The sequence below is a fragment of the Nelumbo nucifera genome, chromosome 1, assembly GCF_055504915.1.
Source record: "Nelumbo nucifera cultivar China Antique chromosome 1, China Antique-T2T, whole genome shotgun sequence".
In the NCBI taxonomy this organism is placed as follows: domain Eukaryota; kingdom Viridiplantae; phylum Streptophyta; class Magnoliopsida; order Proteales; family Nelumbonaceae; genus Nelumbo; species Nelumbo nucifera.
In genome coordinates this window covers 100,969,213-101,041,301 of record NC_142649.1, presented here as the reverse complement: position 1 = coordinate 101,041,301, position 72,089 = coordinate 100,969,213, and the positions used below count along the sequence as shown (strand labels likewise).

General features: G+C 40.0%; 1 protein-coding gene, 2 long non-coding RNA genes and 1 other non-coding gene across 4 annotated transcripts; 2 read left to right on the top strand and 2 right to left on the bottom strand.

The window, feature by feature from the left end:
• Window positions 1–29,791: 29,791 nt before the first annotated feature.
• On the bottom strand, window positions 29,792–30,734 carry LOC104588456 (uncharacterized). The gene is made up of 2 exons (XR_016081335.1): window positions 30,387–30,734; window positions 29,792–30,267 (listed from the first exon to the last, which is right to left on the bottom strand). It is a non-coding gene; the product is annotated as an uncharacterized LOC104588456 (transcript).
• Window positions 30,735–39,649: 8,915 nt separating this feature from the next.
• LOC148803633 (uncharacterized) lies at window positions 39,650–41,103 on the top strand. The gene is made up of 3 exons (XR_016077672.1): window positions 39,650–40,012; window positions 40,129–40,208; window positions 40,424–41,103. It is a non-coding gene; the product is annotated as an uncharacterized LOC148803633 (long non-coding RNA).
• A 3,309-nt stretch (window positions 41,104–44,412) lies between these two features.
• LOC148803632 (uncharacterized) lies at window positions 44,413–44,887 on the top strand. The gene is made up of 2 exons (XR_016077673.1): window positions 44,413–44,549; window positions 44,640–44,887. It is a non-coding gene; the product is annotated as an uncharacterized LOC148803632 (long non-coding RNA).
• A 1,945-nt stretch (window positions 44,888–46,832) lies between these two features.
• Window positions 46,833–57,657, bottom strand: LOC104588455 (oligopeptide transporter 4-like). Its single transcript, XM_010246394.3, has 6 exons — window positions 56,883–57,657; window positions 54,365–54,462; window positions 51,936–52,499; window positions 51,452–51,701; window positions 49,404–49,586; window positions 46,833–47,631 (listed from the first exon to the last, which is right to left on the bottom strand). The coding sequence occupies exons 1-6, from the start codon at window positions 57,399–57,401 to the stop codon at window positions 47,017–47,019; spliced, it is 2,229 nt and encodes a 742-aa protein (XP_010244696.1). The 5' UTR covers window positions 57,402–57,657; the 3' UTR covers window positions 46,833–47,016.
• Window positions 57,658–72,089: the final 14,432 nt, after the last annotated feature.

Genomic DNA, 72,089 nt, shown 5'->3' with positions numbered 1-72,089 from the left:
CTTCTTAGGAAGGGAGAGCTCGGGGCCCCTTAGGAGGAGTTTGGGATCTCCCACACTTAGTGGGAGTCAAGGTTGGCCGGGCGCTAGTCCCCGGCAAGTCGCTTAACCCGCCGAGTGGCCAATGTTGGACTCGGCGGGTCCCTCCCGTCGAGTTACGGTTGTGCTGTTAGGCTGAGCTGTTCGTCGAGCTAGACGCACACGTGTCCCTGTGCTACAAGGTCGGGCCAAATCACCCTCCATCAATTGTCCCCCACTCCCCGGGCTGGGGGTGCTGACCCAGCGCGGGGAGTTCACGGTGCGCCGGGTGGATTTGGCTCGACACTTATGCCACCCTGTCGGGCAACCCGCTAGACCGGTCTGGCGCTCAGTTCACTTAGAAGGAAAAACCCGGGCCACGTACAACTCACGCGCGGACGTTATGCGATCTGGGCTTCGCGGATGCCAAAAAATGCGCTAAACTGATTTCACCTCGAGAGCCTCGCTGCCGGTTTTCTTGAGAACCGTCAGATTGCTTTGATCTTGACCGTTGGTGCCCGGGCCTAGCGACTATAAATAGTGGGGGACCCTGGTTATTTTCTTCCGCCACTAAGTATCCTTCATCTAGCTTGAGCTCGCGTATGGAGTCTTCAGCTCGGGTCTTCTAACTTGTCCAGTTCTAGTTCGATTGCATTTTTCCTTGGTGAGTCCCCGAGCCTCCCTTTCTCTTTTTTCAGTTTATTTCATTCAATGTCTAGTGGGGATAGTCTCTTAGACGAGCCCGAGGTGGGTACCTCGGGTCAGGGTGACCCCGTTGTTGTCCAGCCATCCCATGAGGCACGGGTGACCTTGGGTAGGCTGGCGTCCACCTCCCGCCGAGGTCGGGTGTCAGATCAGTTCGGTCCATCCACTATGACGCTAGAGAGACTTTAGCACCTCATCCAGCATTTCAACCTACCTCAGGAATACTCATATAGTCTTCCTACCGGCAACTTCCCTTGGGAGCACGGTCTAGATGAGATTGTGATCTTTAGGGAGCAACTCGTCGGCGGGCTTCGTCTCCCTCTTCACCCCCTTATCCTTGAGGTGTTGAGATGCTTTAATGTCACGTTAGACCAGCTCCACCCAAACACTATTCGAAACGTGGTCGGGACTATCTCCCTTTGTTTCGAATACAACCTTCCCTTAGATATAGATATCCTTTGTTCTGTTTTGTCAATAAAGAAGAGTGCCTCGGGCGTTCTCCCCGAGCACAGGCAAACCTACTATCTATCCCCTCGCCCGGGCTTCAAATTGTTACATAAATTCCCAAGCAAGGTCTCGGCCTGGAAGCGGGACTACTTTGTAGTCCGGAGCAGCACGGGGTGGCCCTTCCTTACTAGCTGGAGGGTGGCTACTCAAGACCCCAGAATTATTCTCGACCGGAAAATGAGGGAAACATTCCACTCATGGGCTCAGGTCGGGTTTGATCACAAAGATTACATTGCCAAAGAGAAGCTCATTCAGGCCGGTTTGAGCCACGGTAGGTCTATTTTACCTTGGCGTCTCGCTTAATCAGCTAAGTGTTTTCAAGCTTACTGACGCTGAGCTCTATTGCAGGTCCCATGGAGGAAGAGAGGATTACCGGTCAAAGGCTCCTTCGCCAAATGAAGAAGAGGAAGAAGCGAGCCGCCAAGAAGGTGCGCATAGAGCCCCCAAGTACACCCACCCCTGAGCCCGACCTCCCACAAGTTCCTTCTTCGAGTTCCGAGCTCCCACAGGCTCCCATCTCGGAGCCCGAGCTCCCACAGGCTCCCACCTCGGAACCCGAGCTCCCTAATGCCCCTCCAATGATAGATTTGGAGGGGGACTTACCATCTCAGGAGCCTAAGGTGGTGGCAGAGCCGGTCGCTGGGCCAGTTGGGTCTGCTGTCAAAGTTCCTAATCCTACCGAGGCTGCTGCTGAAGCTTCCGAAGAATCAGCTCATCATGCTACTGAGATGACGGTGTCCAGCTCGGGGAGCCAGGAGGAGGAGGAGAGCATCATGATCCCCCAGTGTAGCCTTGAAAAAAGTAAAGGGGTTGTCTACCCCGCAGAGGTTACAGACTGGGCCAATCTCACCCTTGGTCAGCTCGGGGCCCGCGCTGCAACCCACGCTATGGTGGTGAGTTCACACTCTAAGAATCATCATTTTCCCACTCTTTCGTTCTTCTTTTTGGTATTGACCGACCTCCTTTTGCCAGGTGAACACCGACGTGCACTCGTTGACCCTTTAGTCTGACAGACATCTGCAGCGGGCTTTGGCTGCTGAGGAGTCATCTCGTGCAGCTCGTACTGATCTGAGGGCAGCTCGGTGTAAGATCCATCAGTTGGAAGGTGATGCTGCAGCTCAGAAGAGGCTCCGAGTGAAGTCGACAAGCCTTCGAAGTAGTTGTGTTCCTTGTACTCTAGGCCTACGAGCTCAGTTTTGCTTTCTCTTTTTCTTGATCCTTTGTACTGAGGTTTTTGTAATGGAAGCACATATTATGTAATGATTGTACATATTCTATTAAGTGTTTGTGTAATTCTCTTCTGCCAAAGTGTTTGTCTTATCCCGAGCTATCGAGCTAGCGAGTTTAGTTCTTGAGGTGGGCGTCCCTTTACCGCTGTCACCCCGAATTGTTTCCTTGTACTTGGTAGGGGTGACCATAAGATTTTACAACATACACCGAGGGGGACATAGTAAGGCGCGTGCCTGACCTGTCTACTTAGCTACTTAGGTTGGTGTTTACCCCTATTAGCGTATAACGAGGTAGGCTAAGCGTTAGGGAGTTCGTACCTGAGACGCCTTTGTCCTTGGCATACTAAGCCTATGCTGGTGAGACAGTCAAGTCGTGCATAGCGCTCGAGGTCTTCAGTTAGCTCAGTGCGTTGGCCCTTAGGCTCTAGGAGCGACTCGTGGTTTACTCAATTCCGTGATTTATGGGTAATATTGTCTTAGTAAGGCACAATAAGGCAAAGTAAGGCATAGTAGGGCATATGCCCGAACTGTCTTCTGGTTGTATGCCGAGGTGAGCTAAGCGTCGCGGAATCTGCCGGTCTGCTTGCGCCCTCGATACGTCATGTACTATGGTGACCCTTAAAATTTGTTCGCGTCATAAAGGTGGCTAGGTTATTATGCTAGAGTCTGTTACTTCGGCATTTTGACCCTTGAGCCCTGAGAGACTCGTGGTCTGCTCTCGGAGTTTTATTGCGTCGAGGTCTTTGTTAGCTCGACATTTTGGCCCTTAAACCCTGAGAGTGACTCGTGGTCTACTTAGTTATTTATAGGTAATACTGTCTTAGGTTGACAATATTCCTTGCCCGAGGTACTTGCTCCCCTTCCAGGGTTTCAAGCTCGTACGTTCCTTCCCCGAGTACTCGCTTTACTTGGTAGGGCCCTTCCCAGTTCGGACCGAGCTTGCCAACACCGGGCTTAAGCACCATAACCTTACGGAGAACCAGGTCGCCAACACGGAGAGTCTGCTTTTTGACCCTGGCGTTATAGTACCAAGCTACCCTTTACTGGTAGGCCGCAGTCCTGATGTATGCGAGGTCTCGTACTTCTTCAAGCAAGTCGAGGTTGGTGCATATTTCGTCTTCATTCACCCTGTCATCATGCGCTTCTACTCTCAGCGAGGGAACTTTGATCTCGGCTGGAATAACTGCTTTGGTGCCGTAGGTGAGGTTAAAGGGGGTTTCTCTTGTGGCGGTCTTTTCTGTGGTACGATAGGCCCATAATACACTAGGCAACTCGTCTGCCCATAGTCCCTTAGCTTGGTCTAGTCGCGCCTTTAGTCCGTGGAGAATAGCTCTGTTCGTGACTTCTGCTGACCATTTGCCTGAGGGTGCGCCACTGAGGTGAAGTTATGCTGAATCCCCATGTCTCGTTACTAGTTTTGGAATTTGATGTCTTCGAACTGCTTACCATTGTCTGAGATCAATACCCGAGGTGGGATAAAAATATGATAAATTCTACTCTCATCAACCAGTGCGTAAGCTTACTTTTCTATCTCGGGGTACCTCGTCTCTGCTCCCTGCAATACTTTACTAATATAATAGACGGGCCGTTGGACCCAATCTACTTCTCTCATCAGTACCAAGCTGACCACCTCGTCACTCACCGAGAGGTACAGCTCTAAAACATCACCCACCTCGGGTCGGGTTAAGACTGGGATGCTGGCGAGGTGCTTTTTGAGCTCGTCAAACGCGAGCTGGCACTCTTCGGTCCATTCAAAGCCTTTGCATTTTATGGCCTTAAAGAACGGCAGGCAGTGATCTGCTGACTTGGACAAAAAGCGACTCAAGGCGGCTAACCGGCTGTTCAGCTTCTGAACCTCCTTTAATTTCCGGGGTGGTCTCATTTCTAGGATGGCCTTGATTTTGTCTGGGTTGGCCTCAATGCCTCGTCGGTTAATGATGTATCCTAGGAATTTTCCCGAGGTGACACCGAAGACACACTTGTTTGGATTTAACTTCATATTAAACTTACGTAGAATTTCAAAAACTGAATGTAAATCTTGTACTAATTCACGTGAAAATTGGGTTTTGACGACCATATCGTCTACATAACACTCTAGTTTTTTGCCAATCAGTGGCTCAAACAGTTAGTTTACAAGCCTTTGAAAAGTGGCCCCTGCGTTTTTCAATCCAAAGGGCATGACCTTGTAACAGTACAGGTCGAACTCGGTTATGAAGGTAGTTTTTTCTTCATCAGTTGGGTTCATCCTAATCTGATTGTAGCCCGAATAGGCGTCTAGGAAGCTCAGCAACTCATGCCCCGAGGTCGCATCCACTAGACGGTCAATCCTGGGTAGTGGGAAGCAGTCCTTTGGGCAATGAACCAGAACGGGGTTGGCCACCCAGCTCGGGTAATGAACATCCCTAATAAAATCGGCTACAAGGAGCTTCCTGACCTCCTCGTCGACTGCCCTCCACCGCTCTAGGGCTAAGTTGTGTTTCTTCTGTCTAACGGGCCTAACTACAGGATCAGTGTTGAGCCTATGAGTTATAATGTTGGGGTCTATGCCGGGCATTTCTGCCGCTGACCATGCAAAAACGTCTAAATTTTCGAGTAAGAAACTTACCAGTTGAGACCGCAGGGGCTCCTCAATAGAAGCATCGATCTTAAGTACCCGAGCTGGATCCTCTACCGAAGCCGGGACGGGAATGGTCTCTTCGGTAGGTGTGGCTCGCTCCGCGAACTACTCCACAGGTTGTTCTAGCTCGAGGTCGTTTGCTACCTTGGCCTTTCCTTTGAGGGCGGCTACATAGCACTTGCGAGACTCGAGTTGATCACCTTGTGTCACTCCGACTCTGAAGTCTGTAGGGAACTTCATCGCCAGATGGTAGGTGGAGACTACTACTCATAGGGTGTGGGTGATGGGCCAACCTACTATTGCATTGTACGGGGAGGGGGTCGCGACCACTAGGAACTCGTGGTTGAGCCTTACCATGCTGGGCCAAGTGCCGACCTCCACAGGTATAGTGACTCTCCCTAAAGGCCTGACCTCCTCACCACTGAATCCCACGAGTGGAGGGTTTGCAGGCTTCAGGTCGCTTTCTTGGAGCTGAAGCTAATCGAAGGCTGCCTTGAAGAGGATATCTGTCAAGCTGCCCGAGTCGACTAGGATGCGCTTGACTTCGAAGTCATTGATCTTAATCTTTATGACGAGTGCGTCATCATGGGGGTAATGGACCCCTTGCGCATCGTCCTCAATGAAAAAGATCGGTTCCTCCATCCTTGGCCGCTTTAGGGGGTTAAGCTCTTCCCTGGCGGCCTTGCGGGCTGATGACGGAGCTGCTGCCGAAGTGCAACCCGCGATAATTGATCCCCCGACGGATAAGTTCTTCTATCTCGTCGCGGAGGTTCTTACAGTTTTCGGTACTATGACCGTGATCTCTATGGAAACTACAATACAAGTTTTTGTTCCTAACATTGGGATCGACCTTAAGCCGAGGTGACCACTTCACATATGGGGCATCCTTGATTGCCATGAGGATCTCGGCCCGCTTAGTGTTGAGGGGCGTATAATCGCTTTCTACTGCCGGAGCTCGGAAAGGCTGGATTGGCTTTGCCCCCCGAGCTAAGTCCTTCTTCTTCTTGTTGTCAGTTGGAGCTGGGGGCTCTAGTTCCCTTTTTCTTTTTTCAAGGGCCTACTCGCCCTTCTGGTTGATCTCCTCTTCTGTCTCTATGAACTGATCTGCCAGTTCGAGGAACTGGTTGGTTGACCACCACGTGCCATCTAAACTCCTTGTGGGTAATGCCCCACTTGGCCGTAGTGAGCCGAACTGCAGGGTCTAGGTCGGGTATCAACAAGCAAGCATCATTAAATTGCTTGATGTAGTTCCGAATGGACTCTCCTTCCCTCTGGACTATGCTGAGGAGATTTTCTTGGGTCTTTGGGCACCTCTTACTAGTAACGAAGTAGGAGGTGAAGACCTGCACGAACTGCGCCCAGCTCCTTATTGAGCCCGGCGTGAGGTTTCGGTACCAAGTGCGGGCTACTCCCTTGAAAGTAGTGGAGAAGGCCACGCACATGCAAGACTCACTCACCCTGGCCAAATGCATCTAGGACTGGAAGGTGTCAACATGGTCGTTGGGGTCAAAGGACCCATCGTACTTGTCCAGCGGGGGGAGCTTGAAGTCCCTTGGCATGGGGACAGCGAGGAGCTCCGGGGACAGAGGGGAGGGGACTGAAAGAAGTGGTGTAGCTTTTACCTCTTCCGAACTTATTTCTAATTTGCCTCTGAGCTCGATCAGGCTGTGGGTGGTGGCAGTTTGGCGAGCTCGGCAGCGTCTCCACTGCTTCTTGGCCGGCTCGGCATTGGTGTTGTTGGCCTTGGTGTTACTGAGCTTGATGGGCCCAGGGAGAGTCAGGGACAGCTGTCGGTAGTTGCGAACAGAGGGACCTTGTTCCAGGTTGTCGGCTAACACTTCGAACCGGTTCTCCGCAAGCAGAGGTTCGAATTGTGAATGCTGAGGTGACATCGGCCTGACCGGCTGGGAGGCCCCCGTCCTGACTGCAGGCCGCGAGGCGGGGGTAGGGAGCCTTTCCTTCCTTCCATGAGACGATGCCGAGGTCTCTCCTCGGCGGGAAGGGAGTTCACTGCGGCGGTGAGGCTTTGTCGGCTGCGCAGCCAGATGTTGGGGAGGGAGTGAAAGAAATTGTTGCTGATACTGATACTGGGACACTTGGTGCAACACTTGTTGCTGGTGGAACTGAAGTTGCTAGAACTGTTGCATTTGGGCCAGCATGGCTCGCATGCACTGCATCAGGTCTTCGAACTGACCTTGGTTGGTCACCGGAAGGAGGATGGTGGGTTCAACAAAGGTTGTTCCAATGGTAGAGGGTAACGTAACGGTCACGGGTGCCACCGTCAGGGGCACATTCAGACTGGGTACCCCGTCCATGGAGAGGGGGACGGTGAACTGCCCGATGCAGACGGTGGGTAGCTGGAGTTGTTCCTCTAGGGTGTTCCGGCATCTGGAGTTGCTGGAGGAAGCCATGGTGATGATGAGTTTTTTGAGGGAAGTTTCACAGAAGTTAGAAGAAGGCTTTTTGAAGCGGTTCCCACAGACAACGCCAAATGATGCAGCACAATCTGGGCACTCCTAGCTGGCTGAGAGTTGGCTACTAGCTGCGATGGATGGCACCTCAGAGGAAGAAGAAGATGAAGGGTTCCCGGGGAGCTCTCCCGGAGGGAACACTCCGATGGCTAAGTTAGAACTCTAGGAAAAACTCAAAGAAGATACAGAGAGTTAAGAGTGCTGAAAGTGCTAGCTTCAATACATTCGCTTCGTGAGGGTTGGGGTTCTTTTATATCGGAGCTTGGTCACATCTGGCATAACCGCCACTGCCCTAGCCATTACTGCCAGGGCAGGTGTGGCAGGTGCATGTTGCTGCTACAGGCTGCTATTGCAAGTTATGGACCCGACAGGCGCGCCATGCTTTTCAGAGACGACAAGTAGAACGCCGCCTGGCAAGGGATCCGGGCCCTGCCACCGGATCCGGTAGGTACGGATGTCAGGTAGGCACAGATGTCAGGCGGATCTCCTTGCAGCCTGGTGAGCTATTGTGCGCCGAACCACTTGGGGCAAGTTTGCCTTGCACCGAGGTGCTGAGGTACGCCGAGGTGCCCGCACTGGAGGCGAGCCTTAAGCAAGTTCGAATAGGAGTCTCGACTGTGCTGCCCCGAGGTATTTCTCTCTCGGGACACTTAGCCAAAAACCGGGGTGCTCCCTTCTTAAGAAGGGAGAGCTCGGGTCTCAAGGGGAGCTCGGGCCCTAAGAGGAGTTCGGGATCTCCCACACTTAGTGGGAGTCAAGGTTGGTCGGGCGCTAGTCCCCGGCGAGTCGCTTAACCCACCGAGTGGCCAATGTTGGACTCGGTGGGTCCCTTCCATCGAGTTACGGTTGTGCTGTTAGGCTGAGTTGTTCGTTGAGCCAGGTCACACACACATGTCCCTGTGCTACGAGGTCGGGCGAAATCACCCTCCATCAGTAACATTTTACCTAGTTGATAATGACACCACCATGTCTGGATAGTGTGGTAACTCTGCATTTTGATGGTTTAAGGGCATCAATTCAGCGGTATTTTCGGCCTTAGAGTAGTCAAATTGTGTCATTTTCTCAGTTAATTTCAATGTTGTGACCTCTGACGGTCTCTATGCAAATTCTGTGCAAAACTGGGAAATTTTCATGGGTGAAATATAGATTTTGCAAAGTTGGTGTGAAGTCCAGTTGAGAAAGGGGGTGTTTTTGTGAAAAACTGAAAGCAGGAAGGCGCCTCCAAGCCGTTAAACCCAGTTTGGTGCCCCTCCTACTCTATTAGCATGCTCCCCATGTTTTAGCAAATCCTAGGGCACCTTTTAACCCATTCTTTTCACTCTAAACAAACCCTAGCCGCCCCTAATTGCTAAATTCTCACCTTCCATCCTTTTTAATCTCCACCATCCATTCTAGGTTACTCTCCTTTTAGCATTCTAACCCTAGGAGCCACCTAACTTCTAATCTTCACCATTTAGCCTTTAGCCATTAAATCTTAGCCTAACATAATATTGGGTGCCTTCTCCTTTTCTTCTCAGCCTTAGGATCACCCTAGAACCATCCTAACCCTTCATTCTAAACCTTAGGGCACCCATATTTTTGCTAAAACCCAGCTGTCGTCCCCTCTTTCTCTCTATTCCTAGTTGTGTCCACCATTCTCTATAAAAATGACCCCAAAGGCCCTGTAGAAGGGGTTAGTCAATTCACCTAATTAACAAGGCTAAGGTTTCTTGAGGAGTTCAAGGGTTGTAGAAGGGGAGGACGCCCAGATCTTGTCAGGAGGGGTTCTTGCAAGCTGTTCAACCATTCTACAACTACCGCCACTAGATCTGATCAACCATTCTTTTGTTTTCTGTTATTTTTATTTCTACAATCTTTTGGGTTTAATTCTTGTTCGTTTCTCTATTTTGTAGATCTGAATTCATTCGATTCAAGGCTAAGGTCTCAAGGGGTTCGAGGGTTATAGAAAGGACAGACGTTCGATTCTTGTCAGGAGGGGTTTCTATAAGCTGTTTGGCCGGTTCTTGTTAGGAAATTATAAATAGTGGTATATACTTTCAAAATAGTAATCTAAAGATATCTTAGCACAAAACATCTTAGCTAGCTCCTACAATATTTTTAACAAGTTTCATGTCTTTCATTCTGATTGTTGCTCTTTTATTTTGGATTCATAGAGTAAGAAAACCATTTGCTTTGCCTCTTTTTTTATAATTTTGTACACAGAGCACAAAGCATCTCAATTCGTGCATTATTTTTATTAGTTTATCGTCTTTCATCATTCTCCATCAAAGTAGCGTTTGCATTCATCAGTCAATCCAGGTATGTATATTATTTTCTTTTTTTTTTAATTTGTAGTAAATAAGAGAGACATTTGTAGTAAATATGCGAAAACATGGACTATAGAGTTTTCACATTGAAAACACTACAGATTTTTTTTTTTATTTTTTTGTATTGATAAAATCCAACTGTAGAGTTTTGGTTAGAAAAAATGAACCATTTATCACAAAAGTTTATAGATGTATTTGAGGTTGAAATCATGGAATAATTAGGGTTTTGTTTAATAGAAATTTTAATTAATTTAAATTTCATTTAAAATTAATAAAAATATATACAACATTTAGAAACTCCAAATGGGATTGTAATTTGGGTTATGGTTAAACCAGATAAACATAACCCAAAAAATGATGTTTGAATTGGACATAGATTAGCTTGGTTCAATCCATGTTACGGGCATAGGGCTCCTTCTGCCTGAGTTTCTTTTAACAAAGCCTCCCGCACTTCTAGTGGAATACTAAAACAAAATGAACGTCATGTTGTCTAGCAATCCATTTATCTCCAACTCCAAAAATTTAAGTCCATATTATGGGTTCGTGCTTTCCAAGTCGTATTTCCCTTGAGCTGTGTTTGGTTAAACAAGAATTTACATTTTTTACATTTGCACCCTCATGCAAATTTATTTGTACTAGTACAAATGCATGAGAGTGTAAATGTAAAAAATGCAAATTCTTGTTTAATTTTGTTTTGGATTTTACTTTATTCTATTTCATGTCTTAATTTACTTTATTTATACTGTAATCAAACAAAATAAGCTAAAATTTAAAACAAAAATAAGTCAGAATTTACACTCAAATCATTTGCACAACTGCACTGCCATGGTTTTGCATCAGTGCAAATTTATTTACACTGCCATGGTTTTGCATCGGCCCATTTGCTCTATTTTAGGTTGGAAGGAGGTCAACGGTTTTGAGAAATCACCATTGATTATCATAGGAGTAACGGAAGGAAGAAAGCTAACGAGAGAATAGAGGGTCCCAGTAGATGCCTTTTTTGTTATTGAAAAACTTCAGAAACATTCTGATTGAAAGTGATTGTAAAGATCTGATAAACAATATTTCGTTTCAGGTTCAAATTGCTCTGTTGCTTTTTTGTGATTCAGGATATTTTAAAGCTGGCGGCAAACTTTTGCTGTTTGTTTTGTTTTGTTCCTAGATCAGCAAACAGGGTGGCTCATCTAGCAGCAGCAGTTCATGGCAGATCTGAATCTGGTTTTTTGGTGAATAAATTCCTAAGCTGGGCTGTGGAAGCCTTAGAGAAACCCTTTAATTTCTGTGTTTTTTTGGTTGTTCTAGTTTTGTCTTCAGTTGTTTTAGTGTTTGTGTGGTAGGTACGGTGTCTTTTCTAAGGTTTAATTTAGTTTTATTTCTCATTTCTCTTTGCTCTTCAATGAAAATTCTCCTTTATAAAAAATGATTTTTAGTTTAAGCTCATTTTTGCTATGACATGGCCTTTGTATTGCTATGACCCCACCACAACGTCACTTCATCTAATTCAAGGTTGGCAACAACTATACATTGAAAGCTTTGATTTCATGGTGAGGGTAGGGCTAAAATTATATAGTAAAAGTTGTTAGTTTTAGGTCATGCTTGGGTATATTTTTTAGAATTATTTTTATATTTGTACATGTAAATATGAAAGTGACATCAATGTTTTAAAAATTGACGTGGAGATCAAATATCGTTTTTGCCTCTGAATTGTGGGTCATCAGTTCGACCGTCTGAATTATGTATGTATGTATATATACCAGATGATTGAATCGATGATCTATAACCCGGAGGCAAATTAAAAATGGTTTGATCTCCAGTCGGTTTTTAAAACGTGGGTGTCACCTCCATACGTACTTACATGCACAAATACAAAAATAATTCTAGAAAGTATATCCAAACATGACCTAAAAATCACAACTTTTATAATATAATTTTAGCCATACCCAAAAATGGTGAAATCAAATAATTCTAGAAAGTATATCCAATGCAATGTCTCAACTAAGTTGGTCAGTGCTTGGTATTGTGGTGTGTTCTACGGGTGTTGCATGGTTGTTTGCCATGCATAAGTGCAAGATGGGCATATCCGGTTTATGAAACCAAAATCCTATTTCATTGGATTAATGTGTATAAACATGTTGTACCATTCTTTTTATTGGGTTATGTGAGAGTGAATTTTGGAGGAAATACCATTTGGACATTTTGTGAGGAGTATTGTGTGGGCTCGCATTTTATTTTATGTGACACCTAGTAGTATTTATATACACATGTAATTAAATAATAATAAACAATATTAGAGTCTGTTTGGTTTGTAGTTGGAATTGGAATTGGAATCAGAAGTGGAATCGGAATTCTCTGTAATCGGAATCGGAATGGTCCATTCCCATAGTTTATTTGGTTCAGATAGGAATGAGAATAGGAATGAGAATTGAAATCAGCAGGATTGGGAATTCATTCCCAAGGGAGGGGCAGGGAATGGCCATTCCCTCAAATGGGAGAATACCATTCCCGCAGGAATGCCAATTCTATCCAACCAAATAGTTAGAATCGGTTGTGTTCTACGGGTATTTGGTATCTGATTCCAGATCCCTAGTTCCACAAACCAAGCGAACCCTTAATTCTTTTTCAAGCCCTTACATGTTTAGAATGTGTTTTTTTTTTTGGCATAAGTGCTAAAGTAAAGGAGAGCAAATTTTTGTTTATTTTGTTCAAGGTTTTAATTTTTGTTTGTTCATGTCCAATTAATAAAACTTGGACAAAGGTAAGATATAAAACAAAAGCAAACATTTACACTTCCATGCATTTGTACCAGTGCAAATGACAAAACAAACAACAGAGCCTAAATGGTACAGTAAGTAGGAATTCCGAAACCATTTATGAGTGTTAAATATTTTTTTCTCATAGTGAAATGACCAGAATTTTTTGAGAAAATTGCAAATTAGTACCTTATACTTTGAACCTAGTCTTACCTTAGTCCTTAAACTTCAAAACGTTCCAATTCAATACCTGAACTTCCAAAATGTACCAATTTAATACAAAATTGTTAACCAATGTTAAATGGCATTCAAAAAGATGCAAATGCCCTTTGGGTTTTCAATAAGAAAGAGAAATTAAATTTCGAAATGATGAGAATAACCCTGGTTATAATACCTTTTCACTTCGACTGGGCAACACAGTTCCTTACATTGTGCCCTAATGGATTGATGAAGAACCAGTTCTTCCCATCGGTGCTAATACATGGAGTACAACGCTAGAAAAAGGAGATATCGTTGGGAAAACTGTAGAGAATGTCATCATACTCAGTTTATTTTCCTTTTATTCCGGAAAACATTGCCCTTGGTGCAACTATACGCGATTTTAACCCTATCGTTGTTGGAGAAGACAACTGTGTATTGCTGGCTCAGTGGAGACAATCAATGTTTGTTTTTTTTTCTTCTATTTTTTCTCTCATTTTTACTCTATACATTGTTCCATTGAATGTTTTTTGTTGGTTGTATGTTGTCCCTTTCCGTTCGAATGAGTTGATGTCACAATAAACTCTTTTTTATCTTTAGTTGATTTTGATGCAATTTTAGGGCTTATGATTTGTATTTCAATTAGGGTTTATTGTGATAATTGAATGATAGATGTTTTCAATTAGGGTTTATTATGAGAATTGAATGGTAGATGTAGTTATTAGCATTTTGTGTTTGTTTCTATATATGTGTTTAAATGAGTTGAACAACTGATTTTTAATGTATTGGCAATGATTTCTTTATGGATTGTCATTGTTTACCATGGTCCCCCACCTTGTATGGCAGATATCCCTTTGCCTGTCATAGAGGAGGGAGACATGAAGTAACTGTACTGCCCTTGTAAAGTGAGACCCCACCCAATTATCCATTTGTTAATTCATGTGGATTCAAGACCATTTGCTTGGTTAATTCAAAAATCAACTCTTTGTTATGTGAAGCCTTATTGAACATGTGGGTTGATTTTGTCATCATTAGATTTTGGCTTATTGGAATGTAAACTTGGTGAATGCAGTTCTAAATTGTTGTGTTTAATTGTATAATGTAGGGGTCTAATGGTTGGAGCTTGGTGTCTAGGAACTTCTAAGCTTGAAGCTTTTGTGGAATGGAACTTTGCACTTGGAACATTTCCTTTTCTGAATTTCATTAGATAGGATGGATGATGGGGGATTTTAATTTCATTTAAATAGGACGAATGATGGGGGAATTGTGACATAGGTTTTTGTTGTGAACGGGAGGATTTAAACATTTGTTTTTAATGGTTTGGAAACACATGAAATATAGTTTTTCTATGAAATGAATGGGAACTTTGATGCATGAATGAAAACTTTGTACAAGGCATGTATTTTGTGGATATGAACCTTAGTGCAGGTGTTAAGATTTTGTACATGGTACATGGAAATTGTGATGAACAAGGGATGTTGAAAAGGAAAAATACAAACCAATTTCTTTTATATTGAACATATTGCTGTCATGATGTGTTGAATGTGATGAAACATAATGATTTTATCCATTTTGTAAGCAGGATACAACTGCAACATGGGCTATGATGAATTTGTAATTTGTGAGCATGATTTAGTTCTTGAACAATTACATGATCAAATTGACTCTATTTCTTGTATTGAACAGATTCTTGAGCAGGTTCTTGAACATATTCATTCTTGAACATATTCTTGAAGTAAATTCTCAACATATTCATGAACTAATCTGTTCATTCTTGAACAGATTTAATTATTCATTTGTTCATGTATTCGTTCATGACCCATGAATAAATTTGTTCAAAATGAATATGTCCATGAATTAGTTCATGGATTTGTTAATGAATCAATTTGTTCAAACAAAATTTTGTTAATGAATCTGACTAGGTTTTCGTTGAAGGAATACCCTTCACTTATACCTGAAATTTTGCCACGAACAGATCGGAAGTGATTGAGTCTCTTTCACTTTAACATGTTTGTGGAAGATTATACCAATGTTTGTGGTAGACTATAAATGGTAATTCCTGTAAGGACATTTAGTGTGCAGTAATTCCACATAGGTGTCATCTCACCTAGTTTTGGTCCAGTCTTCTCTTGTTGTTGTCCTCTTGGACATTAAGACCATTATATATTCCTAATACCCTCTGTTTTTGTTGGGGTTATGTCTTATTTTACAAACGTTGGATTAATTTTAATTTAACGGTTGGTGTGGTCCCTCTTTAAGTTAAAGAGGTTTTACATATAAAACCTTTCTTTTGTATGTAGGGTTAAGGCTTTTTGGGAGAAAAGGTTGTAGAGAAAATATAGAGTGCTCTTGGTATGAGAGTGAGTCTTGTTTTCTCTTGTTTTATTCTCCGGGTTGAAAGGAAAGGGAGAATTGGTGTACAAGGGTAAGGGTTGGTTTGGGCTACAAGCTGCAAGATACTTGTATTGTTCTCAATTTTCTTTCATAGTGAAGAACAAATTTCGTTTCTCCCATGGACGTAGGCGGTAAAGCCGAACCACGTAAATCTTTGTGTTCTTTGTGGTGCTTGTTTTATTTGTCTTTGCTTGAATTTCGCCTCTTTTGCTGCTATTAGATTTCTCGTGATTGTTATTTTAAATACTTCGTGATTTTATACTGTGGATAGTTGTTGTGAGGCCCTAGCAGTTTTCAATAGAAACTAGAAAGTGGGAACTCCATACAAGGAAAATTACAAACTGAACTTAAAAGACTGAAATTGGCAACTTAATTACTCCATTATTTGTAATCTGATTGTTGAAGGGAATCCTAAGGCCATTATATCCTGCTGGAAGGTGAAGTAGTTGGGCCATGGAGATCAAGGGAATAGGATGAGTGGGGCTGGTTTGAGTGCCTCAGTTTGCTAAAACAGTTGCTGATTCACAAACCCATGAATGACAGGTGTGGGGAGAATATCATGGGCATTAAGTACAGTTTGATTTGGGTATCAAGCCGTGTTTGGTTGCAGTGCAAATTTATTTCCACTGATGCAAAACAATGGCAGTGCAAATGTTTTGGGTGTAAATTTTAATTTATTTTTGTTTCAAATTTTACCTTATTTGTTTGGTTGAAGTAACAATGAAGTAAAATAATACCTAAAACAGAGTAAAGTAAAATCCAAAACAAAATCAAACCAAAATTTGCCTTTTTTTTCATTTGCACTCCCATACATTTGTACTAGTCAAATAAAATTGCATTACAACCAAACACAACCTTAGGGGGCTCTAAGTGGTGTTATGGGGAGAGAATAGACTAGCTCCATGCAAATAGAACATACAATGTGTAAACAAATTGTATAGTTTGAAGGGATGAGAGATCCATCATATGGATGATTGAACCATGTAGGTAGGTTGGGCGAAATTTCAAAAATTTCTCTCTCTCCCATGTAGGAATCACATTCCCTATTTTAGAAAACTACATTTTCAAGGATCAATCTTGAACTTAAACCAAATTAGATCTGAAATCAAAAGGGAGTGGAGGGATATACCTGATATGAAGTAGTAATAACCTCCAATGAAGGTGTTCACGCCCAAGAAAAAATCTAAAGACTACTTCCACCGAAGATGACACGGTGCAGGATGAAGCAGAATCAGCAAGACGATTCTTTAGCAAGAATCGAATTCTTCAGTAAGAATCTGATGGAGGGCTAGTGAGCATGACTTCAGATTACTTTTTCTACCAAAAGGTAATATCAAGAACCCTTCTTGATCGCTCCCACAGGTGGAGCTCGAACTGGTATGGCCGCAAGAGCAGGAAATAAGGAGACACTGCAGTCAAACTGTGTTGTCTCTCTCTAGAAATCAGTAGTCAATTAGATGATTTCTGTTGTCTATTGAGGGTTCGCCCTGCTCTCCTATTTATAGCCTTAAAGAGAGGTTCTCCTAATCCCATTAGGAGTTTCCTAATCCAAATCTTGTATTTGGATCTAGACGATCTTTAAGAGATAAGGATAATCCCTTATCTTATATGTAGATAAAGATTAGCCCCCTAATCTAATTAGGAGTTTCCTGATCCAAATCTTTATTTGGATCTGGGCTCTCTGAGTGGATAGGAATAATCCTTTATCCTATATGTTGATCTAAATCCCAGAACCGCCCATTTTTAATTAATCTCATTAAGCCAGTTCGAATTGGACTTTAGGCCTATTAAGTCTATCTGCTCACTTACCCTCCAAACTATTGCTCAATTGGATATCCTTGTATGGCGTGGGACCCAAACATTGATCTACACATCAGCCACATGGGTTCAGCCTAGCCTCTGTTACAAGGCCTGGCCGAATTCACTGTAGGAGACAGTGAACCCCTGAGTCCATCACCATGGGCTCTTAATGGGCCCAACATTTACACTAAATGGTCCCTGAGTCAAGCCACCTTATAAAAACGCAAGGACTGTGGGTAGATGCAAGATTAGCCCATCAGGTATTACCCTCAATGGTCTTACACTTAACCTCTTAGCCCATAATGATCAAACACTGCCGGACAAGAGAGGACCTCTCCCTCGGCTGCAAGGTACAATGCTACACTCTCTACTCACATGGATTCCGGGAATTAAAACCTTTTGCAAACATTTTGAAACCATAATATATATATATATATATATATGTATGTATATCACTATATAAATATATTTTGCAAAACAAATTTCAACGGTTGAAACCGACTGTCGGCAATTTTGGTTTCCATCAGAGAGAGTGCATCCCCAATCATTCACTTTGTCCGACAAAGGGCTAATATTGTCACTATGATCACCACTCAGGTGAATTCTCAGACTATCTCAACATATGCAGGTTTTGACCCCCTCTAAGGATCTCACTGATTGGCATATCAAAGACTTTCCAATCCGACACCTAGTGCAGTATCATAATCGAGTCTAGGGGTTAGGTGTAACATTCTAGTTTTCCCATCTATGTCCAAGGTCCAGGGCAATACTGAAATTCTGGTCTGGTTCAGGGTCTCAAGAAAACCCACACTGCATGCACCTCAGGTCTCACCTTAGCAGTTGAGACAGGCCACCCCAACCAACTTGGCGGCACATCAATGTCAGCCTTGGCAAGATAAATCTCCCCAGATCTATCCAGCGGTTGTGAAATTTCTAAACTAACACGAGTCTCATATGTATTCAGTTTAAGGGTATTATATAGAAACACACCATAATAACATGAATAAAATCTATACTTTATTCATTTACATTAAATGTCATAATGTACATCATTCTGGTTGGAGCTAAGGGCATACACTGTCTAACAGCTCCCACTTGCACTTAGGTCCAATCGGGTACAAGCTGGAGTCCCAGACTTTCCACGTGTTTCTCAAACATTTTCTGTGTTAGTGGATTAGTCAATGGGTCTGCCACATTCTCCGCTGATGCTACCTTTTAACATTAATCTTTCATAGATCCAGTGTTGTCACACAATAGTGCAATGGGTGATGCGCTGAATTCCAAATTCCAGAATAAACACCTTCATTCATTAGGTAGCCTCACTTACGACAATGTGTTCAGCTTGGGTTGTGGACTATTATTCTTACTACTTAGGATCCTTGTTTCTTGCTCTTTCAACTAATGACACACGATCCTATCGTGAAGATATAACTAGATGTAGACTTTCTATCACCTGGATCTGACTGGAAGTCGGCATCAGTATACCCCTAGATCTGTAGTGAACTACCATCGAATACCAGACAAATCTCTTTTGTCCTTCGAAGGTATTTTAGTATATTTTTTACAACAGTCCAATGTTCCTGCCCTGGGTTTGACTGGAATCTGCTTACCACACTCACTGCCTGAGAGATGTTAGGACGAGTGCACAGCATGGCATACATGATGCTTCCTACGGCTGAGGCATAGGGAACGTCCTTCATGCCCTCAATCTCTTCGGGAGTCTTGGGAGACATACCCTTGGAGAGAGTGACTCCATGCCTGAATGGAACATTTTCTTTATCGGAGTTCTCCATGCCGTATGTCTTGACTATTTTGTCAATGTAAGCAGATTGAGATAATCCTATTATCCTCTTTGATCTATCTCTATAGAGTCAAAGACCTAGTATGTAGGAGGCTTCTCCAAGATCTTTCATGGAGAATTGCTGTGAAAGCCATACTTTCACCGTAGTCAACATTCCTACATCATTCCCAATGAGTAGAATGTCATCTACATACAGAACCAGGAACATAACCTTATCACCACTGGTTTTCATGTAAACACAGGGCTTATCCGGATTTTGCTCAAAGTCAAACTGTTTGATGATAGAGTCAAACCAGATGTTCCAACTCCTAGAAGCTTGCTTAAGTCTATATATGGATCGGTTTAGTTTACATACCATGTGTTCCTGACTCGCAACTATGAAACCTTGCACTTGCTGCATATAGATATCTTCACTAAAATCTCCATTCAGGAACGCAGTTCTGACATCCATTTGCCAAATTTCATAATTATGGTACGCTGCTACAACTAGCAGGATTCTAATGGATTTAAGCATGGCCACTGGCGAAAATGTTTCTTCATAATCGATTCATTCTTTCTGAGTGTACCCTTTCGCCACAAGATGAGCCTTGTGGGTATCAACCTTACCATCGGGGCCCTTCTTCCTCTTATAAATCCATTTGCAACCAATTGCTTTTACCCCAGAGGGCGGATCTACCAGAGTCCAGACTCCATTGGTCTCCATTGAGTCCATCTTAACTCTCATGGCATCTACCCACTTCAAGGAATCTATGTCCAACATAGCTTCCGTATAAGTCACAGGATCCTCTTCACTGGTTGTGGCTTCCACCAAGTAACTTTTTTCGTCATAGCTGAAACGAATTGGAGGCCTAGAAACCTGGGTAGATCTCCAAGGTTGGTCATTAATTGGAGCTTGTGGGACATCTCTCACTACCCCTAAGCTCCCCTCATCAAGAACAACTTCTTGACGATGATTGTTCAGGATGTAATCATCTTCCAAGAAATGGGCATTTCAACTACAAAACACCTTCTGTTCTCCTAGGTCATAGAATAAGTAACCCACAAACACTTTAGGGTAGCCTATGAATAGACAACGGCAAGTCTTGGATTCCAATTTGTCAGCACTCATTCTTTTAACATGTGCCGGATAACCCCAAATCTTCAAGTGTCTCACACTTGGTTTCTTACCAGTCCAAAGCTCATAGGGAGTCTTTGAAACTGATTTGGTTGGAACCCGGTTCAGCACATATATCACAGTCTCTAATGCGTAACCCCAAAAGGATGTTGGTAATTCTGAGTGTACGAGAAGTGATTGGACCATATCCAATAAAGTCTGGTTCCTCATTTCTGACACACCATTTAGTTGTGGTGTAGCAGGAGGAGCTAGCTGTGATACTATCCCATTGTCCTTTAAGTAGTCCCTGAATTCGTCAAAGAGATACTCGCCACCTCGATCTGATCGAAGGGTCTTAATTTCTCTCACTAACTGTTTTTCGACCTCTTCTCTGAATTCTTTGAACTTTTCAAAAGATTCAGACTTATGTCTCATTAGGTACACGTAACCATACCGTGAATAATCATAAGTAAACGTTATGAAGTAAACGTGCTGGTTACGTGTCCTAACATTCATGGGACCACATACATCAGTATGTATAAAGTCAAGTGTGCTTGTCGATCTTTCAGGCTTACTATTAAATGGTCATTTCATCATCTTACCCTGAAGGCAAGGTTCACAAGTTGGAAGATCTTCTACAGTTAGAAAATTCAAAGGACTATCCTTTACCAACCTTGTAATATGATCTATGTTAATGTGGCCAAGTCGGTAATGCCACAGGCACGTGGGATTGACTGTGTCACAGGTTCTTTTTTTGGGGATATCATCCAACGTAGTTTCGGTTATGTTTGTTTCCAGAGAAGGATGGAGAACATAGAGACTATTCTCAAGTTCTTCGTATGTGAGGAATTTGTTATTTTTTTAATTGTAATCGTATTACTAAAGAGAACAGAATATCCATCTGCACACAGTTTTGAAACAGAAATCAAATTTTTCTCAAATTTGGTACATAAAGACAATCTTTTAATGTAATTAATCATTCTCTGAAACACAATTCTACAGTCCCTATGGTTGTAGCTGCAACACTTGTAGAAGTCCCCAAGTAAAGGATCACCTCTCCGTCACTTAGTCTTCTGCTTGTCCTAAATCCCTGCAACGTATTACATGCATGAGTAGAAGCCCCAGAGTCAATACACTAGGAAGCAAAAGTTACCAACAAATTGGTTTCTATGACAAAGGATTCGAGATTACCTTGTTTCTCGGTCTCTAGGTACTGAGGACAGTTCCTCTTCCAATGGTCGGCCTGGTTGCAGAAGTGACAAGAATCTGATGTTTTGTCCTTCCTCTGCCTTTTGGTCTTGCTAACTCTCTTTTGAGGCTTCTTTTTTGTCTTCCTCTTCTTCTTGCTTGATTTGCCAGCTTCAACAAGCATGGCAATGGGCTCATCCTTCTTTATCAATTCCTCGATCATCTACAACATATTGCTGAGTTCTTGGATGCTAACATTTAGTTTGTTCATGTTATAGTTCATGATGAACTGATTGAAGGAAGGTGGCAAAGAATTTAAGATGGCATCAACCTTGGTGACATGATCAAACCCGGATCCAAGAGCCTCAAGTTCATTGATGTATCCCATCATCTTAAGACAATGGTCATGAACTTGCTGGTTCTTGGACATTTGCGCGGTCATGAACTGATTCAAGACCTTCTGACGAGTAGAACGATTCTGCTCCTCATACATCATCCTCAGACTGTCCAAGATATCATTGGACAATTCGATCTGATCGAATTGTCGCTACATCGGATTATCTAAGGAGGCTATGATGTAGCACCGGGCAAGGAAATTTTTCTCTTCCCATTCTTGATAGTCTCTCCTACGGACCTTAGAAGCCCTATCACCCGGACGTTACGGGGCAGGGTTTTTAGCTACCTTGTCCAATTTCTCGGACGTCAGGACCAACATAAGGTTATGGTACTAGTCAGTGTAATTTGGGCCATTAAGTTTGTTGTCGTCCAACAATTTAGCAAATTGTCCATTTGCCATTTCTGATAAAGGGCAAAACAAATATTAGTCCACAACCTTATTTGATTCATGTTATCTACATAGATATGACTTTTAATCTATGTTCCATTTCCATTTATTCACCTCTGAGATTTCCCTCCTATCTTAGTGATAGAGACTGCGAATTATGTCTCTGGAAATGTGGGAAATCAAATAGGGTGCATGGAACCAACTATTTCAGCTGCATAACCCCACCACCTTTCTGCGAAGGATCATATCCACTCATCTTATGAGCTTTCCCTTTGGCCTCTGTTAGACAAGGTTCATTGCCATTTTAGGTTAAACCTTTCTATCCAGTGAGTGCTCACCCATCATATTCATGAATGCCAAGGTACTGTGAGAGAGTCTTCCATTTTATGATAGGCCCTTTCCTACATCGGTCTATGACGCCCCTATCATCTTATGAAACATTCCAACAGATCCAACAGATCCAACAGCAAATGGATAGCCCAATTTTATGGTGCGTTTCCTCATTACTGAAGGACCCATTTTCATGTCAATGATGGAAGGCCTTTAGAGAGTTCATCATATGAATCTCCCTATCACATGCACTCATATTTTAGTAGAGGGAACGAAATATTACGCCCTACTTTAATTTAGGTCAAACCAAAGTGGCTCTCACTGACTTTCATAAAGCCAGATTTAGATGGACCCTAAATGGCTAGGGTTCCGCACGATTCCTCCAAGCTGGTGTGGGGCCCACAACGAAGGGAGATCATCCAATGATCTTAAGGACACCATGGCAATGATGTGCACAGGAGCCACTATCGTATCAGCATGGGCCAAGTACTTATGGCCCATGAACGTTGCACATCACACATCCATACATCACATGCATGAAAACCATAATTGATCCAATCAATTAAATAGCTGTAAAACCCATAATTAAAGCCCATAAAAATTCATAATAATACTGATTAATATCATTTTGGTATATGGGCTGAATTGTAAAGAGCAGTTCGGCCCATATAGCTTTTATGCTGAAATAGGCTAAAGCAATTTTAACATATTAAAACTGGGTTTTATAGGTGTGGGCTGAAATGCATCTTGCAATTAACCATCAAATCCTGGACCCATGAGTGAAAAATTAGGGTTGAAAATAGCCTCCATCGAACCACAGATTTGGTCCAACTAGTTTGGTCCAATCTAGTTCGAAAGGGTCTAGGGTTTGATTTTTAATTCAAGAATCATGATATGAAATTAAATTACGGAAACAAGACATTCAAGAATTTGTAGGAGGGCTGTTGGTAGGACTTCTACCCTGCAAAACAAAAGTTAGATCGCAGCATGCAGTTTCTAAAACTGGAAATCGCAGATAGCCGAATCCTAATCTGCGAAAATCTCCTCCTTGTGCTTTCTGCTTCAACTTTGAATGGAATAAAATAGAAAACCTAATTTATATTAATATTACATCAAAATTGAATTCCTATACATTCCGTCTAAAAATTAAAAATAATTAATTACAGACCAAGAATGAAAAAGAACAGCAGATGCATAGATTTCTTGCGCCATTAAAGATTTCGATCTCCACCGTACGAACAACCCAAAAGTCAAGAAAAATATGCAGAACAATTCTAAATATAATTCAAATTTATAAATATTTAATTTCAAATCAATCGCCCAAAATTTGGGAACCGATTTCCTAGAAAATCGCTAATCTGCGCAAATTGGGTAGAACGCCTTCTACCCATTTGCACAGTTCCAGATCTGGTTAATTTTGGTCCAAGATTTGAACCTGGCTTTGATACCACTGAAGGGATGAGAGATCCATCATATCGATGGCCGAACCCTGCAGGTAGGTTGGGCAAAATTTCAAAAATTTCTCTCTCTCTCATGTGGGAATCACATTCCCTATTTTAGAAAACTGCATTTTCAATGATCAATCTTGAACCTAAACCAGACTAGATCTGAAACCAAAAGGGAGTAGAGGGATATACTTGATACAAAGTAGTAATAACCTCCAATGAAGGTGTTCATGCCCAAGGAAAAATTCAAAGACTACTTCCACTGAAGATGACATGGTGCAGGATGAAGCAGAATCAACAGGACGATTCTTCAGCAAGAATCGAATTCTTCAATAAGAATATGATGGAGGGCTAGTGAGCATGACTTCAGATTACTTTTTCTGCCAAAAGGTAATATCAAGAAACCTTCTTGATCGCTCCCACAGGTGGAGATCGAACTGGTATGGCCGCAAGAGCAGGAGAGAAGGAGACACTACAGTCAAACTGTGTTGTCTCTCTCTGGAAATCAACAGTCAATTAGATGATTTCTGTTGTCTACTGAGGGTTCGCCTTGCTCTCCTATTTATAGCCTTAAAGAAAGGTTCTCCTAATCCCATTAGGAGTTTCCTAATCCAAATCTTGTATTTGGATCTGGACTCTCTTTAAGAGATAAGGATAATCCCTTATCTTATCTGTAGATAAAGATTAGCCCCCTAATCTAATTAGGAGTTTCCTGATCCAAATCTTTATTTGGATCTGGGCTCTCTGAGTGGATAGGGATAATCCTTTATCCTATATGTTGATCTAAATCCCAGAACCGCCCATTTTTAATTAATCTCATTAAGCCAGTTCGAATTGGACTTTAGGCCTATTAAGTCTATCTGCTCACTTACCCTCCAAACTATTGCCCAATTGGATATCCTTGTATGGCGTGGGACCCAAACATTGATCTACACATCAGCCACATGGGTTCAGCCTAGCCTCTGTTACAAGGCCTGGCCAAATTCACTGTAGGAGGCAATGAACCCCTGAGTCCATTACCATGGGCTCTTAATGGGCCCAACATTTACACTAAATGGTCCCTGGGTCAAGCCACCTTATAAAAATGCAAGGACTGTGGGTAGATGCAAGATTAGCCCATCAGGTATTACTCTCAATGGTCTTACACTTAACCTCTCAGCCCATAATGATCAAACACTACCGGACAAGAGATGACCTCTCCCTTGGCTGCAAGGTACAATGCTGCACTCTCTACTCACATGGATCCCGGGAATTAAAACCTTTTGCAATAATTTTGAAACCATATATATATATATATATATATATATATATATATATATATATATATATATATATCACTCTATAAATATATTTTGCAAAACAAATTTCAACGGTTGAAATCGACTGCCGACAGTTTTGGTTTCCATCAGAGAGAGTGCATCCCCGATCATTCCCTTTGTCCGACAAAGGGGCTGATCCTGTCACTATGATCACCCACTCAGATGAATTCTCGGACTGTCCCAACATACCCAGGTTTTGACCCCATCTAAGGATCTCAATGATTGGCATATCAAAGACAACCCAATCCAACACCTAGTGCAGTATCATAATCGAGTCTAGGGGTTAGGTGTAACATTCTAGTTTTTTCCATCTATCTCCAAGGTCTAGGGCAATACTGGAATTCTGGTTCGGTTTAGGGTCTCAAGAAAACCCACACTGCATGCACCTCAAGTCTCACCCTAGCAGCTGAGATAGACCACTCCAACCAACTTGGCGGCACATTAGTGTCAGCCTTGGCAAGATAAATCTCCCCAGATCTATCCAACGGTTGTGAAGATTCTAAACTAACACGAGTCTCATATGTGTTCAATTTAAGGGTATTATACAGAAACACACCATAATAACATGAATCAAATATATATTTTATTCATTTATATTAAATGTCATAATGTACATCATTCTGATTGGAGTTAAGGGCATACACTGTCTAACATAGTTTTGATACACTTAATAATTTTGTAGTTATCAATCAAAAGAAAGATAATTTGGACTTTGTAACATTTTCCCTAGAAAAATAGGAAGAATTTTTGCATGGGTCTTAGATGAGTCGGCCCAATCAGATTTAGCATTTCTTTGCACTTAATTCCATTACTTGATGATGGCTTAAAGAAACACTATGAATATATGATTTGAAGTCTTATCATAATAAAAAAAATCCATGATACATCTACTAAAACCCTAATGTATACAAACATTTAAACTTCTAATATTATCAACATAGGATTTGAAGGCTCAAGTCCCAGACTATAGCTTCATTAACAACCAAACTCTTGATATGATAAAAAAACATGTAAATACATAATCCTAAACTCTAGTTCTTGTACATGTATATGCCAAAGAACACAACAATGAACACAATGGTTAAGAGCGTCATGGTCTTCAACCCTTTAGTAACTACTTGTTGGGAGGATTCCACAGCCTTCAAATAGTCTAGATCAACTACCAATTTTTGAAGTCTCCAATACGGTTATCTAGATTAATCATTGTTGAGCTAGCTTCATTAGAATAGTTTGTGGGAACTGCCCATTGAAAAATATCGCATGGCCCAAGTACGTTTCAATTCCATGAATACATTCAAATACATTGTAGGTCAGCAACCCATCATTGTAATAATTAAAGATCATACAATGTGAATTAACTGAATTACTTACAAGACTAATTAGGTAGCTGTAAAATATCCCTATTTGGATTCAAACATGTTTTCAACACCCGAGTCGTAACTTTCTTTCCACATTTACAATCCTTTAGCTTGTATTTAAGGTACCTAACATGTTGACTATCACATGTGGACTGAGAAAGTGAGAAGAAGACATCCTGCACACCATGTGAATATTCATTGCAAACCATTCTAATCGAAGTAAAAAAACTAACTAAATAATAGATGATACAAATGAATGAAAACAGTTTAAAAGCCACATTAATGCAAGAAGAGAAACAACAAGTAGACAGCCATAAACGAAGAGGGAAAGAGTATGAAAGATATGAAGGGAATGTGACATAACCTTAAAACCTAATGCTTTCAAGAATTGGTTACAGTTGTTCATTCAACAAGAGAGCCCTTCTTCACTCATTTAGCGATGAAGAACCCTTCTTCATTCGTTCGACCCACTTCTTTTCGTTGAAGAGGAAAGAACCCTACCTTTTAACGTTTAAAAGAAAAGGGTAAAATGGTCTCAAAAATATTACAAAGGGTAGTTTGCCATTTTGGAAATAGTTAAGTTGCAGATGATGTCACATAATACACATAACTAACGACTGAGGCACTAAATTGGGACATTTTGGAAGTTCAAGTATTGGATTGACATGTTTTGAAGTTCAGGAACTAAAGTGAGACTAGGCCCAAAGTATAAAGTACTAATCTGCAATTTTCCTTTTTTTGCCTGAGAAAGGTTTCCTAATAAAGGGGTCATAATAGGGACGACTAACCTGTTTTGCCATCTCTAGGGATAAAAATGTCTAAAATGCCCATGTAGTTACTTTTGACAAAAATGTTTATTTTCCAAATTTTCTCTTCATATGAATCACTACCTCAAACCCTTTCAATCTCTTTTATGAAATTGATTTATTTTCTAAATTTGCCCTTCATATCAATCACTCAAAAGTAAAGCTACAACTTTAAATTCTCTTTTTATATTGTTCATAAAGTTTGTATTGTTTATTTCATAGAAACCAGTCTCAATAATAATTTTATGGGTATTTTAGACATTTTCATGGCTCTTGTTAAAAGATTCTAACAGAGGGAGTCTATTTGCAACTGTACTAGAAAGTTGAAGGGAGATGATTACAATTACTAAACTTCAGGAAAAGTTTCAGCAATGATTAGAAAGTTTAGGGGAGGTGTCAACAATTTACCCTTTAAATTTTAATTCTAAGGCTAGATGTCTATTCAAGAGAGTTTATACGGTTGGCTTGAATTACAAGAACTGTCATAATCATCATCATCTAAGCCTTGTTCCAATTCTATGGGTTGGCTATATGAACGCGTTACTCCCTTGGTATTTACTGCCAATCCTTCATTAAACTACGAATTTATGATTGAATTACAAGATCAAGATTAAATGGTATCTTGGTTATAAGAATGTTGTCATTGAGTTAGATTCTATCATATTCATCTATTGATTGTATACTTGCTTTATTTTGGTGTAGGTAATAGATTTTTTAAATTGTAAAAGTCATAAAAATTTTTGGGAAATTATACTTAGGTACCTTGTGCTTTGGGGGTAATGACACTAAAGAAAACTTTCAAATTTGACAACCAAATACTCTTAAATTTCAAAAGCCAACACTTAAATCTAACATCATTAATCAACATTACAGTGAGTAGTAGAATTACCAAACTGCCCATTTTAGACTCCGTTTTATGCAGTCCTAATAATGAATTTGAGATGGCTCCTCGTGAAACAATCTCATAAAGTATGTGAATGATAGTTTTAGGATTTTGAAATGTTTCAAAGGTGCATATGACATCATGTGTCACAAATAATTAATGGCTGGACTTGAATGTTGATTTTTGAAAGTTCAAGGTATTTGATTGTGGTACTTGAAAATTGCTCGGTACACTAGGCTCCCACCTTTATGGGTCTGAGAGGGATAGATGTACACAGCCCTACCCTTCACATACAAAGAGTTGAAAATTGAGGCCCTTAATTAAATGTCACTATCCCAAAATACAAGGCACCTATCTGTAAATTTTCCTAAAAATTACATAAAATTTATGGTAGTTGTTAGTGAGAAGTTTTGGCTAAAATTTCATCTAATTTGGCTTTGTGATGTTACTATATTTAATATATTCTACATAGGGGTGTCAATTAGACTGGATTTGATCCAATCCGATCCAGTCCAATGTGAGTCCATTATAAATGGGTCAGGTCCAGTCCAATCCAATGAATATTTTGGATCATTTTGAATCGGTCCAATTCAATGTTTTGACCGTCCAATTTGTTCAAATTCATTTTGATTCAGATCGATTTCAATGCCTGGTCCATTGATACCTATATTCTTATCTTATATCAATGGACCAGATATTGGCTTAATCCAATATAAATTTATTATGGACAGACCAGGTCTAATCCAATCTAATAAATATTTTGCACTGCATTGGTCCAATCCAATGTCTTATTGGCTTGTCCAATCCATTCAAATTGAGTTTGGACTGGATGGGGTCCAATCCAAAATTGGTTTATTGACACCCTTAATTCTACACATAATTATTTATAAATATGTTAAAATTTTTATAAAGAACTTCTCATTCCCTTGGGAGAATGAAAAATAAGGCTATATATGTTTGGTTTGAAGGAAAAGGTAAGGAAACCTATATAAGATTTGTAAAGATTTCCCTACCTTTCCCTACTTTTTCCTTCAAACCAAACACAATGCAAGAGTTCAACTATAGTGCATTCATTAAATTGATTCAACCAATTACGTTAAATCCAGATATCAACCAATTATGTTAAAATCTACATACTTTTTATTTATTCATGTTTTACAAAGTCTACTTTTATTTATTCAACCAATCACATGATTTGATGCAGGGTGTAGTGCAGCAGATACACTATGAATTTTACCTAAACATAATTCAGTCACAGTGATTCTGATATGTGTATGTGGAGACCTACCTTTCCCTACTTTTTCCTTCGAACCAAACACAGCCTAATCGAATATTAACAGAGAGGGAGCCTGGAGGCATGACCTGTGTAGACTGATATGTGTATGCGGAGACCCACCTATAGACAACACAGGCTGTCGGATGTGGACAGCCAAAATTTTCTCACCGTCCAAAGTGATCAGCGTGACCCATTCATTTCTATCCATTAATGAGAGGGTGATAACCGTGCGGGTCCTGCTGTGTTCAACCTATTCGCCCCAAAAAAATGAAATTTCAGAGATCGTGTTTCAGACTTTCAGTGCTCTTTACCGTTCATGCCTTTTTTAATTCAAATGGATCGAAGAAATATTTCTTCTCAATTCTCAATCAGAAGATACTAGTAAGCAACTTCAGTTAGCACCGAAATGAAAACTAGACCAATTTGGTCTCAGATAATTATGCATTTTTTTCTTCTTAATGGATCAAAGCTTCCTCTCGATTCGAAAATAATAACCAATTCCAGACTTCCGGTGTCTTAACGAGAGACTATTCAAATAAGATTTCATTTAAAATTTAATGTGATCATGGGTGGATTTCAAGAAACCGTTAAACGTAAAAGCTTAGATTGGTGAGGTTCCTGTTTTAATTCTTTAACATGCCCCTCACGTCAAAGTCCAAGCTATGACGTTAGAGTTACAGTTCACAGTACTATAATGTTTAATATCTGATGCAGAAAACTTGCTACAGACATCACCAGATAGCACTTCTGTTGGTGCCAGGATAGACCTGGAAAAAGTAATGCTCATTGCCTTATCTCTCGCATCTAACTATAACAGAATGATTAATGTTGATGTCTAAGCTGATCGATTAATCCATGGTTGCATCCGCATGGTGAAGTAAGCAATTCCAGTGTTGGACAATAATGATAAATTCGTCTCGTCTTTATTCTCCTTGATCTTTTTCCTCTACGAAATAAACTTGAATTCTGAACTGGTAGATCCAAGCAAGACCCTGAAAAGGATTCATTGATCGAAAATGCTCAAATTAGTAGCTAAATAGCAACAGAATATGGATCTCAAATTCTCAATTGTAAAATGTAAAAAACTGCAGACCCTGTTTATTCGTACTACCTGCTTCTGGAGTCTTCGTTGTGAAAACCATCGTCGAAGTTCTGATAGTAGCTCTCAGCGTCGTAATGAAACGTTAAGGGCTTGGATCCACAGATGCTCTTGCTTTCTCTCACTAGTTTTCTGAGAAGATTTCGCCACTTTTGGCTTCTGCTGGTACTACTGAACGCAGGAACACGAGAGTATTCCTTGTGGGAATGGAGACATGACGGAGGTGCCACACAACTGGAGAAGTAGAACAACCGCCGGAAATAGGTCAGACTGATCTCCATCCGTATACCGGTATGAAAATTCTCCGGCTATCCGGCCGGTGCGTTGCCACAGAACCTATGCAGGAGGTTTCGTTCGCAACAATATCATATGAGGGAGAGAAGTATGGCTTTTTATTGAAGAACAACCTGGAAGCAGAGGAATCTCTGGGTTTCTCTTTCTTGATGCCCATGTGCCATGTCATGTGGGTATAGCTCTCAAAGGGTCGGGTCTGGTTCAGGAGAGGGTGAACCAGATCAGTCTCAAACCAAAAATTAATCGGTTCCATAAAATTGACCCCGAACAAAACCAATTAATACTATGGCAATACTTGGTTCGTACTACATTAGAGGGCATGCGTCCTACCACCTGATTTGTAGATCTAAACACAAAATTCTAAAGGCTAAACCCTAAAATTTAAACTTTAAACCTAAGCCTAAACCCTAATTTTAAATCTTAAACCCTAAATTCCTAAAATTCAAACTCAAAACCTTTTTCCTAAGCTCTAAAATTAAATCTTAAACCTTAAATTCCTAAAATCCAAATTCTAAACTCTAAGCCCTAACCTTGCATCTTAAATCCTAAAACCCTAAAGTATCTATTAGATTCGCCTTCGGTTAGATCTATAAACTCTAGACTCTAAGCCCTTAAAAACCTAAACCTAAATCTTAAACCCTAAATTCTAAAATTTAAACTCAAATCTTCAAATCCTAAGTCATAAACCCATAAACCCAAACCTAAAACCTATAATTAATGTGCAAAATGGTTAGTGTAAGACGCATGTCCTCCAACATGGTAGGAACCAGGTATTTCTATAAATACTAAACGTGTTTATATGTTAATAAAATATATGTTTTAGCCATAATTATCTTATATAATGTCTATGGAATTCAAACTGTTTTTTTATAAGATAATGTTATAACATTGTCCTGAAGGCTGTGTTTGGTTACAGTGCAAATTTATTTGCACTAGTACAAATGCATGGGAGTGCAAATGAAAAAACAATGCAAATTTTCATTTAATTTTATTTTGGGTTTTACTTTATTCTGTCCCATGTCTTAATTTACTTCATTTGTACTGTAATCAAACAAAATAAATTAAAATTTAAAACAAAAATAGGTCAAAATTTGCACTCAAATTATTTGCACTGCCATAGATTTACAGCAGTACAAATTTATTTGCATTGCAGCCAAACATAGCCGAAACAATAAAATTAAAGCTTTTGATGTATTGATGTGGCCCCACATTGAATTAGATGAAATGACCTCTTAGTGGGGCACAACAAAAAACCTAAGGCCTGATTTGGTTCACGGGAATAGGGGTTTGGAATCGGAATTGGAATGGGCTATTCCGATTTCAACTGTTTGGTTGGGTGGAATTGGAATCCCATTCCCATTCCTACTGGAATGGCATTCCCCCATTTGAAGGAATGGCCATTCCCTGTCATTTTCTTGGGAATGAAATCCTATTCCTGTTAATTCCAATTTCCATCCCATTTTTGTCTAAACCAAACATATTATGAGAATGGACCATTCCGATTCCGATTCCAACTATAAACCAAACGGACCCTAAGATCATTTTCATTTTGGCCTGGCATTACACCAGTAACCTCTATGAAATTTATCCTTGAGGGCATAAAATAGAATAAAAATTAAAAGAAAAGAAATGTTAATAAATTATTAATTATATAATTGACTCAAGTCTTAATCGGTTCGAAACAACAAAAACCAATCTCAAATAACATAACTAGAACCATTCGGTCAATTCGATTCTATGGCAAAGACCCTCCCTGACAGCTCTGGTTGTAGGCCTTACCCACGTTTCTATTCTATCATTCTATCATTCTATAGCACTTTAAAAATATATTTATCATATATTTATTGCATAACAAAAACCAGAAAATTTGTGAAGGTGATATGCTCAACGTCTAAATAAAAATAATGTTAAATAAATTCCAAGGCCCCTAACCGATTCATGTGTAGGAGCTTCATTTGATGGTGATCTCTACAGTAAAAGCTTCGTGGGGACGCCATCCCTTTGTCGTCTTTCCTTCTTCTATGCCAAGAAATGAGACAGACGTACTCTGTCGTGTAGACACTGCATATGGTTCAACCAAAAGATGTCTCACACTTACCTCTCCATTATCGTCTTCTTATTGCTATGGATTCCTTCTCTCCAAAGTGACCGTACTGGGATAAGAAGACTACTAGATACAGACGGCACTAAAATCAATCCACGACATTCAAATCATCGTCACCTTCTTCTTTCTTTTGTTTATTAAACTTTGGGTTGAGACTTGAGGGATCATCAGTCAGTCAAGTACTCAAGAGAACGGTGGACCAAGTTCATCTTCTTCGTTGTCCCCCAAACACCTTAGGTTACACGTTGGTTGGTAATTGGACGTACGTTTTGTTCATGGTATGGGGTAATGGCTTAGGACCGAGTGCAAAAATAACAACCAAGACCACATAATTATAAGGTTGGACTGCTGGAGATAAGACATCCACTAGTTGGAGAAATCGAATGTAGACACTTCGACCAACCGACCCTACGGCCTTTTCCCACATATCTTATGCTTATGCCTGACATTGTGTGGCTTCCTTAGTTTTGAGTTCGGCTTCTGTTGGGGCAACTGGGTGGTCGCACCGTTTGAGCTTATAATCTTGCATTGGGAATATCTCCCTTAATAAATCACATAATTATAGAGATATTTTCAATGTAAGACTGTAAAGCTTGTTATAACGGGTTTTGCCTTAATCGAAGCCCGGACTCCTTAATTTTTGACTTTTTCGAAGTAATATTTCAAAAACCAACTAGAACTAAAACCATTTTGACCATCAGCTTTTAGGTTAGTGGTTTGACCTTTCATTCTAAACAGATGATTCATTGTAATATAAAAAATAAAATAATTAAATAATTAAACAAAAAATAGTTGAATTGAATGGATCAATAATTTGATCGCTAGGATAAGTGGATCATTAATCAAGTCAACAGTTTTTTACAAAAAACGATTACAAGAGTAAAACTATTTCTGGTCCAAACAGTGTGACCATCCGAATCAATAACAGTTCAGAAACCATGCTTTGGGGTATGGGGCCGATATTTGCAGCGCTGTCACGCACTGTTCACTTAACTGGAAATTGACTCATGAATATTTTGGAAACTGAACCGATCTTATTGGTTTTTAATATTAATTCAGTTATTTGGTTTTAGTTCAGTTTCTTGATTTCTCAGTTTCTTATGGGCACCTCTACTGCGACAATTAGTACATTGGCAGCCTATAATTTAGGTCAAAATCTGGCCCCGGCTGGCCCCATAATTAGGCAGCACATGCATGGGCCATAACTTGAGCAGTGCCTAATCTTATTTTCTGTACAAATTATATGCCTAGGTGGAAGGGATTCAAGACAAGTCCAGACCCACATATGTGATGATACCATCCCACATCAGTCATAACAAACATACGGCTGCCATCAGGGTTTCTGACTCGTTATTTATCATTGTTTTCACAGCCCGTTACACAGTGATCATGTTCAGCTAATCTGAATTTCATAAAGACAATGTGATGATACCATCCCACATCAGTCATAACAAACATACGGCTGCCATCAGGGTTTCTAACTCGTTATTTATCATTGTTTTCACAGCCCGTTACACAGTGATCATGTTCAGCTAATCTGAATTTCATAAAGACAGCACAGGCTGTTGAATGGATACAGTCAAATTTTTTCCCTCCATAGGCATATGATTACTAAAATTTGCCAGCTGGCAGAACAAGAGTAGACTAGGTTGGAAGTTGGATCACATGGCCCAAAGTGTTAGGCTAAAATTTATTGAATTCATGCTGGGGCAGCTAGGCATGGTTATCACACTTGGTTTTCCTCTCTGGGTTCAGTTCCATTGGACTCAGGAAATATTTGTCACCAGTCAAACTGGCCAGCTCCTTGGGTCTTAACAACAAAACCCATATAAGCATACTTCAGCTCTGAAGACACACCAACTCTGATCTAATATAATTTTAGAAATTTCAAAAAGAAAAAAAAACAAATTAAAAACACTTGAAACCCTAAAAACCACTATTAGTTTGTTTGGTTAAAATTATCAGGAATGGGAGATCTAGCTGGCCTGAAAGATGAATCTGCAGATATATAACACTATCATCGGAGAGAGATGATGGAAGAGGAGGAACATTGCAATGGAACCCTAGATCGTCATCTTCATTGTCATTATCATCTTATTGTTGCCATTGGTAGTCCGGGTTGTCATGCCCATTGACGAGGTTAATCTTTATATCCTAATTTGATTTCCATTGAAGTAGGATAGAATCTCGATATAGCACCAATATAAGTGAAACGAATAAATCACAAAGAATAAGACAATAATGACAGGCAGGCAACACTACTATCTAACACGGATGGGTCTGGACTATGGAGTGTGCCTGTATCCATATAGAAAGTTAATCTCACCATATTCTCTAGTTGAATACAATCCCTCCACTCTCTACATCCCTTCAAATAATCATTCAACCTAAAAGCTTAAATTGTTTAATAAATAAGGTCCCTAAATAGATATCTATTCTTTAACACGTTTCCTCACATAAAAGCCAATTGGTCTTTAAGTTTGGACAAGCACAGGCCCTAGGGCTGACAAGAATCGAACACTAGACCATTTGGTTAAATAGGCTTTAATACTATGTCAAGTAACCATTCAACCTAAAAGCTTAAGTTGTTAGATTTAACAATTATCTCAAGCTATTAGGTTGAATGATTTCTTGAGATGGTATCAAAGCTTATTTGACCAAATGGTATGGTGTTCAATCCTCATTGCCCCCATTATATCTTTGGTGGGTTTCAATTTTCATCCTACAACTTTTTAATTGAAAATATCACACTAATGAACTCCGCAATCAAAAGTTTATAGTTCTGATCAACTAATGGTAGAAACGCACCAAATGTCTACAACTATCACTATGTCTGTTAATGATACCCTGAAATCCGTGACTCGATCTGACATCCAATCTGATTAGCTCAGATTCGGATTTGACTCCATCCTATCTGATTAAAATCTGAATCTGATTATATTATAATAATTATTGATTTTAACATATAAATTTTATATAATTATATTTAAAACTATAAAAATATATATTTTTATATATTATATTTTATACAAATTTATCTCTCTCTCTATATACATATATAAAATAAATTCAGTATGTTATATTTACATGATTACATTAATTTATTTTATATATAAAAGTTGAAAGTAATTAACTTTTTAATTTTTTTGTATATTAAAAATATTAAAGATGAGTCGAATTAAATCCAAATCCAATCAGAGTCCCTTAGTATTTGAATTAAAATTGTAATTCCTGATTTCAGATTAAATATTCGGATACAAATTTTCAATAATCGGATCAAATTCAAATTTTAATGAATCCAATTCAAATCTGAACTATTCACAGCCTACCTATTATCAAGTGTATTTATGTTATTAACTAAATATTCGGATACAAATTTTCAATAATCGGATCAAATTCAAATTTTAATGAATCCAATTCAAATCTGAACTATTCACAGCCTACCTATTATCAAGTGTATTTATGTTATTATCAAGTTTGCCCTCACTATGATAGCGTTGAACTTTGTCTAGAAAGGAAATGAGGAAGGCCCGTATGAAAAAGTAGCAAACTTTGTAATCAAATGGAGCTTGGGCTGTCTATATTTCAATCGAAGCCCAACCCAAGTTTACGCCTGGTCCTAATTTCTGATTCATGCTCAATGGCCTAAAAACTCAGGCCCAAGTTGCAACCCGAGCCACTCGTAAGAAACCGGCAGATCCAGAGTTGATAATGGATTATAATTGGAGCCATCTGTTTGTTTATTTGTTTAAGTCAGCCCTCTTCTTAGTGGAAACTTGCAAAGAACTATATAAAGTAGAGGCGAAGGTATATGTCATGTCAGATTCCAAACAGGATTGTGTGGTGGCCTTTGCTGCAAGACTGCAATCAATATTAATGAGCTTTAGGTCCGGTCTTTGAGATGGACGTTATTGGCAGCCGTATTTAGATCATCGTCGAAGCCTATCCAACTAGCTTCCCTTTTACATTAGGTTTACTCCACATGTGAAGTTCTCAATAGAGAACCAGACTCATCATCTGATGGAGGCCCTTTGGGTAACCAAATAGAAGAATACTGGCGTCCGCATCAGCCGGCTTTAAGTGTAAGGCTGCGCAAGAGCTCTGAACCGATATGATTGTAAGGCCAGCGCTTCAGATAAGGCCAGATGTTAGATGGGCCCTATTAGTATACTTGAAGCAGGTATTAGTCTAAGGTTAAGTTTGGGAGTGATTATTTGAAAAAATAAGTGTTTATATATTGAATAAATGTTTTAAAATATGTGTTTATTTTAATGGTGGAAAAGTATTTATTTCAAATAAAATGATGTGACGGACCAAGACAGGCCAGAAAGGAAGTAAGCACTTAAAAATAAGTCACAGTTTTGGACTTCTCGAATGCATGCTTATTCTCAGAATAATCAATTAGACATATTTTTCAAATTCTAATAAAGATGTAGCTCCGACTCAGAATAAGTAATTATTTGAATAAACATTTATTATAAAATTCTCCCAAACTTGGCCTAAGATTGTGAAAGCTTAGTAGGTCACGATGAAACCATGGACAATTGGACATGTAAATATGTAATATATCGGGGTTTTGTTTTCTCAATTCCTGATATCTTCTTTGCATCCACAATCTTTTACAACATGCATAACTGAGAAAAAGAGAAAGAAAATGACTCTTCTACCATCAGGCCTTAAGGCTACGTTCGCTCCGGATCTCCTACTCACAAAGAAAGAGAGGTGATGCAGGTATCCATGTGGATTCATTCTCATCTTCTCCTTCTCTGTACATATCAAGGGGAACATTTTACAAAATATGACAACTTTTTAGGAGAAAATATACGTAGATGCTGAATTGTCAAAGATTCAGAAAATACAATAAGAATTTTTTTTATAAGGCAATATACACTTGGGACAATATGTAGATTAAGAGATGTATGGCTCCAATTCATGGCGGATAGAGAGTAGGTAGGAAAAATTTGTAAGAAATCTGGACTCGAAAATATATATAGCAATCATGGTTCAAAGTATCAGTACACCCCATATATATATATGGGCTCCCAAATTTATAGGTGTATCGGGAACTAAAAAATATGATACATCCCATATCAGATGTATCGTATTGAAATTTTAATCCTTGGAAGAAATGAATAAATCTATGATGATTGTCGAAAAGATATGATAAGGGGTGGCAACTTTTCAACCCAACCCGTTAACTCGCCCAACCTAACTATTAATTAATGGGTTCAGTTGTATTCATTTAGTCTCGGGTCATTGGCGGGTTGGGTAATCCAATAAGGGGAGACTAAATGGTCTGCGCGGGTTGAATCATGGTTATCCAACAGATAACCTATTAGTCTCTTCATATTTCGTCTCTCTCTTTCCATTTGTAATAGATACTTTTAGGGTTTTTCTTTATAGACACCACTTTCTCATCTATAATCTCGAGAAGCAATGAATCAAAACCAGCCAATGAGGCTTGTATTGTCATTAATGTTCGTGGAAATGACTAAATCCTTGGTAGAAGAAAGTGAAGAAAGTGAAGAAAATGAATTGGCAACAAAGGAGATCGAAGGGCGTCACAAAGAGAAGGGGCTCCCACTAATTGAATACTTCAAACTTCTCCTATGCTTTGTAAGAGTGAAAGAAAAGGAAAAGGAACTCATCATTTGTTTCTAGCTATTCCTCTTCGCTACTTCAAATTTCTCTATTTCTGAGATTCCAAGAGTATAAATGCATTGATGATTTCTTCTTTCCTATGATTTGTAAGTGGTGATCAAATTGATCAAAGTAACAATATCAATTTCTCTCTTTAAAGCGGTAGCAACGCCCTTTTTCTCTAATTCATCCGTTTCATCATTTGCTTTTTGATGCTCGACAAACCGAAAAAATCAAAGGGCAGAGATGAACACAAAGGTTTGGGCTGGGTGCTGTCATTGTTTGTGTTGGGACTGATGAGGTACATGAGCTCCCACTCCAAAATCATTCACAATTGGGATGAAGTATTCAATTACTGGGCCCCTTCATGGCTTCACCTCCTCTATAAATCTGGTTTTTGTAGTTTCATTTTTTTGTTTTTGTTATTTTTTCTCCAATTTCTGCTTTTTTCATTTTTCTATGATTTTTGTTATATTATTTTACAATTTTTCTATTTTTGTGTAATTTCTTGTTTTTCTTTGTTTTTTGTAATTTTTGTTCGTTTCCTACATTTTTGCAAATTCTAATATTTTTCAATTTTTTAATATTTTTATATAATTTCTGTTGTTTTTCTTTCTCTATTTTATAATTTCTACTAACAAGTCGGGTGGGTTGGATTGGGTTAAGGCAAATTTGGGATAAACCCAACCCATTAAATTTAATTTTAATGGATTTAAAGGGTTTGGGTTGAAGTTCAACTCAAACCTACCCAATTGCCACTGCTATATGATGTGAGAAGAGCTTTGACCAATCAAACCCATTGGAGGACATGCATCCAACCAACTGTATTTAGGCCCCTATTTGCGTTTTAGTAAGTTGCTTACCCAGGTAAATGCACTTACCTGGGTAATTCCCAGGAAAGACTTACCCAGGTAGGTGCATTTACCCATGTTCTTTTATGTCCCAGGTAAATAAGGTAATAACCATTTTATCCATAAAAATTCATTATTAAAAAGGACATTTTTATCCCATTCAAGTGTTAGTGACTTTTCCCCAAGTGGGAAATTTATTTAGGGTTTCTAGCAGATAAGGGCAACTTTTTGCCCTTAGTATCAATAAAAGAATATTTTTATAAAATAACAAAAATAGGGTAATTTTTTATGAAAAATATCAAGGAAGGGCAATGATATTGTTCATCGTCTTCCTCCACCTACGACCAGTAAAAGAGTGGGTGGGCTGATCCACATCAATGTAGTTAAAAGGATTTGGACAGTGGGGTTTTTTGGGTCGCACCAGGCACTAGGCTGGAGGGAGCTCACCAACTACCAAACTACGGTCTCCCATTTGGCTGGCGGGTAGGTGGGCAGTCGATTAGTGGAACCATCCTCCACCAACTACGATGACAATGCTGCTTAAAAAATACTACTCCCTTCCTCTCCTCTTGTGATCAGTTGAGGGAGGGTTACGCAGGCTAAAGAAATCTGAGAGAAAGAAACAGAGGAAGAGCCCCAGAAAGACACTATCGATGGCAACCAAGTAGGAAGAGCAACAAAACAAACAGGCCGGAAGGCATCAGGAGGTCGGCCACAAGAGTCTCCTCCAAAGTGATGCTCTCTACCAAGTAAGCAGCTTCAGTTTCTCTTCTCATCTAAGTTTATTCACTCTTCTCTCTCCATACTCGTTCTCCTTTTAATTCGAGTTGCTCTTTTTCCTGATAAATCTGCCTCTATTCTACAGTGCATACTTGAAACCAATGTGTACACTAGAGAACCAAAGGCCATGAAGGAGCTCTGAGAGTTGACAGCGAAACATCCATGGTGGGTCTCAATCCCCTCATCTCATATAGTTTTTGGTCCATATTAAAGAGAGGTTTTTGTGGGACTGCAGAGGCAGGCGGCCATGGAGCTTAGACTCTTTGCCAAGAACAAGCAGGACTCACTTTGTCTCACTCTAGTGTATTCGGTTATTCTTTTGTAGAACAAGTAGGACTTACCAAGAACAAGTAGGAGTCACAATGGTTGTTATTTTGCAGATTTGCGAGGATAACATGGTTTATCGAACCATGCTAAACGATGAAGGGGCAATACCGCCGTTAGTGGTTGTCTCAATCCGGAACAACTTGCTTTGTATAAGTGTATTCGGATGAATACAAAGGGAGAGGAAGAGGAAGACGATGAACAGTATCATTACCCTTCCTTGATAATTTTCATAAAAGTTACCCTATTTTTGTTATTTTATAAAAATAGTATCTTGTATTGATATTCAGGGCAAAAAGTAGCCCTTATCTACTAGAAACCCATTTATTTACCCACCTAGAAAATGATATCTAGGAAAATAAACCTTCTATGATCCTTGCATAAATCTGAAAAAAGAATATGGGTTTCTTGGTTAATGGGAATCAAAATCCCATTAACCAACTTTCCCTCTCTCAAAATTCAGAAAAAGAATACCCCCTTAAACGTTAATTCTAGGGTTTAAGGTTAGAGTTTAGGGACTTAAGGGTTCGGATATGAAAATAAGAGGTTTTCATCCCACCATGGTAAGAGTGAAGTAAATGTCATTGATTGGTTATAAGCTCTTCTGGTATCATAGTCGAACTCGAAGATAATCTGGATTTTTAAAATATAGGATAAAAATATATGTCCTTCAATTTTTTTAATATTTTTATATTTGTAAATATGCCATATAAAGTTTACCAAACTTTTCGTTATATTTTCATAAACTGCTGAAAGAACACATTCCAATTTGCTTCACCCCCACCCCACCCCCCCCCCCCCCCAAAAAAAAAAAAAAGACAGAAAAGAAAAATTATTTGGCGCTTCTTGTTTGTGTCTCTCCACTATCACACGCATTGCATACAAGATAAGAATAGGGGTATTAGCAGATAAGGGCAACTTTTTGCCATGAATATCAATAAATGATAATATTTTTATAAAATAACAAAAATAGGGTAACATTTTATGAAAAATATCAAGGAAGGGTAATGATGTTGTTCGTCTTCCTCTTCCTTTGTCATATTCATCTGAATACACTAGACTAAGACAAAGTGAGTAGTGCCTGATTGAGACAAAGCCACTAACGACGACTCCTGCTTGTTCTACAAAAGAACAACCGCATACACTAGAGTGAGACAAAGTGAATCCTGCTTGTTCTTGGCAAAGAGTCTAAGCTCCATGGCCGCCTGCCTCTGCAGTCCCACAAAAACCTCTCTTTAATATGGACCAAAAACTATATGAGATGAGGGGATTGAGACCCACCATGGATGTTTCGCTGTCAACTCTCAGAGCTCCTTCATGGCCTTTGGTTCTCTAGTGTACACGCTGGTTTCAAGTATGTACTGTAGAATAGAGGCAGATTTATCAGGAAAAAGAGCAACTCGAATTAAAAGGAGAACGAGTATGGAGAGAGAAGAGTGAATAAACTTAGATGAGAAGAGAAGCTGAAGCTGCTTACTTGGTAGAGAGCATCACTTTGGAGGAGACTCTTATGGCCGACCTTCTGATGCCTTCCGACCTGGTTGTTTTGTTGCTCTTTCTGCTTGGTTGCCATTGATATTTGATAGTGTCTCTCTGGGTCTCTCTGGGGCTCTTCCTCTGTTTCTTTCTCTTAGATTTCTTTAGCCTGCATAACCCTCCCTCAACTGATCACAAGAGGAGAGGAAGGGATTAGTATTTATTAAGCAGCGTTGTCGTCGGAGTTGGTGGAGGATGGTTCCACTAATCGACTGCCCACCTGCCCACCAGCTGAATGGGAGACTGTAGTTTGGGAGTTGGTGAGCTCCCTTCAGCCTGGTGCTTGGTGCGGCCCAGAAAACCCCACTTACCAAATCCTTTTAACTACATTGATGTGAATCAACCCACCCACTCTTTTACTAGTCGTAGGTGGAGGAAGACGATGAACAATATCATTGCCCTTCCTTTATATTTTTCATAAAAAGTTATCATATTTTTGTTATTTTATAAAAATATTATCTTTTGTTGATATTCAGGAAAAAAAGTTACCCTTATCTACTAGAAACCCTAAAAAAAGGGTAAATTTCTTAAACTATCCTTATGGTTTAATTAATTGACTAAGTGTACCTTTAGTGTTTGAAAATTAACTAACACTATCCCTATTGTTTTTGACAATTGAATAAGTCTACCCTTACCGTTACATATAATATCATGTGACTAATATAATGATATAAAATTCCAAAAACACCCTTCCCACCTAAGCCCACACACAAATCCATCACCGGCGGTTAGGCCTAGGATCAGAAACCAAGGAGGAGTTCTGTAGATTATAGCTAAGTCTGCTAGACACCTGCAACCACGAATTTGCAATGGCCATCAACAACACTACAACTTGGAGAAGAAAACCTGCTTTCTAGGTGTCCATCTTCAAAACGCAGATGAGAAACCTGTACCAAATCTGCCGCTAGAAGATGCAACAGCGGTGGCGGAACCCCCTTCTCGCTCCCGCAGCGTTGATGAGCCCTCTTTGAATGAAATCAGAGGGGCGGAGGGAAGAGAGAGACAAGAGGTTGAGAATAGAGAGAGAGACCAGAGAGAGACAGAGGCGGAGGTGAAGACGCAGTTGCACACAGTGGCTAACCAGCGGCACCCCTTTCTCGCTTTGGCGGCGGCGATGAGCCTCTTCGAATGAAAACAGAGGGGCGGAGGGGAGAGAGATGAGAGGTTGAGAATGGAGAGAGAGAGAGATAGAGAGAATGAGAGATAGGGAGACAAAAGGTGACAAGAGAATACCAGATCCGTCTCTGCAACTTGCAGCAGGGTGGTGAAAGAGGAGAGAAAGAGAGAAAGAGAGAGAAATAGCAAGAAGAGAGAGAGTGAGAGAGATAAGGAGAGGAGAAGTGGCGCGAGAGAGAAGTAAAAGAGGAGGAGAGAGAGAAAGAGCGGGAAGAAAGAATGAAAGATAGGGAGAGAATGAGAAGCTCCTCTGGTTAACATCCCGGTCCTTTGGTGGCCAGTAGTCGAGCTCAGTTAACTTCAGATTCTCAATTCCAATCAGGTAAACCCTCTCCCACAAGCTCAAATCCATGTGTCCGGTTGGAGCTGTTAATGCATAACCTATTGCATCTCCACAGTCTAGCTGCATCTTTGAAAGCCTGTGATGGGAGCTCAATCCAAATGGTTGTTCTGTTGGTTTTGGCCCCATCCTGCAGTCGCCTTCCACCCTAATCCTGATCTCCTCTAGAACAGAGCAATTGTCCAATCTAGATTAAGCTAGAGGGTTCAGCAGCTCGCCAACGGCAATCCAGAGGGAGAGGTATTGTAGCCGGTCACAAGTTTTCCTCTAGAACCTGCTGCAATTAATGCCTTTGATTTGAACACAAGAGTAATCCACTTCACCGGAATGTCTACATCTTTTCTTCTTGCTACCATCATCACCCAGGGAGATCATGAATTCAGCAGGCCGATCTGATGTGCTGGCATCATCCCTGGATTCGTTGGGTTCAAAACCATGTTGGCAGATGGCCTCGTCGCCAGTGATCTTAGACTGGTGTAGGCTGTCCCACACACAATCAATATGCAGTTGTTGGTTCCTGTCCCGGATAGGTTCCAGAGCTCGTAGTGACGAGGTAGCGTCAAGTTTCTTGCAGCAGGAGATTCTTACATCCACCGGTGTCTGTCGGAGCAAGCAAGCAAATGTCCTCACCCCGATCTTTGACAATTCTGGAGAAGAGAATGAGAAGAAAATGGAGAGAACCAAATAGGAGGGTAAAATAGTCTTTTTATATTTTCATTGACATGATTAAGAAGGATTAATCAATTATCAGAAAAGTTGTATTAGTCAATTTTCAAACAGGTACACTTAATCAATTAGTTGAATAGTAAGGATAATTTAAAAAATTTACCCTAAAAAAAATAAAGAAATGATTGGAAATAAGAGGAAAGGAGACTGCAAAGAGCAGGGAATAATTTCTCCTTTTCCCCAAAAGAGGGAGGTCTAAGGTCTTTTCCAAAAGCTAAAACAATGGAGAAGTCTTCTTCATCTTTCAAGGAGGAGAATCATGACAAAGTTGGGTTTCTTTCGTGCTGGGGTCGTCTCAAGCATAAGCTCTCATGGCCAAAAAGAGTTGGGCTCCATCGAAGTGAGGGTTGCAACTTCACAGCGGTTTTCAGAACCAGGCAACCGAATCGAGGTGGTGGTTTCAGGTATGATCCTTTGAGCTACGCCCAGAACTTCGATGAGGGTTGCTGGGATGAAGATGACGAGGATTCATTCCATCGTGCGTTTTCCTCTAGGTTTGCTGCTGCCCCTGCGTCTAAGGGGCTTGGACATCAGTGAAGAGCTATTTATATCTTGAACTCCATGGTTTCATAAGATGGTCTTTCATGGAGTTGATGAACGCCCAGACCCAGAGCATCAGGTTAGGTGGGTGGGCTTGGAATTGGAGTTGGAGATGTTGGTTCGTGTACTGTTAATTAATACCAACTATCTGATTTGTAGTCTATATAGAGAAATTGAATATATATACAATTTATCACAAGTATGCTAGCTTCTTTAAAAGCTGTTATTGTTACTGTAATGATCATATATATAGATGTTGAGCGGAGTGGCTCAACAGACTTGACTCTCTCCCTGTAGTATTCTTTCGATCAATCCTCTCTTCACGTGTTTGTTTATTTTCTTCTTATACTGCCTTTGATTGCTTGTGTTCTTGATAGTATAGATGTAATCATGTTTATGTTCTGCATTTTCCTGTTTCCAACTCATGTGGTTCAGAAATGTTCTTCACTATCCACAATTATGTAGCCCAGAAAAGCCGATGTGGTGAGGCTCCTTTTTTTTATTATTATTATGTCGCTTCCGGAAGTGGGGCCGCCATCACCACCACCACATTCACGTTTGGATGTTCAAGCATTTCTGTAAACAGTTTGCGGATGTTCCAGCACTGGCAGCTCCCGAAGTGCAGCTCACCACCCCATGCATGAACTTTGAATGATTTGTCAATGGTAATGGAATTCCACTGTTTTTACTACTATTTCTATGGATTTGGAATACACAAAACAATAGCTCACATGCATCATTCCCTTTCTTTTCAGAAAGAGCTTACTAAACATTATCCTTTACACACAGCATAACAAGAATTCTGGATTTGGCTTCCTTACGGATTGGTGCTATCATTACTGGATCAAAGACCAGGGAAGAGAAACTTTCCATCCAGTACCTACATATCACACACCCACTGCCAGTAGTTCATGAATTGTCCAGTTGAATCGTATGATTTGCTTTGAACCAAACCCGTTAAATCGTACACACCCAAAGTGTTCCAAGTTTCCAACTTCGAACATTACGTCGTATGATTTGCTTTAACCGGCCGGGCCAAAGTGTTCCAACTTTGAACGTTACGTATGATTCGCTTAACTCATTTTGCTTTAAACCATAAAGCGTTGCCAATGATATCAACTCGATCGTCCTTGACCTAGGCGGTTTGGCAAACTATTCTACTGAGCAACTGATGATTGGGTGCCGGCCTGCCGGGTTTTGATTGCTTCGATTGCCTCGCTGAGCTGACCGTCAGGTTGAACCATCATCAAACCTGCCACTCGGATAGCTTTTTCACACCATTCCCAGTTTGGTTTTCAAAATATCGAGGTTGCATGCATTCATTTACGTTGATAAATTCACTTATCCTGGCGAATTGTTTTGTGGCCGGCAGAGGTGGGCGGGCTCAGCCTGAAATTTTACATGGATTAGATTTGGATTTTCGGTCTTAGGTTTGGATTAAAAAAATTAGAACTTTTTATTTTTTGGGCTGGACCAATCTGGTCCAACTATATACATTCATATATATATATGAATATATATTTATATACATATTTACTTATATATATGATTATTGACCAATCTAAATTTGGGCCTGAATTCAACTTGAATGCATTAAATTATAGTATGAATTATGCTCGTGTTGGAAAGGTCAAGTTTGACATTGAGCTCGGGTCTTAAATTCAAATTTTAGGATCGAGCTTGGATTAACCACAAACCCAGCCCAACCTACCCGATTTACACACTAGAGGCTGGATGAGTGCATTTAGCCATGCTATTTTATGTCCAAAATAAAGTTATAACAAATTTTCAGATCGATAAGAAATTTATTTACCCAAGTCTCAAAAATATATAATTACTAAATTAATTCTATCGCTTGGGAATCATTCTTCCATGGGTAAATTTCTTAAACTATACTTGTGGTTTAGCTAATTGATTAAGTGTTTTCTTACTTTTTGAAAATTGACTAACACTACGTTTACTGTTTCTTTCTGACAATTGACTAATACTTCCTTTACCATTAGCTCCTGTTAATAAAAATGTTTTCTACCCCTCTTGTCTAAATACACAACGAGAATAAAGAAGGCATATATATATTCTTTACTCTCACTTCAGAAATTATTCACTCATAACTATTTAGAAACTACCCACTTATAAATTATAAATAATTTTGTCTTGGAGATATTGTATATATTTACTAATACCAGAAAAGAAACGCGAATGCTATAACATAACATTATATTGTTATCGGGGCAACTAATGACTTGGCATTTCATGTAAAATAAACAGTTAACTAATTCGAGGTTCAGAAGCCCAATGCATATGGACAGTAAATGTTGTAAAAGAAGAGAATCAATAGATGGGACACCCATCAACCACTATACCCTTAGCCGTAGGACAAGAAGCTAAATCACAATGCTCGCCACCTGCACCCCACCAGTCCAAGTGTTTACCTCCCATGTGGAGTGAGAAGTAGAGAAAAACCCCCATGAAAGCAACCCCAGCATCCAGAGCTCCCGAAAGCACATAGTTATACCTCTGCCACCAGCTCTTTCGGTACCGGAAGATGAAGAAATTGAAAATCGTGCCCACCAAAGCCCAAGAATTGAAGTTCACTGTTGTTGCTGCTGGCATCGTAACTGTTGCTCCTAAGAGGACGGGGAAGTTAATCAGTGAAATCCAAGTTTTCTTGGGAAACGTCTTGTGTAAAAGCCAGACCAGAAGTGGCGCCAAGGCACCGCCAAGGAAGAACCAGTTCAATGCCCCGTAGTTTCCAAGACTTCCAACGATTCGTTTGGGTCCCACAAGGCCCCAGATCACAGATGCATCGAAGAAGACACGATCATTTGGGCAAGTCCAAGGACTGTCCGGAGGGAGTATCTGATCTTGACAGATGTTTGGAATAGATTTCAGCATCCACATGGCCGCAGCAACGTTGATCGTTCCAGCCAGGATGGTTCCGATGAACTGGTTTGGTGGCCCAAATATGTAAGTTCCAACAGAAAAAACAATAAGAACATGATAAGCAAATTGAATCAATACAAAGTAGAATGTAGTAAACAACCAGCACAATTAAGATGGAAATTAATCAATGATGCGTCATTGTGTCAACACGGTGTTGTTATCCTTGTATACAGAGGTTCATAACAATCACATTACCGTTGTTCTTGTTGTCTCCTTGTCGCCATTATCGTTGTCACCACGGTGGTTGGTGGAAAGAAGAGTTCAACCCAGAAAATTGCTTACAAAAGTCTATCAGCAAGTCTGGCTTGTATTTTGGCAAGTTTTCAAAGAATTAATTTTGATGAATTTTATGACTCTAAGAATCATTTTTAATTTTGGGTGTTTGGAAATTGCTGGAATTAATTCCTTTTTGGGCTCGAAACTCATTCCGGGAATTGATTCATTACAGTGAGAAAATTTAGCCTAAAAAAATATCTATTTTTGGCTTAAACTGCTTGTTCTTCAAATGGTGATTCTTTGCAATAGAATTTTAACCGAAACATAGCGTAAAACAAAAATAAGGACAAAGAAATTTACTTATTAGCTGTTGGAGAATATCAACTTATTCAAGGACCTCACCTAAGAGCCCGGGTTTGGAGCAGGGAGTACATTCCCTATTCTCGACCCCGACCACCAAATCACCCCATCTCCGTTCCCGATCCCCAATGGGGAATGGAATCCCCCCTCCATCCCCGACTCCGACGGGGATGAATTCAGACCCGAATCCCCGAAACTAAGAGAGAGAGAGGACCATTGGGACTTGGGAGAGTTTCGATGATGATTGATGAGAGAGAATCTGAAGGGTGATAGCGACGGCGACGGTGGTTGGCGATGATGATGAAAGCCGGTAGTCAGCGACGGCAGTTGGCGGTCGGAGAATTGGCGATAAAGATGAAGATAGGGTTTACTCATTTTGTGGTTCAGTCGCCTCTCTTGAGTCTTCTCTGTCGAAGACAAAAGAATGAAGATTGGTAACTGGTTTAGTCGAGGGTTAAGGGTTTTTCCAACTTTTCAAGTTTTCTTGATTTCTTCGAATCATGTTTTTGACTTTTAGTTTTTACTGTTTTATAAATAAATTAATAATTATTATACTTATATAATATATAATATTATATTATATATAATATATTATCTATAATATAATATAATATTAATTGGGGACGGGTCGGGGTGGGGATTGCATTCCCCGTCCCTGTCCCCATCTCCAATCGGGGATTCATGGGTAGCCCCATCCCCGACCCCAACCTCTACCCCGCCAAGGTACCTCCCATCCCTGACCCCATCGGGTCAAGGAGCCCGGGTATCCGTCGGGAACGGGAAAAATTGCCACCCCTAGGTGGGGAGTGGGGGAGGGGGTAATGTACATGAAACAATATATCCCAAGTGAGGATTTTTTGGACCATAGGGGGGGGGGCATGACTCCCCTGGATCCCCCCTGGCTCAGCCCCCGCTTTAAGATGGCATAAAAGCCATTTTGACCAAGTGGTCTAGTGTTAATCTCACCTACCAGCTTAAGTTTTTTGATTGAATGATTCTTTGAGATGGTATTAAAGCCACTCTGATCAAGTGGTCTCAAAACACAAGGTATGAATGAGCCTGTACTTATTTACACTTGAAGCCCAAATGTTCAATTTCTCTTTCATGTGCAACCAACGAAAGCATAATAGTATAATTATATATTTACCTTTACAACAAGCATAGTTAATAAAGTTTAGAATACTAAAAGAGAAGCATACCTGAACTAAGAACATTGATTTTGGTGGAATCTTCATATAATGGCCTAGCTTGAAATCACCGAGAAAAGAAACAGCCTGCATCACGCTGATAGACCCATAGGTTTTGAGGCACGCATTAGCTATAGGTTTTCCTGGTAATATGATACCCATGATATACTCTGTGAGCTTGTTTAGCGGTGGTACCTGTAAACAAATTAAAAGATGGTCTGCTTAAAAACTTTGAAAGATATTAAACAATTCCTGACAAGCAAGAGTAAAGAGAAAACGAAAAATTTGCTTTTGATATCTTTAAAATGCAAAATAGCACATATTCATAGCTATGAATATCTAATTTGGGTGGAAGTAGTGAAAACATTTTTGTTTTGTGATTCCAACTTCATCTATTTTCTAAAGTCAATAAACTAAAAGCCACATCAAGCAAAAAGCCCGGAAGCTACATTTGAAGCTCCTAAAATTGAGGTTTTTCAAAGGGGATCTTTTGAGCTACCGAGCTACTGGCAACCAAATGGAAAAAGACTTGATTTTTGGACTTTCAGTCTTTAAGAAGCCCAAAAGATCTGCGCAAAAGACGAGCTAAAAGGGGCCGAAATCAAGCTTGTACAAGCAACCCTGGTTGTTAACTAATGACTGGTTATATCCCGTAATTTTAGTTAAGACATGATAAAATCTCGCAGGGACCAGCATATTGGGTAATGGAATTTTTGTATCAATATATAGTGTGCATGTGCAATGGTAATTTTTTATGATGATGATAATGATAGTAAATAATATATTTTTAAAATTTTTTATTTTTATATTTTTGTCTATAAAAATTATTTTTATCTGTCACTCTTATTTTTATTTAATATGATGAATATACATATTAGAGATATGCACAAATTTTTTTATAATTTTACTTGTATTTGTATACCATTTTGTGTATTCATTTTTTTATTTTTACTATTATTTAATTATGACATCAAGGTTTGATATATTTGACCCAAAGATTAGAATTATTGATTTGACACCAAAAAGAAAACAACTCCATTTTGGATTATTTTTAAATTTATATTTTATTTCTGTCTTGAATAAAAACAATTATTCTTTGTCGTACTTATTTTTCTTTAATATGGTTAATTAATATAGGATTTAATGAAAGAACGAGAGTTAATACCCTAAATATTAAGCTTAATGAGAGGGAATTGAGCGAGCATAAATGTAATAATTCAAATTACATTTTGTGCCTTCGCAATCAGAGAAACTAAATTTAAAATTAAGGGTATTTTAATCAAGAATATCATTCAATAAATGTTATTGGGAGTTAATAACTTAAATATAAGACTTAATGACAGGGATTTGAATGAGGATAAAAGTGGTTCAAATTATATTTCTGTCCTTAAAATTAGTAAGGACCAAATTCAAAAATATGAATACTTAAGTCAATCAAAAATTTCACACTCTTATTCATATTTTCACTAATAATATAGATATTCAGTTTACAATATTACTCTGAAGTATTGACAAAACTTTCTCCTTTTTCACCCCCCCCCCCTCCCCCAAGCTTTTGCTTAATTAGGCTGTCAGGCATAAACCTAGCTAAAAGACGGTATTGAAATTGAATCATAAAACAACTGTAAAAATTTAAAGTGATAAAAGTTTATAAAAGTAGGAAACTGTTTTTATCACTGCTATCAAAAGAGAAGAAAGACTAAAGTACTTTAATTATAATCTCTTCTACCACAATCAACTTCTAATTTTATAGATAAGTCCAGAATAATGTCGTTAACTGAATATGAAACTTAAAAAAGGCCATTACCCTAGAGACTCAATCAGCTCCTCACAAGAGTGCCCCCCACAACGTCCCACAGCACATCTCTACTATGTATTAGGATCATCTCCTGATGATGACATCATCATTCCTGATATTATCATCGGGAAATGTTTCCAATACATGGCAGGGATGTATTGTGGAATGTTGTGGAGGGCAATTTTGTGGGGGGCTGATTTGAACTCCATTGCCCCATGCCAAAAAGAGTTGGGGGTTGGAGGGAAAAGCTTAACTCTATTACCTGATTTGTTGTAGCAACAATGACGGTGATGGGAAGAGTAAAAACGAAGGCAATGACAGAGGCGAAGAGGAATCCCCACCAGGGCATCTGGACCTGACTTTTCAGGAAGATGCAAAGCAAAAGAGAGACTACGAGAGTCACTACAAGCAATAGGTAGAACCACCATCCAGGTATGTCACTGTACTTCTTCATCAATCTTGTGTGAATATCCTCCTTGCCATTGTATGAACAATATCGTTCATAGATTTCCCTGTGCATTAATTCCAGTACATGAAAAAGAATTTAGGCTCCATTTGGAAGGAGTACAAATACAATATATAAATATGTAGAGCGCAAAACCTTATATTTTGTATTATTTTGTATGAATTTGTACTGTATATATTTATATTTGTACTCCTTCCAAATTAAGCTTTAGAAGAATTAATGCATATACTCAAAGAAAAATGATCGGTACAAATTGAGGCCTGAGGAATACATCACGTACCTTCCATGAAACAAGGCAACATGCGTCAGGGTGGCTGCAACAGTGGCAAAGGCAAAGCCATACGACAGAGCGAATAACATGCTCACATGGACCCGCCCTTGTTTCTCATAATTTGCGATATCTATCTCAAACTTGTCATTCACGATGGCTGAAACATTATACATTTGACCATGGGATGTGAACAAGTGAGAGGAGAAGATGGGAAATGTTTTGGCATTGTACAGGTTTAATCCCCAGTATGATATAGGGATGATAATGTAGATGAATACGACATAGCCGATATAGACGTTAACTATGGCAAAGAAAGGGCTCAGGAGGGGGCTGTACAGAAAGGAAGATACAACAGTCCAATCTAGTGAAAATGCTCCGATCCCCAGACCCTGCATTCCTGAGCCGATCTGGTGGGCTGTGACTGACTTGGAGAATGCCCAACAAATCCATGAAATGCTTGACAGAGTAGGGAAGAGGTAGCCTGGAACAATACACCAGCAGAAACTGCAAATGAGTGCAATCAAGAAGAACTTCCCTCTTGACATGCCTTGATCATCTTTTTCATGTAGTGCCCTACAAAGTTCAAACCTTAATCAGTTATTACCACAGCTACTATTACATAATCATAATTAAAATTATATTAAAACAAGGATGGTCATGTCAACTTGTCTCTCCTTGCTCCATTATCCCAATCATGCAATTGTAGGAGGGTCTTGATTATTCCCTTTTTAAGCCTTTTGATTTGTCACCAGTATCACAATCTCCCCTTTTCGGCCCCAAGAAATCAGGAAGATGTTCTATTAGGATTTAGAATAGGGCCAACCCAACCCATAACCAAATAAAATTTTAAATATTCGTTAATAAAAATATCATAATTAGTTACATCATCTAAAAAGAGAGTATATATATAAATCTTATATAGTTTTTGTAATCAACTAAAATTCAATAAAAATTTTAATTTATAAAAAAATTATAGTTTTATAATTAATATAGGCAAGTTTGTCCCTATCCCAAGCGCAGATAAATATTATTGCGCTTAAGGTGTGGGCCATGTTAAGCCAAGCAACTTTAAAAACTGTTAATAGACTATCAAAATCTGGCTTATGATCTTTTATTTATTTATTTTTGCTCATTAGGCTATACAAAAGATAATGCATGCATGGGTTGTGCTCAGTTTGGTTCAGTCTCATGACAAATGTCACATTTTTCTTAAAAGTGCAACTTAAGGGTTAGGTCAGGTTGATGATCAACCAAAGCCCAACCTGAAGTATTAAACCTTGAGCTCGGGCTTAGACTAATTTAATTATGACTAAAATAGTTAATTCATAGATTAATTTAATTATGACTACAACCTAACTTTATATATTTACTAATATTTAAGTATTTCAAATATTTAAGCAGCATTTACAAAAGTTGTAAGATTTAATCATTAATAAAGTAAAATAGATAGAATGAAACACTAATACATAACATGAAAAAAACAATTAATCCAAATTAATAAATCACTAAATTATTTTTATAACAAATTACTAAAGTAAAGGTTAATTATCGCACGGCCCCCGCTAGTTTAGAGAACAAAACATCATTGTAATAATGGAAGCTAGGAGTGTGCAGACTTAGGACAATGGCCTTACTAATAGAATAATCTCGCCTTTTCTCTCAGCCCAGTTTCGTCTACGTTTAATCTTAGATAGCAAGAGTCATCATGAGTAATGGCCTTACAAATACATGTATTAAGCTAATATTTAAAAGAAAAAAAAAAATGTTTGTTTCATGCAATGAGTCATTATTCACCATGAAAAAAAAAAACAATCTCATTTCTCTACATAAAAACATTAATCTCAAACCCAAAATAGAGATAGAGACGGAGGAAAAAAGAAAAATCATAACTCGTTGCTAGGTTGAAACAATAAACCACAAAATGAAAGGATCAAGAACAACCTATCAACGACTTCAACCACCTTAAGAAACAATGAGAAGCATTTCAAAAAAACAAAAGAAAAAGAAAAAAATACTTACATTTATATTTATATTTCTTGGATAGGTTGAATTTAAAAAAAATACAAATATAAATATAAATTATATAAATACATACAAAATAATACAAAATACAAGATTTTACAGTCTATATATTTATATTTATGTTCCTTCGAAATGGAGCCATAATAACAGTTGCTTTGATTTAAGAAAACAAAATCATTCACCTTGGCCAATACCCTCTTAATTGTTGAATGGGGAAGGCAAAGTAATGATCATGGCCTTACGGGAGAGAGGTTGCATGTTGAATATATTTCCTTTTCATACATAAAGAAGTATAGAACGGGAAGGAAAAGTTGCCTTGTTCAACCAATTTCATTATTAACACATAATCATTTAGTACTACTAAGCCAGTAATAACAATAATATCATATTGTACAAACATTTTCTAATGTACTCACCGGAACATAGAGACTTGAGCAAGTGTGTAAGGCCACCACATATGTGCAGGTTCCACCACGTACTTCCTCAGGAGTCCCGCCCAACCATAGCCTAATACCTGATCCATAGGCATATATACTTTAGCCACAGATACTTCGAATGAAATAACTTTTACATTTTCACACATGGTTTTCAAAATTGGACCTGATGGTTGGACCAGAAAAACTGGGACTGTTTTTTCCCCAAATCAGATTTTCTTTAAAAATGGTTGATTTTTTGTCAATAAATCATTATCCCGGGTGATTAATTATTCTAATCATTTTGATCATTTTTTATTTTTTTGTTAGAACAGGTCAATCGTTTGATTCGAACTGTCGAACCGTTCAACCTAATAACCGGACCCCTGACCGATTTAGTCTCCCTATTGGTTTTAAAAACCATGGTTTCACACCACCCAACTAATTTGCAAAAATAAAAGATCATTTAACCCTTTTATACTTAATTGAAATCATTTTGTTAAATAGAGTCAACATTTGATGTGACCATGGTAGCTACATCTTGATAAATTGGGTGAATAAGATTCTAGCTATTCCAATTGGAATCTTTATAAATCATGTTTGGGTCTAGGTATGTATAATATCCTTGCAGCCCTAATAATGAGTTTATTGCTTTATATAATAACTAGTTACGACCAATATTGTATGCACGACTTAATTTGTTAACAACTAGAAGTAGCCTTATGACATTCTTAATTAATCCGAATCGTTTGGAGTCCAATTCAAAAGTCACATTTTTGGATTATATCCAACCAGTGTAATTGCAATCTTAATTGGTGAGAGTGGGCAAATTTTATATTAATTTTTTATTGCTGTTAAATGAAATTTAAGTGGACATTATTAAAAAATTAAATTTAAAACTAATTCATTATTATTAATTTTATTAATTATTACCTTTATTAATAATTTTGTTTTTATGATTTTTTATTAATAAAAGTTAGTATAGCTTTATAACTTGATTAATGTAATTAATTTAAATGGATTTAAAATTATAATTTTTATTAGCAATAACAATTAATAATTGTTTTAAGATAATATATTAATTATAATTATAATTATAATAATATTTTTTAATTATTATAATTTTACTATAATTACTTATCTTATTTTAATATTTAAATTAACTTAAATATCAGGAAAAATCTATGATGTCAAAAAAGTATTTTACCGGAACTAGAAGTGCTTTGACCAACCTCCTCCATAAATTTCGAGGAATGCCACCTAAGTGGTTTCAACTTTTCTAATACCGTGTGATTGGTTAGAAGTTTTTTCTGGTATCACAGTTGAACTTGTTTACCAAAAAAAATGTTGAACTTAAATATTAATATTTTAATATGTTTGATAGAAAATTAAATTAATGTATTAAGAAGGTGGAAAGAGATAGGTGTAGGTGCAACTTGGGTGGGTTGGGGGTTGGGTCAGGTTTAGGGTCAAGGTCAACCTAAGCCCAAACCTAAGTCTCAAACATCAAGCTCAAGCCTAGTCCATCCCAAGCTCAAATCCGAATTTACCAACCCAAGTCCAACCTGATTTCAACCCAATACATCTTGAGTTGGGCTTGGGCTCAAGCTAGGCTTGAACGGGTGGGCCCAGTTTGAACATGTTTTTAATAAAAATTTTTATTGGGATTTGTAGCTCAAATACCAATAGAATAGGTTGAAAAATATAAACAAATGCCATTAATAAATGTATATATGCATAATTTATACATGTAGATATATAAGCAAAAAATATTTTTATATAAATAAAATACATAACATGTGTGTTTTTGTATATGCATGTGCATGGGTGTGAGTTTAAAATAATCATATACATACTGTAAATAACTAAATATAGTTTATGGTGTATATAATAGTAAAAATATATATTATACATATAAATTTATATAGTATAAATACATAACACAATATATAAATATGTAAAAGTGTATATAATCATAAAATGTTGGGCAAGCTCGAGTTAGGGTTGAGCTTTCTGAGGCCTCAACCCAAACCCAACACAATATATACATAACAACGGGGTGCTATATTACAAAGTTATGGGGAGATGATTGCATTTATCAAAATTCAGGAGAGGTTTCATAACAACAAGAAATGATGCCTCAGACGGCCCACCCTGGCCCTAGTTAGTAGTTATAGCCCGCAGCCCAAACAACATGCTATTGCCTCAGCATCATTAGCACGGCCCACCCTGGCCCTAGTTAGTAGTTGTAGCAGGCAGCCAAAACAACGTGTTATTGCCTCAGCTTCACGTACTAGTCCGAATCAGGTAGGCCAAACGTTGTAAGCAACTTCACCGAGCACTTGGAAAATTGTCAAAATATAACCAACCTACTTTTGAAAGAGATTAAAAACCATTTTGGCACTTGGCGGTTATTGTCAGAATATTTATTAGGGTTCATTGAAAGTACTTTAACTATAATAGCTACTGGATCCGGTCCCCACATTTACACACAGTAGAGCGAGAGAGAGAGAGAGAGAACCTGGGTTGTGATGACAAGCATCCAACCAGCAAAGAAGGAGATATTCCGGTGATAAAAGACCTTAATGATGTTGATGATTTCTACCGCGTATGGCGATCCGCCACCGAAAGCACTGCCGGCATTGGCGAACATAGAGACGAGTACGTGCTCCTTCATGTTAAAAGGTCCAGGATTCAAGGAGAATTCCGTGGACCCAAAACCCGGCAGACGGAACTTCGTCCGTGGGAGAACGGAGGCCATGAAGCGGCCGATGGGGAGCGTAGCGACCTGAACGGTGATCTGGGTTATGATGATGGGCTCCGTCCGGTAGGAGAAAAACTGGTTGAGGAACGACAGCAGTGCACATGATATCAATCCCATAAACCACATTCGGAAAGTCCATATGGGCAGCGATGGATCGTCGGTGTTCATCACCGTCAGTCGCACTTCTTCAATCGGGGACAGTTCCTCTTCATCTATCTCATATTCAATTTCCGCTTTCTTCCTCGTTGTCAAGAGTTCTATTTCTGATGTCGCCATGCCGATTGGTGAAAGAGAGAAGATATTTTTATCAAAAAAAAAAAAAAGAAAAAAAACAGAGAAGATATCAAGTAGCTTTTTGCAACTGCATATAGAGAGTAGAGATGTGGAGAGGAGGTGTGACACTGTGTGAGTGGGTGGAGCCTGATATATAATTTATTTTGAGGTAACGATTGAGTGATTTTTTGAAGAAATAAATTGCGAGATAATTCAATTAATGGCATGTTAGTTTGCACGCCGAATTCTGAATAGTAATAATTACTTTTAGAGGTGTAATCGAGTTGATCAAACTTTTCTGGTTATGAAGTTTGAATGTAAATATAGAAAGTTCTTATGAAATTTGAATGCTGAGTTATGAATTCTTTTATGGAAAAGTTCAGAATTATGAAAAATGACAATTGTCCATTTTAACCTTGTATATGAGAAAGTTTAATTAGTTATTTAATAAATTAACTAAAAATTAATAAAATGAATATAAAAACAATTTATAAATAATGGAATTGATAAAAATTTAGAGGCAAAATGATGAAGGAATGACATGGTTTCAAAGAGTTTTGATCAATTAAAACCCATCCATGAATTTTGATAAATAACACATGATTGGCTATCATGTTTATGATTCCAATTTATTGGTTAGACCCTTTTCCAATATCATATTTTTCCCATATCATAGTCAAACCCAAATTTATCAATAATTAAATATTTTTAAAAATTAAGTAACTATTTTATTAATTAAATTTATTATAACTTTAATATAATTATTAATAAATACTTTTATAATTAATTACATATTTTTTAAGATATTGACCATTAATTAATTAATATATTTAAAATGGTTAATTCCATAACTTAATATGTATAAATAATTAATTAACATTTAAAAATTATGTATTTCATAATTAATTAATTTTTAATTAATTACTATAATAAATTATTAAATAATTTAATGAGAAATAAATAAATATTACTAGACAAAAATTAAATAGGTAATTAAATAAGACATGGATAATTAATGAAATAGTAATAATAATTTCCAAATATTACGTTATTATTATTATTATTATTATTATTATTATTATTATTATTATTATTATTATTATTATTATTATTATTATTATTATTATTATTATTATTATATAGGATTTTCAAATTGTAGCATATGTAAAAGGAAGAAGCTTTTGGGAGTAATTTTTGGACAACAAAAAGTGTAATTAATGGAAAACAAAGGATAATGAAACATTTAAGGCTGAAGTGTAAAAATGATACTAGATGCACTGATTGCCTCTGAAAATGTATGAATCCTTTTCAACATTAATTAAAAGGATTAAAGTATCAATATCGGGTATCTTATCGGACAACTCAAATATAGATAGATACGAATACACTTTGCAAATACATATGGACAAAAAATATGGAAACACGTGGTTATACTAGGGAAATACATACAAATTCCATAAATACATTAATAACACTAAATTTAAGATAAAAATAGTCACAAGTGGTATATAAATACATAGAAAATATATATTTTAATGATATATATAAAGAAATATATTATAATTAATATACTAGTGTTAACCAAAAAATTGCGGCCCTGTCATCTCCTTACAAAGAAATATATTACAATTAATATTCAACCTTGCATTAGGAACGTATTTTTTATTTATGGGGAGATATTCCCAATGCAATGTAAGGGTTGTGAGGATGGTGTCAGCACAGATCTTGTGAGGATGAAATACAAAATTATAGATACAATGTCATCCTCTTACCCATGTCATTCTATTTGGTTAGAACTTAGTTAGGGATGGCAATGTTCCCCATAAAATTGGGCCCCCACCCTACCCTGAATGGACGGGTTTTCCTTGATCTTAAATGGGGATGGGGCAAGGATGGGATAAATTCTAAATTAATAACTTATACTTTAGGGATAGTACAAAATCATCAATATAGTTCAAAACCCTTAAACAACATTAGATGGCATGTGAAATGATAGAAATACCCTTTGTATTTTAAATAAGAAAGTGAGCGATTTTTTTCAAATGGCAAAAAATACCCTTAGTTAAAACCTCTTTATGCTTCGATTGGGCACCAATATTAATTCCATGCCCTCGGTATTCCGTCAAAGTTCCAATGGTTGTTGTTGGTACATTTACATGGGAAATCGTTGCCATGAGATTGTTGCAACAACTAGGGGTGCAACTTGGGCGGGCCCAACCCGAGCCTGAACCGACCCAACTTGAAATTTTACACGAGTTGGGTTAGGCCCAAGAAGTCGGCTTTTCTATTTTTTTGGGCTTGGCTCGGGCCTAGCCCTAAGGTAGCCCGAACCCAACCCGAGCCCGGATACATTTATACATATATGTGTATATGTATAAATGTCACATACATATTTACACACACACACACAATATATATATATATATATATATATATATATATATATATATATATATAAATGTATATATACATATTTGTATATATAACAATTGTATAGATATTTGCATATATATTTATATACATATATAAAATATATGTATATATATATATATTTACATAAATACATTTATATATGTATAATTCTAGAGTGGGTTCATTGACCCACCCAAGCCTGGCCCGGGCCCGAGTCCAACTCTGGGTGCATCAAATTACAGGGCAGGCTGTGCTCGGGTTGGGAAAATCGAGGTTGACCTTAGGCTCGGGCCTTAAGCTCAAATTTTAGGATCGGGCCTAGGTTGACCATAAACCCGGCCCAACTTGCACCCCTAGCAACAACTAACATCACCACCAACAGTTTTTGTTTACCCAAGGTCATGCTATCATTGTCTATGGTTGTCCCCTACCTTTTTTCCCCACCATGTGCATAGCAGATTATCTCTTTACATGTGGCAGTGAGGGGGGAGGGGGGAGGAACAAAAAGTAATTGCCCTTTCTAAAGCAAGACCCCTACCCAATTTGTTCATTTAAATGGAAGATAAAAAGGGGAACATCTCATTTTTTCCTGTTTTTATTTCCTATAGCATTATAGCACAAAATACATTCGATAGTGTGTTCGATTTTCCCATATGATGACTACTCATATCTAGGGATGGAATCGAGCTGAGCCAAATAGTTAGCTATTTGAAATCGGCTTGCCAAGACAGTATGAGGCTCGAGCCCTCAAGCTCGGTTCGAGATAGAGACTTGAGCTCGAGTTTGACTTGAGTCAAATGCTTTATAAAAGTAAAAGTATTATATATAAAAAATTTATTTTTTATTTGATATTTAAAAAATTAATAGTTATAATAATTAGTTATTGTTATATATAAAAATAAAAATAGTATGTATGTATGTATGTATGTATATATCTATGTATGTATGCATGTATCAATGTATGTACCTATGTATGTATGTATGTATGTATGTATGTATGTATGTATGTATGTATGTATGTATGTATGCATATATGTATATTTGTATGTATGTAGAAGCTTGATTAGGCTCACGAGCCAATCCTTCTTATTGAATTAATGTTTCTTGTTGCAAATGCTTACTATTTTCATCCACCATAGGGGCACCCTCATTGATTTACCACCATTAATATACTGTAGTGGTGAGGTTTCAGAAATAATGTGGATGGGGACTTGTTATCATTTATTGAAATATAGGCAATAATGAGGGTGTTGGGGTATGTAAGTCAATGGAAAGTGTTCTATTGAAAGTCGAGATATGATTTTGAAGATGGCTTGGTACTTGTGCAAAGTGACCAAAATGGAGAATACAGACCTTGGCACCCAAGAGGCCAGATCATCACAAAAAATGGTGGGTGATAAGGATCAAGATGATTATTGCTTTGTTGAAGGAGATGGAAGTAGTCAGGATGACAGTGATAATATCGACTATGTAATGAGTGGTGATGATGAACATGTTGAACAATCCACATCACTAGAGGACATGGGTGTTGAACCTACTTGATGTGATGAAGAGGGACGTAGTAAATGTGAAGGGCAAACATAAACTTATGCCCTACACAATGAATCACATCATGTTGACAATGAAGCGCATCATGGGGTTGGTGGTCCACCAAATGAACTGAATGTAGTTGGACCATATTTATTGGATAACTGTGAGCAACCGAATGATTCTCATAGTGCACATTCTTTAGATGATGAGCATGCATCATACTTTGAGTCTTTTGCACTAGAAAAGCAAATGAATGCACCAAAGTTGTTAACGGGATTGACATTCCCCAATCCCTCAACATTTAAGGAAGTTTTGATCTCATTTGTTAGTTGTGACCAATTTAATTAGTTGAAGAATAACAAAGAAAATGTTACAACAATTTGTAAGAAGAGGTGTGGTTGGCACATGCATGCCTCCTAGATGCAAGAAAAGGAAGAATTTTGGTGTTGTCTGACCCAAGGTGTTTCAAACTGAGGACACATTCAGATAGTCTTGCCAACTGGACGAAGCCGAGGTGAAAGGTGAAAGGATGAAGTCGCACACCGAGATTTGCAACCACAAGAAGTTAGAGACTCAAGGAGTTATTTCTTGGGTAAGCACTCCGACGCTCAAGTTAGTAAGGAATCTAGGCTGGCCAGGATGAGCAGATCAATGATGCTAGTTCCGAGCCAAAGAGATGAAAGGGGTGCTGAACGAGTAGAGCCAAAAGTCCTTTACCTCAAGCGGGGAACACCTATTTATAGCTAAACATCTATGTTATGATTGGATTCGGCTTCCAGGATTGTCGGGATGAGGTTATCTGTCGAGGTCTTCGAGGAGTTCCCTTTACCCTGGCGGATTCCACTGTCTTGTCCATGTGGGACACTCCTTGGTCATGCTATTCCGTCACGTGGTTTTGGGTGACGATGCTAACGTGGTTTGAATAGGGTCGCCAAGAAATCCACCACGTTGTCACGGGGGTAGTTCTACAATGGAAGAAACTCGTGCAGCATCCAGGCCAAGGGAGGCCAGGACAAGCCCGTTGTGTGCTTAGGGGTAGGAATTGTTCGATGAGATGGCTCCACCAAGGTCACTGACACTAGATCATGACTTCAAGGCTCATGGCGAAAGCTCTCTACTGGCTCTTGCCAGTCCCTAGGAGGTGCCACTTATGTGCCAAAGAGGCATGGCCATGATGAGAGGTGACTTGGCATCGATGAGAAGGGACTCCTATATGCCAATGATGCTAGGCACATGTTGTGTCGATGATGATAGGCAACCGCTAGGCTGGAACACACTCATGCACTATGGGCAATGGGGTAGCTCATTCAGCTTAGACATGGGGTTGGCGTGGTGAAGGGACATACTTAGGCTAGAGCCACGTGCCAAGCTCCCCTTAGTGTTGGTGGCACAGTGCCAGTCCATGCATTGTCCCAATGAGCATGTGTGCGCCCATGAGGAACCCTGGTAGCCAAGCTAGCCATTAACCAGGGCCGCCCCACAAGGGAAGTCGGTCTAAGAGTGCCAAGGTCAAGCACCCAAGGAGGTCGACCACCCTTCCTCAAAAAGTATGTTAAGCTTTTGGTGGTCTGCCAATAGGAAACATGACTTCTCCCATTATTCATACTAGCAAAATTTATGATAGTGCCACTCAATGTAAGCCCGCCAAGCATAGGCAAGGCTAAGCGTATGTTAGACCGTGGCAGGCTTCCCCACTCAATCCATTGTCATCCTCGAAAATGATTACCTTGTGAATGGGTGTTTGTGTCCCGCTCCATCCACATGTTCTCCAATTAAGGGCCCCCTAGTCAACCCGGGTCTTGCCTATGTTGGTGTCCATGATGGGGACGGAACCATTTCACCATGATAGCTTGCCTAGACTTCACCCACTATGTTGAGGTTACTCAAACCGCGCAATAGTTATGCCATTGAAATGTGTGTGAGAAGGGTCCTCGAAGAAATTGAGATGTGTGATGCTTCGCGGAGTTCTGCCCCATGTATTCTTTACCTCATGGCTTAACTGCCTTCTTGGTAGCTTTTTAGTAGTACTACCAAACACGATGTGATAGGTCTTCTCCTGCTGTTGGCGTAGTGTGTTGGGAACCCTTTCACCATGCTGGCCTGTAGACTACACCTCACTGTGTTCGGGTTACTCAAACCTAGCCATGGCTTATGCTCTCTTAGCCCTCGAAACTACACTTCACCTTGTCAACTCAGGCTACCTCTTCACTCCGAAGGGTCCCCAATGTGTGCTGCCTCAAGAATCCGACCGCAATGTGTGCGAGTGATGGAAACTTTTACCCATGATGTTGCTAAACATGCACTTGCCTTTGTGATGTGTGATTGTTGCTACGAATGTTCCACCTTGTGATGAGCTGAGCATGTCCTTTGATGCATTACCGGTGTAGGGCCACCATGATGCAACAGCCAGTGTACCCACATTCCTAACATTCCAATATTGTGGCTTCAACCGAGGACCCATTTAGGTGCACTGTTGTCCCTACCTTAGTGGTGCCTCAAACAAGCTACATAACAATCGCTCATCCGTCATGAAACCAAGATGTAGGTGCACCACCCACACCTCACTAAAATGAATAGCGACTAATATATGTGAGGAAGCATGGCACTCCCCCACTCAAATTACCACAATATGCCTTTCGTGAAATGGCCCATGCATCTGTCCCCGCATGAGTGCTACTTCAGGGTCATTGGAATGGGGACACGATTAATAGCCTCATACCAGGCCTGATGTGAGTTCTTGCTTGTACCCAAGTAGAAGTGCCGAGGGACCACACCCCATGATGTGTTGCTTATCGAGATAACCGCTTCAATTGGCTTTGTGTGCTAATCTACTTTGATACCAACTGTGGCAGCAGTTGGCTAACTCACTCTGATACCAACTGCGGCAATAGTTGGCTAACTCGCTCTGATACCAACTGCGGCAACAATTGGCTAATTCGCTCTGATACAACCTGTCACGGGAGTATTTCATAGTGGAAGAAACCCGTACTGTGTCCAAGCCAAGGGAGGCCAAGACAAGCCTGATGTGTGCTTAAGGCTAGGAGTTACCTAATGAGATGATTCCACCAAGGTCAGCGGCATTGGATCATTACCTCAAGGTTCATGGTCGGGGCTGTATGCTAGCTCTTGTCAGTCCATGGGAGGCGCCACTTACGTGCCAAAGGGGGATGGCTATGATGAGAGGTGACTTGGCGCCAATGAGAAGGGACTCCTGTATGCCGATGATGCTAGTCACATGTTGTGCCGATGATGATAGGCAACCACTGGACCGGAACACACCCATGCTCTATGGGCAACGGGGTAGCTCATTTAGTTTAGACATGGGGCTGGCATAGTAGAGGGACATGCTTAGGCCAGACCCACATGCCAAGCCTCCCCTCAGTTTTGGTGGCATAGTGTCGGTCCATGCATTGTCCCCATGAGCATGTGTACGCCCATGAGGAACCCTGGTAGCCATGCTAGTCATTAACCAAGGTCGCTCCGCAAGGGAAGTTGGTCTAAGAGTGCTAAGGTCAGGCACCCAAGGAGGTCGACCACCCCTCCCCAAAGAGTACGTTAAGCTTTTGGTGGTCTACCAATATGAAACATAACTTCCCCCAATATTCATACTGGAAAAATTTATGATAGGGCCACACAATGTAAGCCCGCCAAAAGTAGGCAAGGCTAAGCCTGTGTCAAACCGTGACAGCGTGGTGCCCCTGGCCATCTTGACAACCACCCAAACACCACTCCCCCAAATCCGAAGTCAATGAGTGTAGTGCTCAATCACGGTTGGGCGGAAGAGTTATAAGGTCCTCGAATGAGGAACTCCAATTTGCTTGAGCTGGCTGGCCCAGGGTTAGACCGGCTTAGTGGGCAGATTGGGTGGTTCAATGCTCGTACCATTTCCGTTATGGGTCAGCAGATGCATTGTTTTGTCTTCTCGAGGTCACGCACATGCAAAGTGCAGCGGCAATCTTATGTCATTGATCTTATTTGATTTGAACCAATGGCTGCCTTTATATAAAGGGAGGTGGTAAGCCATTTTGCTTTGTCATTCTAAGTAGAAGCATGCTTTGGAGTTCAACAGGTGCTTAGTCTTCTATTGGTGCTTCAGGTGCTCCGCAGTCCTACACTTCAAGAAGATGTCTTCCTCTTCCTCCTTGTCTTCTTGCTCTTCCACTTCATCGTCTAGTTCTTGTACATCGACTAGTGAGTCCGAGCTGGGATTTCATCTCGAGGCCACCACACTCATAGTCCATGAGACCAATGCCCATACAGCCGAGGTCGAGGGACCCAAAGACCGATGCCTATGCGGGGGAGGCTGAGGTTCCTCAGGAGGCTGAGGTCGGGGAAATCGATGAGGCCAACATGGATGTAGAGGTGGTGTTCGAAGAGGGGCCCAATGCCTTTGCATGGTTCGATAGTTGTTTCGCTTCTTCTCCCTATAGGTTAACACCCCAAGACCTAGCCTGCGTTAGAACACTTCATTGTATTCCCGAGGAGTACGAGTTGAGGTGCCCTAGAATAGGCAAAAGGGTCACTTCAGCTCGGCTGGGCGAACTTTATATTTATGAGCATAGCCTAATAGCTGGGCTGAAATTTCCATTAAATGTGGGCATTGCGACCATGCTGTTGAGGTGGTATTGCGTCCAACCAATCTAACTTATGCCCAACTCCTTTAGGTACCTAGTTGGCCTCCTCTGTTACTACACCATTCATGACGTGGACATTACCCTACCAATGTTCACATACTTCCTGCACCTGAAGAAGCACCAGCAGAGCTACTAATACTTCTTGGCTCGGCAGAACAATAAGGTGTTCGTGGGAGCCCCCTCTTCAGTGCGTTGTTAGGAGGGTTGGTTGTTCCCCACTAAGTTATTAGTCCTGAAGACTAAGGTGAAGGTGTAGAATGAGGCTGAGTTGTCTATTGAGGAGTTGATGGCCATCAGGCGGATAGTGTGGATGTACAGGAATACACCTTGTTTGCGATGTTGATCCGTGTCGGGCTGATGGAGCCCCCGTCTGGTTTGTCCTTACTTGGTTTAAGTTTTTCATGATTCTTTTCTTCCACATTGACTGACCATTGTTCTTTTTTCCGGTATATATGGTTATGGTTGGTGATGAGGAGAGGATGAGGAACATGCCACCGTCACACAAAGGAAGGTGGTGCCCCAAGCAAGGACGACTCAGTAGCAATGTCATCCCGAGGTCGTGACTCCTCAACCACATAAGAGGTTAAGGCCTGTCGAGGGTAACGTAGTTGACGTTGGCTTTAACAGGTCTCCACCACAGCATGTCCGATCATGGACCACACCCCGATGAGGTCTCGAGGTTTCGCCCTCTTTGAGTTTGGCAAGAGAAGGGGTCGAGGTATATATGCCGAGATGGAGTGTTTGGCCAAAGGATAGTTTGGAAACTGAGGGCGTCCCTGAGTATCTGGCGAAGGGTATCCTGTTTCCTGGGATTCATAGGGAGACTAGAAACTGCATGAGTGGGTGTGTTGGAGAGTGTGTTCATCTAAGAGTACATCACGATAAGGCATCTGTACTGTCTTTGTTGTTCTTCGGTTTGGTTTGTCGTGCGCTTTAACTTCATGTCTTATAGGTGGCCGAGGCTCAAAAGGCCAGATTCTCCCATTTGATAGGATGCACACCCTTTGTCAGATGCCCGAGGCTCAAAACGATAGATTCTCCCATTTGCAGGTAGAGATGGCTGAGCTGAAGAATACAATGGTGACATAGGACGAGGACCTGTGAAGGTCGACAACCCAGATACACAAGCTTAAGTAGGGTCATGACAAGGCACGAAAGGCAGCCGAGGGTGTTGAGGCAAAGCTGCTTCGCGCCGAGGAGGAGGCAGTGGCCAAGTACAAGGAGTCTGAGGAGTTCCTGAATGCTCTTAATGACTATGCTATAGACTCTTGGAAAACCAGCTTCGCTTGTTGAGATAGAAGGGTCATGCGCGGGCATCCTAAGATAGTTGCAGTCGTGGAGGAGTACAATCCCTCTGACACAGAGGTGCCCCCAGCAATGCAACCTGCTCTGGACGACAATGCAAACACGCCCAAGGAGGCAAACCCCATAGATAGCATGGCCGGTCTAGAGTGGTTTTGTCCTGTCCTTTTTTATTGTACACGGCTAGGTATGTCAGGCTCATAATCAATGTACTACATTTTTGTTAATGAAAATCTACTTTTGTTTAGCACACTTTTTTCCATAAACTATTTCTTTCCCTTTTTAAGTTACCCCACTTGGGAGTTCGACTGGTAGGTGTGCTTCTCAGACTGCACGTCCATTGGGGTACAACACCGATCGGGCCTTAGAGGCTCTTTGCTCAAATTGATCTACTTCGGGTCTTGATTGGCTGGAGTTCTTCTGAGTCCTCGATGTTGTTGGGGAGCTTGGTGGTGCTCGTTCTCATAGAGCTCGCACTCCTTGAGGGGGCTCACCGTGGTACTCAGCCATCTCTTCTCTGGCTTGAGGCAGGGTGATTTTTCGGAGTTCGGTTACCACCCTCTTTCATAGTTGGATAGGGGTGTCATTCTTGTCATGCCCTATTGGGCCGATTTGGCTTAGAGCCTTGGCCGTTTCAAGTCATCCGGGTCTCATAATTAAGGTGTTAGTCCTTTGAGCTTAGCTCAGCCATCGAGTAGTGTGCTCATGTTGGGGGCTGACCATTCTCTATGTGGTCCTGAGGTGCCTAGCCATTCAGGTCTGGCGAGGTGGTGTGTCCGGAAGCGTGTTGTTAACCACTTTGAAACACCAATTTCAATATTTATAAATTTCCTGATTCTCAAAATAACTACAAAATGCAGTTAGTGGTGAGAAAGGGGTCGTATCCACAGGGAAGCGGGGGAAAAATTGTTACGTACTTCAATCCGAACAAAATAACAAGATTTGATATTGCAAAAACACAAAATTTAATTAACTGAATTGGAATACATTAAAATAAAATTCTAACAATGCTGAAAGTAAAAATTGCAGAAAAATAAATAAATAACAGAAATAAAAAAAAAACTAAATGAAAAATCTACAACTCGGTCAAAGGTAGCAGTCTCTAGATCTATCCTTTGACCCTCGAACTGCTTAAGTTGGGCCTTCCGTCTTACCTGGCCGAATTTCAGATCTACAGAAAGGAAAACAAAAATTAAATTTGATAAAAATAAATTGCATAAATAAAATAAAAACTGGAAATTGAAGAACGGAAAATAAAAAAACGCGTAAAAAGTAAATTTAAAACTATGGGAAATTGGTTGGGATCTAGATCCAGAGGTGCCAGTAGTGGCTAGGCGAATTGCAAGCAGGAACCCCTCCTCTTTCCTTGGCGTTCTCCTCTTCCTCTACCCTTGAACATCTCAAGAACAACCTTCTGTCTTACCTGGGGACAGAATGCAACATAAAAGAAAATAAAGAAAATAAAAGGGATGGTTAATCAAATCCAATGACGGTAGTTGCAAATTGGCTGGACTGCTTGCAAGAACCCCTCCTGACAAGATCTGGGAGTCATTCCCTTCTCTAGGGCCCTTGGGGTACTTTTTATAGAGAAGGGTGGGCAAAATTGGGATTAGAGAGAAAGAAAGGGGCGGCAACTAGGTTTTTGCAGAGATATGGGTGCCCTAGGGTTGAGAATGGAGGGTTAGAATTGTCCTAAGGCGATCCTAAGGCTGAGAAGTTAAGGAGAGGACGCCCAATATTATGTAGGGCTGAGATTTGGATGCCAAGAATGGAGAAATGTGATTGGTTAGTGTGATGTGGTGCCCTAAGGTGATTGGTTGAGGTTTAAGGAGTGCAGTGGTGTAAGGATAGGATGCTGCACAGGGAGAGATCTAAGGGTATGAAGGGCTGCTAAGACTTGGATGGTTGATATTAGAGGTTAGGAGAGAGTGGAGGGTGGAGATTTGATAGCTTAAGGCGGCTAGGGTTTGTTAGATGTGAAAAGAATGAGTGGGGAGGCGCCCTAGGATTTGCTAAGGAGAGGGGAGTATGCTAATACAGTAGGAGGGGTGCCTATCTGGGTTTGGCATATAGGAGGCACCCTCCTGTGCTCAGTTTTTCACAAAAACACCCCCTCTCTCAGCTGGAATTCACACCAGCTTCCTAAAAACTGCATTTTAGCCTTGAAACTTCCCCAATTTTCCCCAAGATTTGCACAGGGACCCTCAGATGTCACAATATTGAATTTAACTGGGAAAATGACACATTTTGACTATTCTAAAGCCTAAAATACCCCTGAAATGATGCCCTTAAGGCATCAAAATACAGAATTATCACGGGGTTGTGTGTGCAGTGTTGTGCTTTAATGTCTTTGGTCGTTAGAATTCAGTTAGGCCGTGTGTGCAATGCATAGTCATCTATCATTAAGTAAAAGAAACTTTTTTCTTGAACCATTTGTAGAAGGGATCCTCGACCCCATTTATTAGTAATACATTCTCAGGTTCCCAGTGTTCTAGCTCCTAAGCACAAGTTTTCTATCGAGGTCTTCTGGCGTATAAGTGCTCGGTCCAAGTACTCTAGTCATTCTATACGGTCCTTCCCAATTGGGTCCGAGTTTCCCTTCTCTGGGCTTGGGCACGATGACTTTGTGAAGGATGATGTCTCCTGTCTTGAAAACTCTTTGTCGGACCTTGGCATCGTAGTACCTAGCCATCTTCTACTATTGCGCTACCATCCGAATGTGTTCCCGATCATGGTCCTCCTCAAATAAGTCAAGCTCAGCCCAGAGGTCTTTGATGTTCACCTTGTCATTGTAGAGCTCTGTTCGGAGTATGGGGGATCCAATCTCTATAGGGATCATCGCCTCAGTTCTGAATGCTAGGTTGAACAGGGTCTCTCAATGGTTGTTCACAGCATAGTTCTAGAGGCCCAAAGGATGCTCAATAGCTCTTTGACCCACCTTCCTTTGGCCGTATTGAGTTTTGTCTTTAGGCCATGGAAGAAGGTCCGATTAGTCACCTCAGTCACTCCGTCACTCTATGGTCGGTGAACTACCATCATCCTATGGTCTATCTTGAGTTCGGTGCAGAAGGCTTTGAACTTCCAGTTGATGAACTGGGAGCCATTGTCACTGATGAGAACCCAAGGAATGCCGAAGTAGTAAATGATGTTCCTTCATAGGAAGCCTTGGGTGTTCTATGCAGTAAGTCTGAATCTCCTACCCATGAGAACTCTGCCCACGCTTATCGCAGCCACACATGGAGAACATCTCATCCTCTACATAGTATTATGTAGGGGGAGATGTTCCCAATTCACGGGGGTAGCGTATTGTGGGTAGGCGTGGACAAAGTTCATGTGGGCAGGATATCTAGAGTCCTATATAGTGATACGTGCCAATGGCTCGACCTTAACCCACTTTGTAAAATAGTTGATTGCGACGAGGAGGTAATTCTTTTGTTCGGCTACTGTGGGGAAGGCTTCGAGGATATCCATCCCCCACTGGGTGAAAGGCTATAGACTTGGAATGGGCATGAGAGGCATTGTTAGCTGATGATGTAGGTTCAAATGCCTCTAACAGTGGTCACACTTTCGGATAAGCTAAGCTGCACCCAACTTCATGGTGGGCCAGAAGTAGCCTTGCAGAATGCCTTATATGCTAAGGTTCGTGCATCGGGGTGGTCTCAAAAGATACCCTCGTGTGTCTCACTAAGAACATAGTCAACTTCACTAGGGGAGAGTGTGCAACCGGCAATAAAGCTGACCTTGGATAAGACACCTCAATTTAGTCTTTAGGAAGGGTGCCACTTTGTAGGTACTACATGATTGGTCCATTCACAATGGCTCTTGCTGAATGGACAGTATCATCAGGTCTACTTTTGAGATTCTGGGTTGCGCTAGGGTATCCATCCTGATCGTAGTCCCAAGGTTGGTCCGTGGTGAGCTCACCAGCTTTGACAAGGTGTCGGCTTAGACGTTCTCGGCTCTAGGGATCTATTGTATAGCAAAGTGTTCAATCTGTTTGGAAAGCTCATGTACCTTCTACAGGTAGCTCGCCATGGTGGGCTCCCATGCTTCAAACTTCAAACTGTTCGGTGACTTGGTTGACTACGAGTTGGAAGTCACTAAAGCCTTCAACCCGCTTTGCTCTGATGTCCAATGCAAACCGAAGCCCAACTCTCAGGGCATGCTTGAGGACAGTGTCATTTGGTCCAAGGAGTATGAAGCCAGCACCGCTCCCTTGCCGATTATGTGATCCGTCCACATGGAGGGTCCAAGATGGTGGCGCCTCGACTGGATCTTTAGCTGAGAATGTGCATTCAACTAGGGCCTAGGCTTTGATGGCAGGTCAAGGTCCATTATCAATGTTGAACTCGCTCAACTCCATGTTCCACTTGATCAGGCACCTTGAAGTCTTCGGCCTCTACAACACTTGCTTCAAGGGTTGGCCGATCAGTACTTGGACGCATTGTATCTGAAAGTAGGGAGTGATCTTTCTTGTCAAGGTGACGAGGGACAAGGTGACCTTTTTGACATTCAAGTATCGTATATCGGTGTTCATGAGAACCTTGCTGGTGTAGTAGATTGGCCTCTGGATTTGGCCCTCCTCCTTTTCCAGATCTAAACTAACCACTTCATCCCTAGTGGAAAAGCAAAGCAAGAGTTGGTACCTGGGGATTAGCTTCATCAGTAGGGCAGCGAGCTCAAATATCATTTCAACTGCAAGAGTGACACTTTGCACTTCTCGATCCACTAGAAGTCAATCACCCTCTTGAGCACCTTGAAGAATGGCAGGCAGCGGTCCATAGAATTTTACATGAATTTGCCCAGCGTGGCT

Coding starts and splice junctions, on each gene's coding strand:
- LOC104588455 (XM_010246394.3), bottom strand. CDS start 57,401: ATGGCGACATCAGAAATAGAACTCTTGACAACGAGGAAGAAAGCGGAA. Junction 52,500..54,364: donor GCTCAAGTCTCTATGTTCCG/GTGAGTACATTA, acceptor TGAACTTTGTAG/GGCACTACATGAAAAAGATG. Junction 49,587..51,451: donor TTGTTGCTACAACAAATCAG/GTAATAGAGTTA, acceptor ATTTGTTTACAG/GTACCACCGCTAAACAAGCT.